The 67,176-nt window shown below is 38.9% G+C and overlaps 3 protein-coding genes across 3 annotated transcripts in view; all 3 read right to left on the minus strand.

Moving 5' to 3' along the window:
- Window positions 1-18,321: 18,321 nt before the first annotated feature.
- Window positions 18,322-39,273, minus strand: LOC135463056 (neuroendocrine convertase 2-like). The gene is made up of 12 exons (XM_064740378.1): window positions 38,962-39,273; window positions 33,895-34,056; window positions 33,027-33,128; window positions 31,389-31,613; window positions 30,002-30,148; window positions 29,569-29,645; window positions 26,264-26,352; window positions 25,323-25,495; window positions 24,747-24,989; window positions 24,135-24,235; window positions 23,320-23,530; window positions 18,322-21,710 (listed from the first exon to the last, which is right to left on the minus strand). The coding sequence occupies exons 2-12, from the start codon at window positions 34,051-34,053 to the stop codon at window positions 20,730-20,732; spliced, it is 2,508 nt and encodes an 835-aa protein (XP_064596448.1). The 5' UTR covers window positions 34,054-34,056; window positions 38,962-39,273; the 3' UTR covers window positions 18,322-20,729.
- Window positions 39,274-44,400: 5,127 nt separating this feature from the next.
- LOC135463067 (solute carrier family 22 member 15-like) lies at window positions 44,401-55,708 on the minus strand. The gene is made up of 10 exons (XM_064740390.1): window positions 55,591-55,708; window positions 53,677-53,858; window positions 52,358-52,588; window positions 51,648-51,847; window positions 50,678-51,094; window positions 49,450-49,584; window positions 48,784-48,869; window positions 47,713-47,830; window positions 46,981-47,053; window positions 44,401-44,595 (listed from the first exon to the last, which is right to left on the minus strand). The coding sequence occupies exons 1-10, from the start codon at window positions 55,706-55,708 to the stop codon at window positions 44,401-44,403; spliced, it is 1,755 nt and encodes a 584-aa protein (XP_064596460.1).
- Window positions 55,709-66,767: 11,059 nt separating this feature from the next.
- The window catches only part of LOC135463077 (solute carrier family 22 member 15-like), a 14,428-nt gene continuing 14,019 nt past the window's right edge, over window positions 66,768-67,176 (minus strand). Inside the window, exon 10 of the mRNA XM_064740399.1 lies at window positions 66,768-66,959. Coding sequence (XP_064596469.1) covers window positions 66,768-66,959 — 192 coding nt within the window. The remainder of the gene's footprint in view (window positions 66,960-67,176) is intronic.

A 67,176-nucleotide genomic window follows, 5' to 3' on the forward strand; every position in this document is an offset into this window, starting at 1 on the left:
ATGAACTATCATTATAACACAAAATGTCATTTCGTGAAAAAAAAATGAACAAACACATGTACGTCACCTCTCACTTGAACAACAGTTATTATATACATATATACAAATATACAAACTTCCAGATGTAGTATGTTTTATAGATAAAAATTTGAAAAATATTTCAAGGATGCCCTTCATTCAGGAAATCAGTGTTCACGGCTACTGTCACATAAAATTTGGGAATTTCATAAAATCCCCCTGTTTTTGCTTTTCCAACTTTGTCTTCTTTTTGTGTGACTTTGTAAAATAATTCATGCTTTATCGTTGTACTATCGCTGTTAGTTTATTTGATCATAACTAGTCATTTATCTACATCGTATTTATTATTTCATTCATGTTTACCACCACACTCAAGAGCCTTTTATGTTGGTTTATGGGTTGAGGAAACCAGTGCCTGGTGTATACCACTAGGCGTTTCAAAGCACCTGACAAACCCTTGAAAAACTGACAAAAAATATAGCAGAACTATAGCTAGAGCTGGATTCGAATCTGCGACTTCGCTGACGAGGCATACCGGATGAGGTGATGGGAATAATGGTTTAGATGAATGATTAGCCGCGACTTTCTATGCATCCGTACATGTCAGTGTGACAAGATGTAATTACGCCTCTTCTTGACTGATTCCGACTGAGTTGTTAATTGTGATGCTCATTAAAATTCTCAAGCATTCATACACACATGCAGAAACAGTCTACTGTGAATAGGAGTTAAAAGACACTGAATAGGATATTATTTTGACCCAGTGTATAATGCATAGGGGTAAACAACGAAGGGAATTATTTGCTAGTTGTCGAATTAATGAATTCATTAATTTATATGATTGTTGTTTTATGCCAAACTCATTAATTTTTCACATACAAGATGGTGGTCAGTTGAACCACAGACGTTTGGCAAGTTACTGACGAACTTTCCCACGTATATGTGACATGTAGAAATGCACACCATGTATTGTTGGAAGACAAGTGACCTTCAGGGTTACATTGCGTAGACGGACAGCTGAGCCTCATCGACCACTTACCGACAACACCAGTGAGAGCGAGGGAATGTACAAATCCCCTGTCAAACTCAGCTCTAGTCGACTTAGTCACTGGTTGACGGCTAACGTAAGAAACTGAAACTGCTGAATCTTCCAAGTCATACCGAACAGAGCATTACAAATCTGTGTGCTTATGATTACCATGTTTTGAAGATTTATTCCTTATTTATAGAACTTTGTGAGCTTATGAAGCCCTAGTTCTAGCATATGAACAGGTCCAGTGGACTTGTACTTCTTTACAAATGGATGGGTGAAAAACATGAGCTGTGATCAAAACACTTCCCTGACAATAAAGTGGATTTATACACATCAGCACTGCTACTGCTACACTGCTTACTCTATTAGTGGAAATAAAGCTATGAAATTGAATTTAAAATATATTTTTAAAGAAATTTTCTCTCTCTATTTGCTTAATTTGTTCATCATATAACATTATACTGAGATGTTATAGTACATGCATGATTAGTATGTCTAATCCTACATCCTCGCACAAAAGGGTGACCTTTGGACATGTACCAGTCGTACTGTAAAACAATGGATGCAACTTAAACTATATGTCTCAGTTATTGATTATTGATTTCAGGTCTAGCCAATATCACCTGCTAGTCGTTAAGGCATCAATCATGCTTATTTCGGTTGACCTTTAGTTTTGCGTGTGAATAATTAATTCCAGGTTATTAACAAAAACAACAAAACAAGAAAAAAGTGAGTAGTCGTTTTGCTTATGCTGAGACCTCGGTTCGGCCACTGCATATTGTGTGCACACAGACAAGGTACTAGTCTGTTTGATGTCTGTATTACGTTGATTCTGTGTGATAAGCACAGAATTACACTTCTTATATAAATTAAACAAAGTGACTATACCTCTGCAAGGATAGATTAGTGTGAAAACAACCGAAATAATATGCAACGCAGTGTTTAATTGTTATCACTGAAAACAGTTGATAATGTCTTCTCGTTTGCATGTTACCAGCATTATTTACCATAAATAAGCCATTTACTTGTTACATATTCATTTGAAAATTAATTTTATAACAGGCTTTATTTTAGAGATAGGCTTTGTTATTGTGCACTTGAAGTTCCTTGCTTATTGTTCACATGAGGCATATTATTGTCGATCCCGGTAAAGTTCCGAATGTTGAGATAAAAACTTTTTAGCATTTGACTTACCAGCATGCAGGATACGTTATCGAGACCAACGTCAGCAGAATCATTGGTATAAACTTACGCTTTAATTGTTCTCGAATTAGCTTTTTGCTGAATAAAAAAGTATGCCTACTCTATGGTTCAGTGTGTAATTATTAATCTGGGTTGTTTGACAACTGATACCTAATCTGCTTTTACTGGCTGGCATCACTTGATGGAAGTTCGAGATGTTATGATTTGTGTTTTGTAATGAAGTTCATCTGTGAAAGCAGTTTACCAGCAGCACAAACATACCAAGGGAGACAATTATGAAGTCGTATAAAATTACCTCCCCCTTCAAGTCAACTTTGCTGCTGAAATATTCTCAGATTTGCAAAAAAAAGAAAACACAGCTGACTGTAATCCAAATTACATTGGAAGGGCAAATTGTTTCTAGTCATCTAGAGAGTCTTGTGAGAAATTTCTCATACAATGAGAACAAAACACAAGATGATTTCAATCAAATCAAATCATGTAACAACTTAATTAATGACGTAAAAAATGACTTTCTTTCATCTGTCTGGTTTTTTCTTTGCATATGTCTTTTTTGTTTGGATTTAATTTTGTCCCACTTCTTATTCTTCTTTTCTCGGTCCTTGGATTTGCCAGAAGAGTCAGGGTCTAATCTTCGGTGCGTGACTTCATTCGCCTGGCCCTGCTCCCTGACGTTGTGATAGGCCTCGAAGCGATCTATGACCTCTGAACCTTACATACCTGTCCCGTCACCCACCCCTCTTCCCAGAAGTCTAAGGTAATGATCTGTGGATTTAACCAGTATCGCTGACGGGGACGTCTCCACAAACAGAACCGCTCTTCTCTTGTTTCCCTTGTCAGAGTACAGCCACTCTTCTGTCAACGCCCCGATCAGACGTTCTTCGCATGATTGAGCCCAGATAAAACCCCGTATAGTGTGTTTTATGAGCCCATAGAAGGTTTAGAGATGAAGCACTTGATACAATCAGTTAGAACCGCCCTGGACACTATACTTCTCCACCCTTCATCAAACTTTTGCCCGCCCAGTACTTAACAGTTCAAAATGAGTTTTTGATTCCTCCACCATGAACTGTCTCCACTGAGGCATCTCGCACCAAGCAAACCCGTAAGGCACCAATTTCGGCGCTGTCGTAAAAAATCGAAAGAAATATACCTTTTACGATCCCAAATCAACAGGAAACTATCTTTGACATATATATGATGATTGGAACAAACTATGTGCCGGTTGCGTTTCCTAGCAAATTCCCGACTTGTATTTTTTTAAGGTTGTTGCTGAAAAAAAAACACTCTTAAAAAATACTCTTAACGACTTTTTTTTTTCAACTTGAAATTTAGATCTTTCTAAAGAACGGGAATTTATGGCGTAATGCTACAAAGAGAGATCAAAGTTTATATAATCAAAGAGGAATAAATGTCGTTAGACTTTTTTCTCATTTTAATTAACAGAACATTTATTTATTAGGCTGAAAAACGTCTCAGTGAAATACATGTAATCATGTAACGTAATTAATTAAGTAGTCAACCAAACTAATACGTCTTGTTTGGCGATTTTAATGAGCATGTCCCCCCCTAGGATTTATACACCACCTTATACACCGAATTTATTTATTTATTTATGTTTATGTGATTTGTGTTTCACGTCGTGCTCAAGTACATTTTACTTTAACGATGGCGGCCAGCATTATGGTGGGAGGAGACCGGACAGAGCACGGGGAAACCCACGACCATCCGTCGACCTTCCCACGTAGGGCCGGAGAGGAAGCCAGCATAAACACCGAATTATTTCAATACAATGATCGGTTCTGAGGGAAAACAAGCACGATCGGTGCTGAGGGAATACATGCATGATCGGTGCTGAGGGAAAACAAGCATGATCGATACTGAGGGAAAACAAACATGATCGGTGCTGAGGGAAGACAAGCTTGATCGGTACACACATGCATGTTTCAGTTGTGCTTCGATTGTAACAGTTCATATACCCAACATGGTGATTATGTTCTGTGTAGGATGCGTATACTCAACATGGCGATTATATTCTGTGTAGGATGCGTATACTCAACATGGCGATTATATTCTGTGTACGATGCTTATACTCAACATGGTGATTATATTCTGTGTAGGATGCGTATACTCAACATGGCGATTATATTCTGTGTACGATGCGTATACTCAACATGGCGATTATATTCTGTGTACCATGCTTATACTCAACATGGTGATTATATTCTGTGTACGATGCTTATACTCAACATGGTGATTATATTCTGTGTACGATGCTTATACTCAACATGGCGATTATACTCTGTGTACGATGCTTATACTCAACATGGTGATTATATTCTGTGTACGATGCTTATACTCAACATGGTGATTATATTCTGTGCACGATGCTTATACTCAACATGGCGATTATACTCTGTGTACGATGCTTATACTCCTCCTTTCCCGGTATGAAGACAAATAATACACATTATGGAGCAGATCGCTAGAGATTCAAGACGTGCCATGTATCTTTACTTACGGAAGAATTATACTCATTGTGAAACTGAAGAATAATTTAGAAAAATTAGGAAATGTAAGTAATTGCCAATTCATTTATGAAGCAGATTCTACCATCGCTCAGTCAGTGGTATGATTTTTTTTTGTCTTGCACAGAATACCTTTCTAGACTGTGAAATGTTCATCTTTTTATCTATTTTATGCCTCCGTACTTATATATTTATTTGTTTGATTTCTGGTAAATGAAGTGCTCAAGATTTTTCATGACAAGAAGGCGAAGGAATCCCCGGAGTGGCCTTGTAGAGTAAACTAGTGCCCATCACCATACAGGTACCTGGCAAATCAGCGGGAATTGGAAATGAGATGTAGCACATGGTTTGCCCCTATGCATTAACATTAGGAGTACTGATTTGGCGCGAGAAACTTACAAATAATTATTTGATGATTGCGGGTTTGCGCCACATTGGGGGTATTTCAGCGAACGCTGTTGTGGAAATTGATCTTCATTATTTACCTGGATCTACCATTATGGATGCCGGTTGATATACGTGTGTCTGTTTTGAGGCCTGGATTGCGAATCATATCTGACGTACACATTTATAAGTTGCTCTAGCACATGTATTCTGATGTGAAGAGGTAAATAATCACTTATGATAAACCCTAACTGAGGTAAATATACAAGAGGTCAGATTTCAACGGTTACGTGTGGCCATTTGGCAACTATCACACTGCAATTGCTGCACTGTTTTCCAGACTGCAGTTTCGACCTTATGGTATTTCAAAGGAATGTGTGTCTATATATTCAAATGCGATGTGAAAACTTTGAACACTTAATAAATGTGGTTAAATGTTCTTCTTCTTATAAACTATAGAGAGATCTTCATCAAAACGTAAAAAAGAGGGACCATTCTCCACATTCGATGAAGCATGTAACGGCTGGCGCCTGTTTATGGACGGTGGGTCACAGGTCTGGGCAACTCTTCTGGGGGAGAGTTACTGTGTGGTTTACTGTAAATTACCCACTGCTCCATGCTCCAGCGGCTTCAGCGTATAGAAAGTTACAGCCCTTCTTATTTTGCTACCCTAATATCACAGCTTTCGTCTTGGAGATGTCGCAGAAAATTATAGGTAATGAAGCGTAACGTGCTTTATTGGAGTGAAAAAACGAAGGCACGGTGAGATAAATTTCTTAGTGGAGCATTCTCTCTGGTTTTTTGAGACAGTGGTGTCTGGATGTGAGATAGGATCGCTTTGAAAACATGATGTCAAAGATATCATCACCCATTTGTAAAGACCCGTTGTAAACTCGCAATGCAGGGTTATGTAATTATGTTGTGGAACTCCCATGCTGCATGCTATTGTTGAACAGCGCAAGTCCAGAGTGCATTGCTGCAAACATTGCGCGGTGTCTGAGACGTCACCAAGCATTTATAATCGTGTGAAATTCTTTAAAGATATCGCTGAAATCCATTGCTTTTTATGTATAGAGTGTTTGTATTTCACAAAAGAAATCGTCTCTTGTTCAATTTTTCATTAATTGTTTTTTCATTTATTGTTTTAATCCACAATACAATGCAACTATAAAAGTTCCTTTCATGTATTTCTTTCTAATTTTTTTTAAAAACATGCCATAATAGTCACATTTCCTCAGCTGCGGTGTAAATGGATGTAAAATGAATGCGAAAATGAAATGTGCAGAGTGCTGGCTTCTTCTCCTGTCCTACCTATCTGACAATAAGCTGGTGATGGCCGTGGGATTTTACCACCATGTTGTTGGCCGCCATTGGATAACTGAAATAGTCTTGAGTACGGCGTAAACAATAATGGAATAAATAGATAAATGTGTCGAGGGGATTTGAAATTGTGAACATGACATTCACAAAAATAATTTCATTGACAAAAGCTTCACAGGATTGCCTTATAAGTTTTCAAATTTGAAATGTTATACCTTCAATGTTATACCAATTTTTTCCTAACCGACACATATTGCGCTGCAAATGTTGGTGACAAAAATTAACATTTAATATTAAAGTACTGATATTTAGTTCCCATAAAGAATATAATCTACATGACATATATATATCGGCATTCATATATATACCATTTCAAATGTGACATCTCCAAGGAACCATTATATCATATATCAGCCTAAATAGGTTTTGTTGACACCAATTCATTGTATACTCTCACACTCCGTGTATCAATGAATGCTTAACACTTATTTCCTATTGATGTATCATTACATATTGATGTAAAAATGTCTGTTAAAGAATATAACCTGTACAGGCATACCCTGTGATAAATTATATGTATATTGGAGTATGAGAAAATTTACAAACGTCTCTTCTTATAAATTTATTTATTTGTGCGCCTACCACCAGGCATAGATGTCACATGATGTTATTTGGTAATTAGCTAAGCCTCATCTTTCCTTGATAGACAACAGTTAATTACCCCTCTACTCTCAGTATACATACCCTTACTGTGATATACCAGGTGTTTAATCATTTTATATTTCAAAAGGGATTTTTTTCCCCTCACATATACGACATGAAGCGGAAAATGACGTTCTATCAAGCAGTTGGTTTTTCAAACGGTTTAAAGGCAACTGCCACGTGGCACATATATACTTTGCTTTGATCCATTTTCCTCATGGTCAAATGGCTAAGTATTTTTGTCCATAACGCTCAATTAAGCCTTTAAGTCGATTTAGAGGAGTGAAAGTATATGTCCTCAAAATCTGACCCCTACAAAGCGGTGTATACTTTTACCGTTACTATAAGCGGGTCTCTCAATATTCAAACGTTCGCGTGCCGGGCTCGGTCAAGTAAAAGCATCATCATACTAAAGCATCGCCTAATTAATTCCGTGCACAGTCCTATATTATTGATAAAGCCAAGAAGAGATCTTGAAAACAGATTTTGAAATTTATGCAAATATTCGCTCGTCTTAGCACGTGCAGCGTACATGGCGACCCGGGCCTCTAAAGCTGCGCCTGAAGATAAAGAATATAGATGTCTTATAAACAAGCTGTAGGGTCGTCCTAGCATACTAATGAAGTACACTGTCACACAGGGAACCGTCCAGGTTTACCGGCAATCGGCATTTACCAAAGGAGATCCAGGCGTAGCAAAGCCCACGGGGAACGAAGATAACATATATATCATACATCTTTATACGTACGTCTTTATTAAATCTACATAGTAAATTAGAAAAGTTTTAGAAATTTCAAGACATCAGTTTATTTAACTTTTTATAGAGCCGATTGTTTCTTTTTTTTTCCTCCCTCAACATTGCTAAGTCGCATTTAACAAAAAATCTTCCAACCACCTTAGAGCTATTATAGCTTAAACTGATGTGTACTAAGGTTTATATATAAAATATAATGGTTAGCCAGATTATCTGAGCTCTTATAATCCACATGTAGCCTTTTATTCATCTAAAAATATCCTGCGGTTTTGTTTTCTTCCATTGCGTCAAGTAAACCCTTGTGCTCTTAATATTAAGCTAAACGATTGTGGTTTACGAAGGCCTGAAGCTTGTCCTTCTATAATTATACTTCATTAACTGACATGAAAGATACACCATTCATAAAAGTTAATTCTTCAACTTTAATTGCTTCTATAAAGAGAAAAAAATGCCTGTTTTCAGCGTACAGTTAAAAGCTATAATTTTACCATATGTATGAATATGTGGTCGAAATCATTTAAGTTCAATTTAAAACCCGATCAAATAACAAACGAAAGTTAAAGACGATTTTGTGAGTACACTCAAAAAATTAATCTGTTAATTTTAACAGAAGGTCTTCATGTTTAATTAATAGAATACATGCATTATATTTAACAGAATAATTTGTTGTAATAACAGAGTACATTATAGCATCACTCAGACAACAGACTTTCGTTAAAATTAACAGGTTGGTTTTTTTTAGTGTAAATTTGTGATGGATTGTCCACAGCTCTGTATGCTTTGTGTTATAGTCTACCATGCACATTTATTCTGAATGCTACAATTATCGTGTCTTTAATAACACATGTACCCATCGCATATATTAAAATCGACAAGTGTAAAAATAGAATAATTTTTGCATGTATTCATCCAATGCTTAATTTATTTATGCAATTCCAGTCGGATCGCGTCGCTCTACATTGCATGCCCCCGTTAGGTGATCGTTTAACCACAGAGCTGCTAATGTTTAAGCTGTACGTATAAACCAAGCACTGATAAAAACACCCATATAAGTTCAAATACCACCGTGAATCAGTATTCAAGCATTGTATTCGCATGTAAAGTATGATGATATTCAGCACAGGGTTTCCTCAAATGCCCCGCACGGTCCTCCACCTCTGTTGAACTGTCGCGTGTACATGTATGTCTGTTTCTACCTAGTCAATTTATAACGCAGATGTAAAATATCAATCAACGAAACGACTTCATATATTTCAGATCATGTTTAAGATATTTGGCGTCTTGGTCCAGGTAAATGTTGATCATTGGAGAAAGTGCGCATGTTTACACACAATTAATAGTTGACTGTAGTTTCACGACTTCGATCAAGTTACTGGATGGGTGAAACTAGAATACGATGTTATATTCACTATGAATATTTCACTTATTCCACGGGGGCCAGCATTATGGTGTGAGGCAACCGGACAGAGCCCGGGGGAAACCAACGAACATCCGCAGGTTGTTGCCAGACCTTCCCACGTACCACTGACTGTCAAAACCGACATTTACGGTCAAAAGTGTCAATAAGACACTTCTGCAAACTTCAAACAAATTGCAAGGCTCTCGATGGAACGACCCCAAGAATTTTCTTAAAGATGGAAAAATACGAAGTTAGTGCACGACAGAATTGATTACCCTGAACCTCAAAGATGTTAATTTCCCGGCGCAACGCACCAGTCGGATAGAAATATAAATAGACAATAGCTAAGCCGTCTCATCATGAAAATGAATATAGAGGTAGGTCTAGAAAAAAATGGGTTTCAACATTTGTACTTTACAGTAAAATTCATGTAGCCTTTGGGAACAGATCTAGTCGATTTTTTTAATTACTGCATCGTATCACAATATCATGTTTAACTTCTCCTTAAATTACACAGAATTACACGACCATATATATTAATATACACACCATTTTTACATTTACAACATAAATTTCGACCATGACTAAGTTGCTGATTTTGCCAGACTCGGGAAGTTTTAATGATTTTAGAAAGGTGTTTTGAGAGGTGTTTGGAAGGTAGGGTGATACCTTACTGTGAAAATGTAAATTTTAGCATATAAAACGCAGACAACTTACTTTATCAGTTTCCGCTGTTTGCACAATCACTGCATGGCCCTCTTAGACGTTCTCATCTAGATAAGCTACCTTTTTACTTTTTAATTGGACTGCACTCACATGCACACCTGATCTCTGGATACTTTTCATGCAAAGAGCATCAACAACTTTTGTTTATTTTCATTTGGACGATAGTTTTGAACAGGTTTGCATTTGTTTCTTATTCTAAGCTTAAATGTTTGATTGATACCACTTGAGCTGGGTGTTTAATCTTACTAATGACCCCTGCAGGTAATCTTAAAAGCGTTCTCTATCAATCTGGGCAGTGTTTGGCATTGTGTTCTGGAATTAGTTCTCATCTCCACACGAACACCTCCACAAAACCTTGACAATGTATTTCCCTTTGATGTTCGCTTGTTACGTGACTCTAACAGAAGCACTCTCTAATGATTTACAGTTAACAGGTTTGTGGAACAAGAGTCGAGGGTGGGTTCCCATGATGGTCAAGCGTCTAAGCCCGGGGGTGGTCAAGGCAAAGCGGGACACACCCCGCTGATCATAACGGTAGCCGAACAGACTGTTCGTCCCAAAAGAGAGCCACTTAAGCTGCCCGCCACCTGAGGCTATGGTAAGCTTTGTCAGCTGGGGGGCAAGTTGTCTGAAGACGTCCAGAGATGTAGCGATATAAATGAAGAAGAAAACAAGTGTTACGAGTGTTTTGGGAGATACTGGGATTTGTACGAACAATCGGTGCCGGGGATTTCTCTTTGATACCCTGCTATTCTATTCCGGATCGGTCACTCGGTCGAATAAGGAACACACGTGCAGGAAACTCCAAAGAGATTCTCCACACGAATCCGTCCAAGCTGTTTTTGTTGTTAGAAAATGGAATTATGCAGATTTCTTTGTTGGCAAATGCATACATATGTATACGTTGACTTTTAAGTCTTCCAGTTATTGTTTTTTTCGGCGTGAAGAAGGACCGGACAATATAAACTGAAAATAAATTTGTTTCTATGTTTTTTTTTTAAGGAAAATAATTACCGGAAAAAGAAAATAAAGTTGTGTGTTATATCTTAATAAACGGTATGGAAGTGGAGTTGTGAAACCTATAATTAAGTTTTTTTAAACGTAATTATGTATATAAACAGGTTCATGTTTTTAATTACTTAATTACGTTTATAAACATGTTATATTGACATGGAAGGAAGGCCTTGAAGTTTGCTTTCGTGTTGAATATAAATATTGATTTCTCTACAACGAAATATGCACCACCAGTTTTTTTTATCACCTAAAACATCTGAGTAACACAGAGTGATTTAATTAGGATTTACCAAATTGGTTAGGGATAACCAAAAGAAATAAAAAAAGAAAAAAAAGAAAATAGCTATAAGAATATTGCTAATAAGCTGTTTTTTACAGGTAAATACAGCTAATTATGTATCCGTGTCTGTGCATTATACTGTTTTAAATATACGCCGTAATTAATTAAGATTTTCAAAATAATTTATTATTTTATTTATTATTATTTATTATTATTATTTTAAGGTAACACTCAGTAATTTACACTAATGCCAAGGCGGTCGTATTTAATGCTGAAGGCAACTGGTAATAAACCACCGACCTTTGACTAGAAAGTTTATGTGAAATCACCAAATGGGGCTCCCTTAACCAATGTTTGAAACCATGCAAGGCCCGTGAACAATGGAAGCATGCAAGGCCCGTGATCATTGCAAGGCCCGTGAACAATTTCTTGACTGGGAATGGGATTGATCCCATGTCTTTAGATAATCCGTATATCCGCTTTCGCAATTAAACTGAAATAAAGTTTAATTGTATAATACACAGATTACGGCCCGATTTTCAGCACCCTTGAATTAGGAGTAAAACACTCATTAAATAAATAACTATTGATATTACATCACAAACACGTAAAAACAAGTGTATTGCATATGGCGATAACAACTTGTGCGCAGTTATACGCTAATAACAAGACTGTCTGCTGTGTATATGCGCGTGTATGTCTAAAATACTTCGAGTATAGTGCAAGCGTTTAACTGAGCTAGGGGAGTAGGCAGAACATCTTGTTCTGTTCTGGCAGCATGCACAGTTTATAAGAGGTGAGATGTGTTTTTACTGTCACTAAATTTTATAGAAATACATAATACTCAATCATCTTGAACTTTCGTCGTGACACTCGCTGGCTTATTAGACAAAAGGGTTATACTTTCGCAGCAGCAGATTGGTCCCTGACAATGCCATAAAACTGGTTCGATTGTGACTTTATGTCAGGAGATTTGTCACGTACCTGGAGGAGGGTGGTTGTTTGCCCAGGGCACCCAGCTAAATTCTACGCTCGTAAAACTGGGTGTCGTCGTTTATAGTTGAAACGTAAAAAGCAATCAAATTTTGGGTGTAACAATACCCTTAGTGGTCGAAATACGACACATTTCCCTTTTGTATAACGGTTTGTAGAAGTATATAAAAAAATTGTTGTTAATCTACAATGTACATAAGACCCATGCCTTATCCATCAGGCTAGGTCAGTCAAAGTGACCAGCTTATATGAGGAAAGGAGCATGGAACAAGATGACAGTATTTTTACTTCAGGGATGCCAGATAGGACCTTTTAAATATTAACGCATGCGTGTATTTATACGCTTATAGTAGTTACATAATAAAATGTTTAAAGATTTATCGCAGTCTATTTTAAACAGGTGCAGAAAATGGAAAATGCTCAGAGAAAGAACCACGTGTTTGAGTATATAAATACACATAATACTTATATTAGTAAAAAAATAGAATGAGCGCATGAAAAATAAACTGCGCGCACAGTAAACTTTTCTTTGAAACGCGGAGACAACACGTGTTCCCCATTTACTATAATGGTTTTAAAAACACTATATTGCAAAATAGGGTTTACACATAAATGCACTAAATACACGTTTGTATACGATTACATGTATGACCAACGTCACTATACCGAATATAGGGTCGGTTCTAGGCGATGTGCAACGTACAGGAAAAAATATATGACGATATAAAATGTCATGCATTTGAACAGATTGATTACAGTTTTATTTTTATTGCATATATCTTTTTTCATATCACAACACAATTGATAAATTCGAAGATGAAAAAGGAGCAAACAGTGTATAAGTTAGGGGAATGGTACAAAAATAACGCCTAATCCATCAAACCATCCAATAGCCATTAGTGATCGGGGACAAATTAAACACCTATCAATCAATCACACACAGACAACTGTTAGCTAGTAAAAAAGAACATCTGCATGGATTCGTGGAAGTATATAGGGTTGACTTCCACCCTATATAAATCTATTTATTAGACTGTGTGTTCATCTCGCTGATTTCTTTTCTCATCAGCTGTAAGATAATAGGGAAGGGGCACTGAAGGCGCCACAAACGGTCGCACCCAGTAGGCTGCCTATACCCGATGCATTTCTCATGCATATATACTCAGAGCTGTAAGTGAACCAGACGTACTGTTAATGTAGTCGCTTAGAAACAATGGTAAACACTGTTAACATCATTCACAATATCCGTAATGTTTTCATATTTGCGTTATACGAGTTGTTACATTCAACTATTTTCGGTCATGCTCTTCGGATATGCTGAAGAAAAGTTATAACTGAATTGACAAAAGTTCGGATATGTATACTTTTGGGTGTTTCAACTACACACACAATCTTAAATAGATCGCACATATTTACTATATATACAAAAATATTAATTGCACTCAAAGAAGAAAAACAAGTAATCCCTTGGTTGTCCGTGTTTATGACAACACACACATGCATGTACGTGCAAGGGTGTAAAAAACACATAATTATAACGATGAAGAAAGTAACGTTTATTTGTTTAATTTGATTTATCTAGTTTTAGATGACAATATTTTTTACAGCCATAAATTAAGATTTATGTCTGGATATCCGTGGAATTGGCAGAGCGGAGTTCTAACGCGTATTTCTCATAGTTCCGACATCACTGATGGACAATTTGTGAAAATTCTTCCTCTAAAGATTTAATTAAGTTTTATCATAAATCGCGATCTTTCATTTGACCACTGACCAGCTATTGTTTGGGGCGAATTTCGTACTTTTCTCCGGATTGTCTGGGAAAATTGTTTTATAATTTATTCCAGAACGGAACAGAGGAATAATTTACAGAGGAGACGTTTTCAATAGGTTGTCTTGTTAAGGATTCTTTCACCGGCTTCGATCAAGGAGCGATGGCCCGTGACAAGACTGTCTGCCCGGCAGATCGCATCGCTCGCTCGGATACATGGACAGTTAGGCATAACGATCCTATATAGGTACACTTTACATCTGACCACCGAACATCTATGTACAACTGCGTGTGATGGACGGGCGATATTGGACTGACTTTTACTTGTTAATGAAAACACTCTCTATGGTCTTATCTCCCACTTGGTCAGCTATTTTCTTTAATTATGGCCCCAAGTGAAAAGATTAAATAAATAAAAAAGAGTCATCCCTTTTTAAGCAAGCCACATAAGTTTGTTTCCGTTATAGATCGTAGACAAGTTTTACACATCGGTGACCATCGGTCACTCGGCGTACGTCAATTATAAACCATTTAGTTATCATATATGAAAGTTTGGATATGTGATAAATGTCAAAACACTTACTAGCCTATTGGATGACGAGACAATTAACTCCCTGTCAAATCGCACAAAAACGTCTGTGCGTCTATGACCCTAGAACCTATATCAATTAATGACTCTTATAAAATGGGTAAAGGAGAAGCTTCCCCTTTTTAATGGTTAGAGGCGATCATTATACTAGACAAAGTGTTGAGATGAATTTGACTGATTGTCGCTTGGTTTACAACTAGTACAGAGATCTAAATTAGAATTACCATTTATCTGTTGATACAATTCCATTTTGTAGGGCCTATCAATTTAGCTTTATCACAGGCAATGTATTAGTTCAGTATTAAGTATCAAAGTTAAAATATTATGAAAATAGTTTACCCACAGACGTACATAAATGCAAGTCATTTTGTTTCTGCTTAATTCCTTTTTATGAATCTGTATACCGTTTTCATTTTTGACAAATATTTGAAAAATAGCTTTGTGATTTACGCAAGTATACATACATACACACACCTGTTCAGCATAAACGTATCTTTTATCGATACACATACAAACTATTCGTTTAATTGAAATTGCCCTGAAATGCCAATATTAATTGGTACAGAAACTATATCGCTGTCCACTTCGTTATTTCGTATTGCTTCCTCATTCTTAAAGTTGTCCAGAATCAAACTATACAAACATGCTATAAAATTTCGGGGAAATTCTCGTAAAGCTTTTGCACACAACATACGAAAAGGTGTATTCCCACAATTTGTCAGAGTACGCCTTGTATAGGTTATACGTGTATATGTCCAGTGCATACATGCAGGCTTGACAAAAGCCTCAAGGATTGTTTTTAGTGTTCTTAATTTGCTACAATGATACTGCTTTAAAAAGACGATTCGGTCATATTTAGTGGTACGCATGTCAACGATATCAGCAGGTATGGTACAAAGACCCTTTCATCGGACTTCCGCCCAGTTTAGTAGTTCGCATGCAGTTTCATGTGTTAAACTTTCCCATTTCAATGTCTGCCGTATAAATAAAACCCAGTATCTTTCGCTTTTACATAATAGAACTATACATAGGAGTGCTTCCACATCAGCAGTGTTTTAATCATTACATTGCCAAGTATGCATGCGTGCACCGCATTACTTAACCTCATCTGACACGAAACCTGTCATCTTCAGGCAAATATATTGTTTTACTTGAATAATTTATATTTACAACATGAATGGCTATACTGTGACGACGAAAGTACATGTACTTTTACTCACTTGAAAATGATTTATGTGCCTGGCCATTATATCTCATATGGCATACTGAGCAAGATAACAAACTAAGCGTCAGCTGACAAAGGTAACACACTGAGCGTCAGTTGACCAAGGTAACACTGAGCGTTCACTGAAAGAGATGACACATAGCGTCAGCTGACCAAAATGTCACATAACGTCAAATGACCAAGATAACACACTGAACGTCAGTTGATCAAGATAACACACTGAGCGTCAGTTGACCAACGTAAAACACTGAGCATCAACCGAACAAGATGCCACATAACGTCAACTGATCAAGGTAACACACTGAGCGTCAACAGACCAAGATAAAATACTGAGCGTCAACAGACCAAGATAAAACAGAGCGTCAGTCAGCCAAGTTAACACATTGAGCGTCAACTGACCAAGGTAACACAACGAGAGTCAACTGACCGAGTTAAAACACTGAGCGTCAGTTGATGAAGGTAACACATTTGGCGTCAACTGACGAAGATAAAACACTGAGCGTTAACTGAGCAAGTGACACACTGAGCGTCAGTCAACTAAGTTTACACACTTAGGGTCAACTGACCAGGGTAACACACTGAGTGTCGGTTAAACCACATAACCCACTGAACGTCAAGAGACCACAGTAAAACACTGAGCTTCAAATGACCAAGGTAACACACTGGATGTCAACTGACCAAAGTAAAAGAAAGAGCGTCAACTGATCAAGATAGCACACTGAGCGTCAGTTAACCCAGGTAACACGATGAGCTCAACTTGACAAGATATCGCACTGACTGTCAGTTGACCAAGGTATCGCGTTGAGCGTCAACTGGACAAAATAACACATTGAACGTCAGCAGACGAAAGTAACACACTGACAGTTAAATGACCAAGATAACACACTGAGCATCAACTGACCAGGATTACGCACTGAGCGCTAATTGTTACCCTGTAACACTTGTTCCTGCGATGTTTTTTTCTCGAATAGCAGGACGAAATATTACCCAACACACAACCGGAAGTTTGCTAACATTGAAATAGGAAATAAATGTATCTGCATCCAGTGGTGTAAGATATATTTATATCTCGAATCTTCTGACTTATACGAATGGGGTAAACAGGAATACTCCGTGTACATTTGCCAAGTTACTGACAAACTTTCACACTTATGACAAATATAGGCCGGCACGTGTTACTGGTACATGTACAAGGGAGCTGGTCTGTAAAAAAAATGAAGCCTTCAGAAACGGCACCCTTTGTCGTCACCAGGCCCAACGAACAATGACAGCAAGTCCAAGACATCCAGTTGAGTCCTGCTAATATTGAACTTCATCTGGTTGTTTTTGAATACGGCATCAGCTTTTTCGTATACAGTTTGTATCAAGCGGAGCCATATATTATAGAGTGTCGAGGTTTGGTGTCGAGGTTTCTTCTACCCATGAATTTGATGGCCGAACTCAAGAATTTTTCACTGACAGGAGTGAAAATGAGGTTTGGCGAAATCACGCTCTGGACAGAGTTTTGGAGGTAAGGGGACTGTATCCACGTGTTAGTCACATTATTCTGAAGAAAAGGCGCTTCCAGACACGGGATTTCGCATTTCAATGAAATATATCACGTACAGTGTATGGCTATTCAGATATGTTTCGCGAAGGCTATTCAGCGTGAAGTGCCTCTAATATCTCTACCGGACTACCCAGAACAAACTTTATCTTTGCCACCTATCTAATAAATCTACGGACTTAAATTTTTTGGAGCCAGAAAAAAAAAAAGAAGAAAACAAGTCAATACATTTTTGTCTGAAAAAACAAAAACAAATAAAGTGCCTTTGTAAGAATTTTCCCCGTATGAAGCTGTCTAGCCGCAGCTGCTTCGGTCCCAGATGATTGACACTGGCTCGATTTCAACTCTTGCCGATTTCGTAATTTGGCAATAAGCGAGTAGATTTGTCAAGTAACTGGAAAAAGGAGGTAGTTTACTCCGATTTCCTCCACAAATAAACCTAATCGCCTACACACAAAGTGAATTATTCTTGAGTGCGACATTAAACGATTATCAAATAAATCACAAGCCTATACCTGTACTAACCGAGAATTCCCCATCACTAGACGCTGACTACAAAGACAAAAGATGCTTTGTACACAAGAAACAATTCACAACACATGCGGAAAACTGTTTTGCGGCGGTTTGAAGTTACGACATTCGGTGTAATCGCCACTGTTCTAGCATATCCAATACCCAACTGCTGTGTTTTATGCGAGGCATGAAAGCACGCCAAAACACTGACAAGTTTGTCTAACGCAACATGCATCAACAACAACAACAAAAAAACCCATAAAAAAGACAGCCCAATTAATCAACAGATGACATTATAAAAAAAAAAAAAACTTCCAAAAAAACAAAAACAACAACTTACACTCAATTTTCAAAGCTTCAATTAGCAATGATTTCAATCTTTCCCGTCACGCGCATGTTTGTCTACATTGGTTAGAAGTAAGTTATATAATAAACCTCTAGCCTGAAGATAAAGAGATAGTCCTACATGTAAGTCAGCATGAAGTTGGTATGACGAGAGCTAAAGTGAAAACTGCATTACACAACATATACAGTAGCTTCGTTAAAACAACAGTACTGGACCAAATACAGGCTCTAATTTATTACACATATTTTCATGAAAGGAAAGCCCCGCAAAAAAACTTGCTTACTTGATTTTGATTACATACCCTCATATCCTATACGAGGGCAGTGGCATTTACTGATATGGGAAACCTGAGAGTCAGAAACTGGACAAACCTCAGGATACACAGAGCTACATAGAGCTGCAGGGAGACCAGTGAGAGTTCCATTCACAGTCATAAATACCTGCTGACACCAGCTAAAACAGTAAAGGTGTGTATATAATTGAATATAGTTGTCAGGTCTGCATTTAAACTATTGAATATATTTGTCATTTTATACACTGTAATTGTCTCAGTACAAAAGTACTTACAGAAAACTTACATTTATTTTCACTATAATACAAAAATAAATGACTTCAAACTCAAAAACAAAATACCCATGAAGAAATTATATAGTATATATAAGTAAATAAACACTCTATCCAGTTTTCAAATATACTTGAAAGATAATCCACTAATATGTGTACACATCACTAAGCATGGAAGAAAATTTCATAAAAGGAACACAAATCTTGGTGGAAAAGTGTGGAAATATAAATGCTGTACATCCCTGAAAAATAGTATTAAAGCTCTTAAAGGATGATAACAAAAATATATATGGGACAATTCAATTCTTAGGATATTTACAAACAGCTGTAAAACATAGGTCATGGACAAAAAAGCATGCATGGCTCAAGGCAATCACTAACAAGCCGTATCACAATTTCATTAACGACATTATCGGATGACTTTGTATACCTTAGGACATCTGGTAGTCTCAGTAATTAAGCATACAAGAGTATTAAGGGTGGGGAGGGGACATAACAGGCCGGTTAACACAGGTCAAATCAAAGCCAACCCAACTATAGTTCTGTTGTGACAAATTATTCATATTAGTCTTTTGCAATTGGGATCAAATTAATTATTGTAAATTTTTTGTTTTTATACATCTGACTATATTTATAAGGTATTGGTCAATGACAGGAGCTATTCATGTGGCACAGTCTTAACTGGTCGGTAATTAACAAGTTGTTGTTTTGAAAATATCTAACTGACATATTTTGCAACACTAAGCTAAATAAGATCAGCAAAAGATCTCACTAAATCAAGTATTGTTGGCTAATATTGTTAGTGCGCAAATGCTGAACTATGAGACAGTCTTCCACATAAAAATGTACTGATGAAAAATACAGCATCCCAAGGGTGGGGTTGAGGGGAGGGGGAGATGATAGCAAATGAACTTAAACAAGGCTTGTGAGAATCTCAATTACAATAACATTGAACATTAAGATTAATTCAACACATGCCTGCTACCTTACAAATTACTCTCCTTCAGTGTGTTAACTAAATAAACCTTGTTCGGTGAACTTTATCAAATCCCTGAAATTTCATTTCCTCAGCAAAAGTCCTCTAGTGTTCTGATTATCAGATTTAAATCAAACTTTAGGTGAACTACACAAAACTAAAGACCGCACCCCTCACCCCCCACCCCCACACAACCTAACCATTTTGTCTTACTTCATAATGGTCAGTTAAAAATATAAACACAAGGTTCCATATATGTTAATTATGTGAAGTTTTCAGGTGAAACTCTACAACAAAACAGTACACACCATTCCATCCCAGCCATTTGCTTTATAACATACTGTTACCTCTGTTTAAGATTTCTACATTTAACTTCTCAAGTCAAAATAATCAAACCACCATTCCTATAAGTTGAGATATATTAGATACTTCAATTTCCTGACAAAAGATTTATGACACTATGGTGCGTAGTTTTAACGCCATCTTGAATTTTCTTCCATGGTTACTTTAAATGCATCGTAAACGCTCACTTTTGTGCAACAGTCCAAGGTGTACTTTCACAAGAATTAAAATTTAATTACGTTTTTGGACCGATTCAACACTCTGCACTAGTATCGGAAAAATTATAACAAATGTGAACGCTGAAAGTCAACGGTACATGTGAACCGACCAATCAGTGATCTGAATGGCATCAGTGCTTTACACTGCTAGTACAAGTAAGCTACATAACAAAAAAAAGAAATTTCTCCCCTTTTTAACAGTAAGCTTCAGCTGCCTCAAGAACCAGGATACCGTCAACCGTCTGTATGATTGGCCCCAACTGCATATCCCAATCATTACACCCATTATTCCCAGTCTTTTATTAGCTGTTGTATCCTGTCCATTGCTTCCCGGAGACTATCTTTATGTTCCACAGGTTGACTTTTCTTGCGCACTTTCATTGGGAGAACAAGTCTTTTCAAATCGGACTCCTCAGTATTATCAGATTTTTTCTTTAGTTTCAAATTTGTTCCCTTAGAGTTAAATGAATCTCTGATGTTCTGTAACAGTGAGTCAATTCTTTTGCTGATGTCAGCGAGCAGATTTGGGTACTCCTTCGAAATGCATTCCAGAGGAGACTTCTTTCGGTCTTCTTTCTCCTCTACAGCCTTCTTGTTCAGGACGGACTCTAGCATCCGCTTCAGATGATTCTTTGTTGTCTTCCCCTTCTTCTTCTGAAAAGCGTCCAGCAAATCTGACAGTGTTTTTATTTCCTCTGGACTGAGGCTCACATCGGTGTCTAGCTTGGTGTCTGGTTTGGTGTCCATATGGAGAGCGCCGTGTTTCTCCACTGTACCATCATCAAACTGTCTTACGCTGACCGTCAACGACTGCTCCCTTTCCCTAGACATAATAAGATCTACCTCTGTCTTGTCGGGAATGTAAGACTTTTTCTGAACTCTCCTACGCTGGGAGTAATTCTGGTCATCATGACCATGTAATATGAGGCCCCAGTGTTCCATCAGACCTTCATTCACTCTCCCACTGTTCCCGCCACGATCCCGTACCATCAAGGTCCATGTACCCCTGGGGTCCTCCCCCCACATCTGGACTGTGGTGAAAATGAATTCTATACCCTCTGTGCTGTTGTCTGCGGGTCTCGGGGACAGCATCTCTGATCTCGTCCCCTGGGGAGACTGCAGGAATATCTGACAGTCCCCGCGATAGGTCAGATTCAGTTTGACAGTAACCTGTACATGTTCCAGGGAATTAACATACTGATCATCTTCTCCAGTGCAGGCATCTGTCTCAAGGGTCAAAGTCAAGTTACCCCACTCTCTATTATTCTGAAAACAAAAAGACCTACCATCACACTAAATCTGTGGATATGTATGAATGCAGTATTTATTGTCAGAATAAAGATTATATCAAGTTTTTGGAAACTTATGAAATACATTGATATATGCACACTTCTGCAAAGCCTTCAAGCAGGCTCAGAGATTCATGGTATGTCAAAATTTGCCACCTACACTCTAGGTGCATAAAACAGAAGTGTTTCATATTGCATAAGCCTAAGAATTTTTTTGATGCAGCACATTAACAACAACTCCTTGTATATTTGAAAGTAAAATGGCATACACTTGATAGGAGACTATTAAATATATGTAACAACTGCAAAAAGGTAGTTCTCCAAAATGATGATGTATTAAGTGAATTTGACAGCTTCTTGTTATCCTCATGTGAGGTTGTTTACACTGTAAATCAGGAGGATGTCTGACTGCCACATAAAAGCACATTTGCTCAGTGGACTACTGCTATGCTCAACAAGTTTTCACAGCGACAAGTATGGTGGTTGGAAGTTTTCATAAGAGTCAACAAAATGGGGTGACAAGGCTAAACCACAGACCTTTGGAAAGTTGCAGACAAACTTTTTCCCAAGAGTGACATACATGTATATACAAGTACACCACACTGGTGGAAGTCGAGTGGCCTACAACAAATGTCACACTGCACAAATGGCCAAGGGGTTGACAACGACCACTTACAGGCACCAAGTATCCCATGAATAGTGAGTGCTGGGGTAGTCAACAAATTCTCTGTTAAAAGCCACGACTGTACACGCTACACACTGTGTGCCGTAGGTTAATTGGTTGTAAGCCAATCACAGCTCTCCCCACAGCATCGTAAGTAAACACATAACAGCAAACAGTCCAGAGTTTGGTGAGACTTAAACCTGGAGAGATTGCTGAGGTCACTTACTTATGTGTTCTCATTAAAATCTTCACCCACTGGTGAATGAAAAGGTGAACTAATGTGAACTTCTTCAGTGCCTATCCCTGGTGGAATGCGGGTTCCATAAAACCTTATGTGTACTTACTGGTTTATGCTTTGTACAGATGTCTTTAATACATGTACAAATATGTCTGGCAGGGACATTGGCACAACTCTGGGCCAGCATCACCATTTGGCTACAGTCTGTAAGACTAAATGTGTACTTCCTGGTTTGCGTTTTGTAGAGGGCTCTCACAGATATGTCTGTGAGGGACATTGGTCCAAGTCTGGGCCAGCATCACCATTTGGTTACAGTCTGTAAGACTGAATGTGTACTTTCTGGTTTACGTTTTGTAGAGGGGTCTTACAGATATGTCTGTGAGGGACACTGGTCCAACCCTGGGCCAGCATCACCATTTGGCTACAGTTTGTAAAACTAAATGTGTACTTTCTGGTTTACGTTTTGTAGAGGGGTCTTACAAATATGTCTGTGAGGGACAATGGTCCAACTCTGGGCCAGCATCACCATTTGGCTACAGTCTGTAAGACTAAATGTGTACTTCCTGGTTTACGTTTTGTAGAGGGCTCTCACAGATATGTCTTTGAGGGACACTGGTCCAAGTCTGGGCCAGCATCACCATTTGGCTACAGTCTGTAAGACTAAATGTGTACTTACTGGTTTACGTTTTGTAGAGGGCTCTTACAGATATGTCTGTGAGGGACACTGGTCCAATTCTGGGCCAGCATCACCATTCGGCTACAGTCCAGGACCCCGAAGCCAAAGTTAGGGCTGACATGGAAACCTGCCCCATTCTGAATCCAGCTACCATCGTTGATAGTGATGCGGGCAGAGTTGACAACAATGTGCTGCACATCACGCCATGTCAGATGGGGGCTGGAATTTGAAAGTGACAAACATAAAACACAACATAGCAAACCCTTCTGGCCATACCTTACATATAACAGCAAAACTTGTGCTTACCAACTAGAGGTTGTTCTGAGGATTTAGTTATTTACCTAAAACTTAGATGTATGCAAGACTGCTTCACATAGTGTAACAGAGGTGTTGCACACAAAACAAATCTGTGGATAAACAAATGTTTTGAGATCATCTAGTGAACAAAACCTTGCACTAAAAAGTAAACAAAAGAAATAGGCTCCAATAGATAGGTGCCTCGCCAACTGTGACAGGGAAAGGCAGACGAGGGGGAACAACTCTGTCTGTCACACCTGTAATTCTGTAAAAGGCACTGTAGTACAAAACATGCCACGCACATCTCACAAAGAAGAATCATTTGCTGATGTGCTGACTTCACTCCTAGTGTGTCAGTAATAAACTAAGTAAACAAGCACACTAATAATGTGTTTCAACACACAAATATGATACCGGTTAGGATAAAATCAGTTTTCCAGTACATCCCAATCAACACAGGTTGTACAGAAGAGAACAACTGCGCTATTCTTCAACCTTATACAAGTATATGTATGGAAGATCTTACTTTGCCTGTAGAGCTAGCGCTATGCATCCAGCAGCCATAGGAGCAGCGCTGGATGTGCCCTGAAATCCCAGGGTACACTCCTTGTGCAGGTCTGTGGTTACCTGGAAACAGACACAGGGAAAGCACATGAAATATGTATGTTCGTTGATGAACAGAAAAGACAATGGGATGACACAATGTGTTTCTGCAAACATCTATACAATCCCTAGGTTTGTTGACAAACAGAGCAATTAAATTTATCAAAAATAATAATGGCCACTATGTGTAAAAAATACAAAAAAAGGAAAAAATACATATATATTTCAAGCATGTTGAAACATAGTCTGACTGCACACAGAGCTTGTTCACAAGATGATGTGCACTAGTGTTCATAAGGCAGTAATCCATTAAGTATCAGCTTGAGAAATTCTGTAAATTTCTCGTCGAATATCAAAATCTGAATTTAATATCCTATATAATAAATCTCTCAATATGTGAATACTGGTTAACATTCACATTACACATAGGGGATATGCAGAAGCTAACAATAAAGGGAAGATTTACTTAATTATTTATCTGATTGGTATTATATGCGGCCAACATTATTGTGGCAGAAATTTAATTGGATCTTACCACTTTGATCTTTGGTTGATGCTGCATGTTCATCTCGCTGGGTGTCTCGTATCCACCTGTGGGGACTACAGCCAGCGTGGAGGGGCAGACTTCCATAAAGTATGGGCGGGCACCCCGATCATTCACTGAGCCGATGGACACAGTTTCTGGTCTGGACACATAACCATCAGCGTTGCAGTCATCATTGGTCAGTCCTCCATTACCTGTAGCCCACACATATATACTGCCCAGTCCGTTCCTGCCCTATAAAGGGAAATACGATTGATTCTATATTTATCTATTTGACTGCTTCCATAACACCATATCCCCTCTCTGCTTCCCGAATGCGATCAGTTTTATGGATTGACAAAACAAGAGCGCATGGGGTAAACCACAGATTTATGATGACTGTCTAATAAACTTTCCCGTGTACATATCTGTTAAACATCACCTATCACTCTCAATGCACCTTAACTGCAACTTCAAAATGAATTCTTATAGTTCAGAGGTTAGGGCTACAATCTGTATGTAACAATATGTATTATAATCATCCAATACTAACCCTGATGTCATCACTAATATCAACAAAGCCAGTACCTTGAGAACCCCATTCTCAAAAGCCTTGACAGCCAGTGGGTATGGTCCCTCCAGAGTTTTCCCATCATCCCGTGGTCCCCAGGAGGCGCTGAACACATGCACGTAGTTCTGTTTGAACGACAGAGCACTGGCCTCTAGGAAGTCTGTCACTCCACCATCTAACATCCTTACACCTTTAATATACAGGGAGAAATCTGTCACAGGCATGCCTGACTCAACAGTACAGAGTTAATATTTAATTCTGTAGCCATTTCACATCATGCTTAGTTTGACATACAAGAGACTTTTTGTCTACATTAAAAAAATATTGTTAATTGTTGAATGAGAGTGTCAATTTACACCCAAATCTGGCCTTGCACATGTGCATTCAGGAAAGAATGAATAAACTACATATCAAACTTACACCTGGTTTCACGGACTTAATTTACAAATATTGAAAATATTAAAAAATATTATTTAGAAGGTTTAAAGCTAAATAATGTTGTTACTTCTACACTGACATTCAGTAGTCCATGGGAGATAACTTTGGGAAATTTAACATCACTAAGGGAGACAACTTTGGGCATACAACTTCATACGTAATTTTTATTATCACACATTTATGTGCCAAAAAAAAAAAATAACCATTAATACACAAACACAAAAGTGTGCTTGATGACAATGATCAACTTTATACATGTACACGTTTTTATTTTCAGTCTGTAATATTTACAAGCATGGATATTTACTCTCCGTCTGTAATACTTTATACGTACAATAGCAAACAATCATCCCCTTTACCACTTCATAATTAATTTGTACGTTAGGGTGGTATCCTGTTGTATAAAACGAACTTTTAATAGTACATAAAAGTAACATGTTTAATATGTTACATTCTTGATTTTCTTGTAAGTAGGTCAAGTATTGGGTTGAAATAAAAATGAAACCCAAACAGAAGTTACCTCCAATTCTTGCATCATAAGCCACACCCACTCCACAGTTGTCATTGTTAGCCTTGGCAGCAATCTCACCAGCACAGCGGGTTCCATGGCTGGCAACACAAAAACACAGCATTTCTGAAAGGCTAATAAGCAAATTTATTTTCTAACAGTTGTTAATTCTCTGGTTATGTATGTACAGTACAGTCATATAATCCTGCATTCATAGAATATCAACAGACACAGTATTTAACAAAACTTCAGGAATTGTTTCTCTCAAACCACTGTCTGGAAAATGCTTAACAAATACTTTAAAAGTAATTGATTGATTTATTTAATTTGTGTTACCATGCTCATGATTTATTCACACATAAAAGATGCCAAGTTTATTATTAGAGGAACCAGCACTTTCAACACTAATTCATCTCATTTTAACTACTTCTTTAACTGCTGTTAGTCAATTTTTTGAGGTGAGATTTATTTTATTTCATTTATTTTTCAACACCGTACTCAAGAATTTATAACTTATATAATGGCCCCATGGATATTGAAAACTGGAGAATCCACAAAAGCTGGATTTGAACCTGTACTACACAACATATTAGTTACTTATACATATATCTAGTGGAATGATCAAATTGCACAACTGCACAAAACATACAAATATGTTTATCACAACCACATCTCCCACTACCTCATACATGTTTAGTTATCAATCATCATCCATGTATACCCATCACCTTATACGTGTACTCATCACCATACATGTATATTCATCATCATCATCCATGTATACCCATTATCATCCATCTTTATTCAGCAGCATCCATCTTTACTTAGCAGCATCCATCTATACTCATCATCATACATATATACTCATCATCATCATGTATACCCATACCCTTATATGTATACTCATCATCATCCATGTATACTGATCATCATCCATGTATACTCATCATCATCATCCATGTATACTCATCATCATCCATGTATACTCATCATCATCATCCATGTATACCCATCATCATCCATGTATACTCATCATCATCCATGTATACCCATCATCATCCATGTATACTCATCATCATCATCCATGTATACTCATCATCATCCATGTATACCCAGCAGACGTGTAAACACTGTTTTATAAAAATGGTTTAGTGCCTACTTTTTCCATCTTAATTAGGAAAAACAAGCATTCAAACTGGTACCTAAACAATCCACTTAAAATAAAACAGAATGAGTCAGGAAGACTCAGCACTGTTGTCATGCACCATCCAATGGCAGATATCTCTAGTTCACTTTAATATACAGTATCTCATTTACTTGATTGTTGTTTAATGCCATACTGAAGAATTTTTCCCTTACATCATCAGCATAAATGATAAATGCTTTGGCAAGTCACTGACAAAGTCTGGCATAGAGAAATTCACACCATATTGGTAGAAGACATGTGTGATGAACTGGTTATTGTCACCTCGGACCCAACCAAACAATGACAGCGGGTTAATTCCCTCACAAATGCCACATTACAACCCATACCTTTTGTGTTCTTAAGCTAATGATCCTCAAGGAGTTACAATAAAAACGTACATACCAAACATGTGTACCAATCAGAGGAAATAGCCTACTGTTCCTGTAATGTCTGATGCTACATAAAATTAATGACACTTAATCCCAATTACCAGTTACACGGATAGGCCATGGGTGACATACTTGTAAAACAGGTTACAGTTGCGTGGCTTGTTGTAGTACATAAATTTAAAGCATGCATCAATCAAGTGAGTAGATGAATAATTATATCTGGGAAAATGGGGAAAAATATTTCTACGCACATGCCCCTGCATTATGCCATAATGTCTTCCATATCATGACAGCGATTTTAGCACCCCATTCATTGACCACCCTTGTCAGCCGATTTGGGTAATTGCTAAGCCTACTTTTAAACAGCATGGTGTTTTAATATTCATTTATGAGGACAGGTTTCTTTTTACTGGTTAAATCATAAATTCATACAGGCAGTAGTAATAAGGTCTTGGTCATACGTATTCAATAGGATTTACATATTTAGCATTTGGTGTACTTTCTAAGTGTAAATTATGAAACACTGTATCCATGGTTTGGTAAGACAGTGTGCTGTGGCGTCCACAGACAAATAGTTACAAATCAAACAGACACAAATATAATAAAATACTTCATCAAACAAGAACATGTTTGTTTTGATTGCCCAGTAGACGTTCAGTACACAAAGTTTTACATGCAACGCGAGTACAGCAGCTCCATTTCAACAATTTACAAACAAATGCTCACATGGAAAGCTTAACTGTTCACACATTCCACCACACCTGCAAGGCTAACCATGCAATAAATATACATCAATTACCTCTATATCCTTCTGAGGAAAGCAGCAGTAAAAAAACAATGTGAAATTAACATTTAAAAACAGCAATTTTTTTCTGTATTCATACATATTACTACATGTATATAGAAGTTTTTGCTTTATAATAATTTTTGGCGTTTTTTTATGATCTACTATAGACTATTTTGATTGTTGGTGTACATGGTGTTTGTCTTGTTTACATGTGAAGGAAACCGAAAAAGAGCTCAGAAAAAAACATAACACCTCACCAGATAGGCACGGCATGCGAGGCACACTTAAAACTGGAAACAACCAGAAAGATTTACTCACTACACAAATGTATTAAGACGACAAATTCTCTCAGGGCTCTGCCCGGATTCCACCCACCATAATGCTGGCTGCCGTCGTATAAGCGAAATATTCTTGAGTATGGTGTAAAACATCAATCGAATAGATATATAAATAAATTCTCTCAGTCTCTCAAAAGTAAAGATGTCTACACTTAATTAGGATTACCCTGGATACAAACTGATAGCCACAATATGCAGGTTTTAAGACACAGCTTTACAACAATAGAATGGAGTCCTTTTGTGACAGGACGATGTAGGGACAGTCTGCCAATTTTAACATGGGGTGATATACAGCATGTAGGAAGCCAATCAAAAAGGACTGGACTGATCTTCTGAATTATGTACTTGAGTGAGTCCCGGTTCCCAATATTGCAAAAGAAAATGATGTTCTGTCAGTACTTTAATCTAAACATTATCACTGCCCTGTTAAAAGACGCGCAACTTATCTTAGTATATGTATGCCGCAATGAGGCGGCATCATTTTGTACAGGGACGTCAGTGTTGTCGTAATGGGGCAACTCGAAAACTGCACACTATATATCTATACATGATAATGTGCTTACAGTGAATCAAACACTTGCAATCAGAGTGCGACTTAGTTCGTGTGACAGTGTTACCTGTTGTACGGATCGTCATCTCTAGGCATGGGATCATTGTCGTTGTTGTCATTAAAGTCAGCGCTGGCTTCAGGATCCTAAAACATAGACACAACAAAACACCCTCCATTAGTTTTCATCTGAAAGGTGCTTTCTTGATCTCAAAAATTTTTTTAACTTAAAAAAAGGCAGTCTCTGGAGGAAATCTCGGTGAAGGGCAGGGGGAAAGTAGGGGTGGGGTCTGTCTTTTGGTGGACTTAATGTAAACCACCAACCTTTAGCAAGTTACTGAGAAAAGGGTCAAGTAAACTGGAGCACTAGCAACAATATCTTATTGCTCTATGACAATATCAGTTATTCATTACTGTCTGGGAGGAGAAATGAAAACTGAAAATATTTCCAAGTTTATATTACAAGGTTGTTATACTTCATTGTTAATAGATGATTCACTCACATAGTTGTCAATCAAATCTGGGTGGGTGTGGTCTATACCATCGTCAAGGATACATGTGACCACCCCTTTGCCCGTAAATCCCATCTTCCAAGCCACTTGTACATTGAGGTCCATTCCTGGTAGACCGCCTGATTGACCTTTGTTAATCTGATCACAAAAAAATGCAGATAAATACACTCACAAATGAATCCAGGGCCTGGTTGTTCAAAACTGTTTGAAGACTTAATACCAGATTTAACTTTAAACCAAGTCCTCAATTTTGTACTTTATCCAGAAATAATTGCATTATAGTATATTAAATATGAACTAGGCCTGCTCCTGTTATACGTTAGACTTTGGTCAGCTGTATTGGGTGCTGAATTTGTCTAAAAATCTTAATTATAAAACTGACTAAATACCAGTTTTATCTAAAACACTTTCCAACAACTGGGCCCTGGAGATCGATAATTAAGTGCAAATTACAGCATTCCGCTTTTCTAGGGCTGAGGCCTTCTGTAACACTATGTTCATATAAATGGAAGGCTGGTCTATAAAAGAAGAAACATATGACTGAAATTTAATGACAAATGAAAAGAACTGGGTCCCTGACTAATAAAACTGAGGCAAATTCACTGCTTATATATGATAAACTGGCAGTGTCTGTACACACAGTTCACATGTATATATATATATACCACGTTATATATTACATGTACTATATAAGACATTTACATACATATTTCCGCTGAAATTTATCCAAGAAAAGCAAGACACATGAGACAAAGTGAAAACATACATGTAAGCACAGCGAACTGCTGACTAGTAGCTTTCTGCAATATAACCCTGTGCACGAAACTTGTTGACAAACCTCATCCATAAAAAGCAAATTGTTGAACTTATATAAAACACTTTTTTCAAAGGCTCTTAATTACTTCCCACACTGTTTCAGATTACTATCATCATGCCAAATCATTTTAACATATTAAGGTGCCATGTAATATAGTCTGTATAGCCTCCAAGACATTTTTTTACTTTTAATACATATCCATGGTTAGGCTTATTGGTGAATGCCAACGCTTTAACCACCTGAGCCAGAACGGTGCCCCAATATAAAACATACAGCCTGTATCTGACACCAGACAAAACTCACCAGATACCACTCATCCGGGTAGTAAGGGCAGAGCGGTGCCCCAATATAAAATGTACAGCCTGTATATGACACCAGACAAAACTCACCAGATACCACTCATCCGGGTAGGAAGGGCAGAGTGGTGCCACAATATAAAATATACAGCCTGTATCTGACACCAGACAAAACTCACCAGATACCACTCATCCTGGGAGGAAGGGCAGAGCGGTGCCCCAATATAAAATGTACAGCCTGTATATGACACCAGACAAAACTCACCAGATACCACTCATCCGGGTAGTAAGGGTCAGAAAACTTCATCTCCATGCGTACCACGCCCAGGTTATCCTTAGTGTTCAGTCGGCTGTCCTCATCAGGCAGGTATCTCTGGTATATGGACTTATTCGCCACTTCTTTGTAATCAAAATCCCGCTGTTTGTCGTAGATGATGTTACGACGACGCTTCTCTCTCACCAGATGTCTCTGCTGAGCTGCATACGTCACCTAGGGGCAGATTCAAACTGTTCTACAAGAAGCTGGACATATTTAAAGCATAGGGATGACCAAGTGTTAATTCATTTAATTATTTAATTTGTGTTTTATGCTGCACTCAAGAATATTCTACTTAGACAACCAGCATTATGGTGGGAAACCCACAACCCTCAGGTTATTGGCAGAGGAAGTGAGGTGATCTAAGGTTCTCGGAAACGACACTGATGAGAGTTTCCTGGGTCACTGTCACCAGGTGTTAAGGTACATAGCTTGCATCCATCTTGAGTGGAATACTACTGGACTTGTTCTGTGTCAACATGCTGCCACTGAAGAATAAAGGTAACACTACCAGCAAGATGATCTCAATTCAATTTCACTGTATGCCAAGGACATTTAATTGTAAATATCTAGATTTTTCAACTTCTACCAAACTTCATTTGCAATGCTCTCGATGGCTAAACTGACAATAATAAAATAAAGACACTGACAATCCTAATTACATGAGCTTCTCCTGCAAGAAATAGTTTTACCATTTTCAATTTTGAATGAGTATCTAATTCGCATACCTGCTTCTTTCAAACATTAAGTGTTTTCCTTGAGTTCATACATTATTTGCACAATCAATATTTTACACCATTCTGAAAGACTATCTCACTTACCAGCTTACATGAGAGTGATCAGGTTTGTGGGGGAACCACTGCACCATGTACTTAAATCTGACAAACCTTCTCACCAAGGGTTTTCATTTAGAATTGAAGAAGGAACTGAGAGTTCAAAGGTAGATGGTTGAATTGAAAGTAATTATGTCACAATTACTAATGATTTAAATTGTAAGAATATTCAAAGTAGACGGGTACGGGGATGGTAGCAGACAGCGGTCTGCAGACTGTTACTTGCCCTTTTTTAACACTCTGCTCACCTACATGTAAGCTGAGCATGCACAAGATCTTAAGACACAACTCAACGGGTCACAGTAAACCATGATCATACATGTAAGACTTTGTATTGAATGGCATACAGGTAACAACAGACTGGTGTACAAGTCCAGCTGATCTCTGTTGTTACAGAACATATGCGAATAAAGTCAGATTGAGCTGACTTGGGCCTCTAGCTCCCCTGTATGCTGATCTTAACATGTATTTTATTTATTTGACTGGTGTTTTAGGTTGTACTCAAGAATATTTGACTTATACGACGAAGGGCAGCACTATGAGGGAGGAAACCAGGCAGAGCAACGATCATCCACAGGTTACTGGCAGACCTTCCCACGAAAGCCTGGAGACGAAGCTAGCATGGGCTGGACTCACAGCAACTGCGTTTCGTAAAAGGCTCCTGGGTCACTGTTCCACATTGGTGTGCTTGCCATGGAGGTCCCCTCGAGCTTAACATGTACAGCTGCGACCAAACTAGCCTCAATCAACTTACCCTAGGGTCATTATGAAGTTTACCCAGATGGTGATCAGCACTTCTCTTGGACCTGTGTTCCACTTCTGGGTGTATTAGATGATACAAATCCAGGTCTGGGATCTGCACATATGTATACATGTAAAATTACACCAGGTCTATTCACAGGTGAATGAGGATAAATGACAATGACAGGTATATTTCAGGTTGCCAATGGACAACCAGCTGAAAACAGTTACTTCAAATGGGCTAAAGACAAGATAAAGCTAACACTGGTTGTTGATAGCTGTCGACTGTTGGAACAAGGGGCCAAAAGAAACAAACAAATCCATAACCAAGTATTATATTTATTTCTATACGACAGAACACCAAACTCAACAATTTTTTCACTGAAATACACAATGATGATCTGTTTTATGGGTGGAAGAAACACCAACCTTTGGCAATTTATGGCAGTAGATGTACTTTCTAAAAAACACACAGGTATGTGGAAGACATGTGGTCTTCACAATCAAATGGTCTTCACAATCATATGGTCTTCACACAACACTTATTGACATCAAGACCACACCATCATTGAAAGAGAATTCCAACTCCAAGGTCAATTGCATGTATTATACAAGTGCATTATACATGTAAATGCTCACTCAAATGGTCATGTGTGGGATATGTATATTCCCATATCCTGCTGCCAATGCCATGTTGACTAGGTTAACTCCCTTTGTTTGGTAACATAAACAAGGACATTGCTGCAGTGATTTGCCAGTGCATCAACCTTCAACACTGAACTGATGGGTCTCTTGCAGGATATATTTGTTCCACTATTACTCAGTGATAGGATACAGAAATATATGGTATCAGTAACCCTCATAACCCACATTAATCTTACCACGTCATCAATGTAGAATCCATGCTCTTCAGCCAAAGACCTCACACTATCAATTCCAGTCTTCACCTCCACCACAAAGCCATTAGTAAAATCCGTCACATCCCCAGTGCAAAGTCCTACCAGGCAGACACAGACTGTAGACAACAATGGCCAGTCCATTTTCTGTGAACAGAGACAAGCACAATGTACCTGTTTGTATGTGGGACTCACAGCCAGAATAAACAATCATTACTTGAAACTTATACATATTTATTTATTACGGCGTTTTACACCGAACTCAAGAATATTTCACTTATGCGACGGTGACCAGCTTTATGGTGAGAGGAAACCGAGCAGAGCCCCGGGGAAACCCACAACTATTCATAACCAAAAGAAACTTTTATATACATGTACATAATACCTGAAATTCTCACAAATATCCATACAGAAAGAGAAACAAGTGTAAAATCCTGATTCATATATTGCCCCAGGATTAACATTCCCTGTTTTGCAATATGCTGGTGGTATTTCAACAATACCCGTTCAACAATACCCAACCACCAATTATATTAAGATCAAAATAAAGTAACGGGTGCATACATGTATATGGAGATACGCATGGTATTTTTTTTTTGCTTTAGATGTAGCAAATATACAATCACTGCATATAAAACAAACAGTTAGCATTATGACAATGTTAATGTACTCAATTTTTCACCATACTATAGTTTTTCTTGAACCTGAACCTTATATCTAGTGATTATACCATTCCAATACTGTGATATGACACAATTAATGTTGTAACCGATGCAATGATGTGACACAAGTTCACAATATGACACAATAGTTTGACACTTGGGACAATACTGGGACACATGCTAAGTGACACAAATAATGCTGTGATCAGCACGTATACATGCCACCTCCCTGATGAATCATGATTATTTTTTTTTTTTTTGATTGGTGTTTTACGCCGTATTCAAGAATATTTCACTTATACGACGGCAGCCAGCATTATGGTGGGTGGAAACCGAGCAGAACCCGGGGGAAACCCACGACCATCCACAGGTAGCTGGCAGACCTTCCCACATACCGCCAGAGAGAAAGCCAGCATGAGCTGGACTTGAACTCACAGCGACCGCATTGGTGAGAGACTCCTGGGTCATTACGCTGCGCTAGCGCGCTAACCAACTGAGCCACAGAGGCCCCGATGAATCATGACAAATATAACAAACATAGTACACATCTCTCTCATTACAACACTGTTTACCACAACACGCAATTCAGAACAACAGAGACAAAACATGTTCCCAATTTTTTTACACACCCTTTCAAAAGTTTCAGTGAAGAAAACTTTTAGATTATGTAAATTCTTTGCACTAAGAAGCTTGGTTTTGTGCTGATTTGCTTTACAAGTAACATCCAGCTTCACACTATGTTTGTTCCTATATTATATACGTCACAGGCTATCATTAGCTAACAAACAATGTACAACAGCCTTAACTTGTGACGCAGTAGGCGGATTTGTCCCCCAACAACTGCACTGTAATGACAGTATAAAAGGTGTAAACACACACCACCCTATCACACACAATATAGGAAGAGTGAGGCAATCAGCTACTCAGCTTTGTCACATAGTACTCAGCACTCCATTCAAAACAGTCATATAACAGTACTGTAGATGTGTCACAGCATTAAGACGACACCAAGTCTGTAGAGTAACACACCCTCTACATGTAGCTTAGGAATTATGAGTCTTGTCTAGGGTTGCATATTGTACAGCCTTATAGCTGGTCTGAACAACTAACACAACATCTTCAAGCATCACTAAATTCTGTCAGTTAAATCGTAGGCTTTCTATCCCCTTAAGTGTGGTTTATTTGGGCCAAGAGGATATACACCTTGTTGATCAGTCATAAATTACAGGAGCTTAATAGGTAATACAGAGACAACTTCATTAAAGAGATTAAATTACCAGTACAATTACATGCATGGATAAACTGTCACTCGATCAGACTTGAAGGAATTTCTGAAAGGACAGATGAAATACTTTTGTAAAATGTCATTTGTCATTTAATTCTTCTCGCAAATGTACATGTAGATATTTTATTGCACCCTAGAAAATTTATATTCCAAATGTACGCGTAACAGGATACAAGCCGTACATAATTCCTCATGTCTTCTGAACACTGCACATATCACATTTAATTAAGCATACAACCCTATAATGTAAGGCTAGTAGCTTAGTGAACTATATAAACACTGATGCAGGGGGCCAAATAACTGGGCTCTGGTCATAAATGAAGTCAGCATTCATCTAATAATACCAAACAACATACTATCACGTACATGCATTTCTGTGTCTCAGTGTGTATCCCAACCAAGTCATTAAACCTCTATGGTGATCCAGACAGTGAATTACAAAGAATTCGTGAATTATAAAAACCCCATGTATACATTATATTTCCAAGCCATAATATTTTATATATTTATTTGAATGGTGTTTTAGGACAATATTTTACAGCAGCCATATATGACAGTGTACAAACAAAGATCTCCAGGTTTTAGATATACCATGTACACTTCAGAGGTACTTCAGAGGTACAAAATCATGCTGATCTGGCCTACATCAAATACACACAGAAGCTGTACCAGAATTGTATCATGACATTCATGCATATAGCCATGTTGCTGTTTTTTGTTTTAATTTCCTTCATGTCTGTAGAATCAGAGCAAAAACAATTTGTTTGTTTCCATTATTGTACAATGTACATGTATGGTTGATCACTAAACCACAAAGTCTATAGGTAATTCCCCACATCTAACAAGCGCCTATTGCCACAAAAAATTACCCCCCATCTGTCTGTCTGGAATTTAATGCTATACTCCACATCATTTCACTCATACATGTCATATGACAACAGTCTGCTATGTCAGGGAAGGGGGTGTGGGGAAGTCAGGTAGATGTATGTAACTTGGCTTTGGATTACAGCCAAAGTAAATAAATTTCAATGGGACTTGATTCCATTAATGGAATCAAGTGAGTTAACTGTGCATTTTCTTGATACCAACAATGATTTCACCAGCTTTCTGGTGCCCTATCTATTAAAATAAACCACATTAAAGTTTTAGGCTGTACACTTGAGGAGGGATAATTGAGGAGGGCCTGGAAAGAGAAAATAAGATATCGAAAATCACAAGTATATATATATATATATATATATATATATATATATTTATTTATTTATTTATTAAATCGGTGCTTTACATACTCAAGAATTTTATACTAAACTGTATACCTGAGGCAAGCATTATAGGAGAGAAAAATGGGCAGGGGTCAAGGATAACTCTTAACCGTCTGCAAGCTGCTTGCAGACATTTCCATGACTGATCTGAGAGGTCCTGAACTGATTTTTTTGATTGGTGTTTTACTCAAGAATAACCGTACTCAAGAATATTTCACTTATACGACGACGGCCAGCATTATGGTGGGTGGAAACCGGGCACAGCCCAGGGGAAACCCACGACCATCCGCAGGTTGCTGGCAGACCTTCCCACATACGGCCGGAGAGGGAGGCAGCATAAGCTGGACTTGAACTCACAGCGACCGCATTGGTGAGAGGCTCCTGGGTCATTACGCTGCGCTAGCGCGTGGTCCTGAACTGGAACTCACTGCAAATGCATTGATGAGAGGTTCCTAAGTTAAGCTCTAGCAAGCTAAGCACTATAAAGCCACGGAAGCCTCTAAACCCAGTATGAACCCAGGAATCACATACATTTGCCACATGTACAATGTACTGCTCCTCTGGTTACTGAAGTGCCTTTAATAAAGGAATAGTGTTCAGATTTATGATTTATTTATTTACTGTTAAATTGACTTTTAAAAACATTAAAAGGGTACATAAATCTGAGTAATAAGCCACTTAAAATCACAAGAGAAAAAACATGATTTTATATATTTTTTTTCACCAACACTTGGTAGTCTTCACTGAATGACATCATATGTGTGTTTTACTACAATGCCCAGACCAGGCCTCAGACCGGCAGACTGGCACTCAGACCGGCTTTTAGGCCGACCCTCATGAATCATCCACTAGGATTTTAAATTAACATGGTGGTATCTTTGCATTTACAAAATGACATTTTAACATGAATTCCCACGTTATACAGCCCAGACAGCCTGGGGCTAGCCATCTATGATGTCATCCCCTGAGCCGTACCAGGCAGCCGGCTTGAAATCGGCCAGGGCTGTCAAAGCAATCTGTTGTTTTTTGTTATGTATGTATGTATGCATGCTTTAATATAATACTTAACAATTTTTCAGTGAAATGACGATGAGGATTCATTAGGTGTGTGTACATATGTTGTGTCTTCTTGTGGACATGTCGCCATAGTGCTGCCATCACCGACTATCATACCAAAGACACCAGACATGGCAACCCACCCAGTCCCAGCATACTGACACTGGGCTAACCAGTCATGTTTCTTCACTTTAACCTCTGAGTGTTAAGTGCCTAGGGAGGCAGCAGCTAGTACCATTTTTGAAGTCTTTGGTATGACTCAACCTGGGTTTGATTTCGGGGTTGTTTTAGGTGGATTTATAATCAACATTACGTTTCTCAAAAGCCATTCCTGTAATACACAGTTTAACTGGACACTAATCAATTAAGTTATGTAGGTCTATCATGTAGCTTACTTCTAAGGTTTACCATGAGATCAGTTGAAGCTACACATATATGAGCATGTAGGCCTCCGTAAGTCTTTTACATCAGATTTTGGGGTCTCTCAACACTGGGAATTCAAGAAAACTGATTTTGTTGCACAATAAAAAAAAATCATGCTGCTCACTTAAAGAGGTAGGGAAATATAGAACAACTGATACGGGATAGAAGCTCTTACCTAGCTAGTACATGTATGCCTATATATTTCGGAATTTACAACTCGAAGTGAACAGAACAATATCAGAGCTACATGTATGCCTACAAAGTACCATTGAGTGTGATACTATAAAAACTGTAACAGCACGGTAGTTAGGCCCTAGCTAACACTTGTATCAGTCTATGTACGCTTAATTTAAACTATTTTTACCTGATGGCTTGCCTCGCGTGCAGATCGCTGTCCACACCTTTGTGCTTTGCTCTATATCATGGTCAAGTCTAATCTCGAACAAACACAGGCGCAGTGACGTCAGGGTGCATTTCTCTACTCTTCACTACTTCAGACTGGCGCGTGGGTGAGGTTGTCAGGTTAAGCTAATTCTTACGATACCAAAAAAGACGAACCAGGGCGGAAAACCTGACAAAAAAAGGCAAAACGCTCAGGATGAATCACTTTTAAACAAAAACATACAGTTACTGGTACAACTCCAGGCACATGGCAAACACTTCTCTATCTAAATGTGTCGAGTATTCTATCATATCAAATAGATAAGTAAACAAACCAGTCGAATGTCGCAACAACTTGTCCGATTTGGTCGGTTTCCGCTGTACATCTGGTCACATGACCGCCCTTTGGCCCCCTGGTGACTGAAAGAGCAGTCAAGGCCAAACTTCTCACAGTGACGACTACCTGTTGCCCTTCTCTATCTCGCAGGCTTTCGTATTCCGTCGGCGTTTAGTGTGTTGCCAGTTAACACTTGGTTGTTTGCGATTCATTTGAAGACAGTGGTATTGTTTAAGCACAAAAGGATGGCGAATACTGTCAACGGCCTGTTAATAGGCCTATCTGGGATGGGGTGGGGTAGGGATACGTAGGCCTATTAGGGGCTTATGATTCAAATGTGTAATTTTCAATGAAGGCAAACAAAATTCTAAATACCAGTACCTAATAATTGATAAACATAACGGAAAATCTTCCGCAGTTTGAAATTTTGAAATCAAGAGCTCAGTGGGCGTTCTAAATTTTGTCTTAAGTCATAGAATACTTAGGCTAATCGATTCTAGCAACGGTCTATGAGCTGTCTGAAGCGCATCGCTGTCTTTGTGGTTCTCTTGTTAGGCTATGTGCTCAGTGTTACCGTACTAAAAATACACGTGACAGGATAATTTTTACCCAGCCGTTAGGCCTGAATGGAATGTTTGATTCAAATCTTTTTGAAATATAACCGTAGTTTGAAATGCTATATACATGCAGACAGCGGAAAAGCCTCAAGCGTTGTAGTATCTATCATAAATCAGCGCGTAATACACGTACATGTTGGCCTGTATTCAAAAACAACCTAGTTTCTGGGTGCAGTGTACATGTACACAGCTAAGCCCACATCCCTTATTTTGACTGCATGTCTGTTATGTGATACAAAGCGAGTAAATAAGGGTTGCTGATTTATAGGCCTATGTATTGAACTTATGTTCATGAGAGTTTTACATTTTTACACCCCATAAACAAACTGGTAACTTAAACTTTGTGAAAGATGAACAAACTGGTAACTTAAACTTTGTGAAAGATGAACAAACTGGCAACTTAAACTTTGTGAAAGATGAATAAACTGGCAACTTAAACTTTGTGAAAGATGAACAAACTGGTAACTTAAACTTTGTGAAAGATGAACAAACTGGTAATTTAAACTTTGTGAAAGATGAACAAACTGGTAACAAACAGGAGAAACGATGATGGCAAAATGAAGTGCCGAAATATTGAGTCAAAGTGAGTTTTTCGTTTTTCGGAGTTACACCACTCGTGTTTACGTTAAACTGATCAGTGGAACACTAGGTTTCTGATAACTTAGCCTTTACGAAAGACGAAGGAATTCGTTCATCAAACAAACTGGCCAGAGGTGGCCACCCTGTAATGTACAAAACGTCTGTGCAGGCGAAACATGCGCCGTCCTTTATGTGTTTGTATAACTGAACTGTGTATAGATACCAGCTACTTGTGTGGCGTTTTACGTATCAGGAGGATGATATGTAAGAGTTAACAGTTAATTATTTCAGTTCAGTGGTATCCTGCGGATTTTGTGTTATTCCTCCACCCCCTCAGTAACACGATCACCGAGATGGAAATGGGGAAATTAAAGGGGAAATTTACAACACGCAAATGTGGTTCAGTTGCTTAGCGCGCTTGCGCAGCGTAATGATCCAGGAGCCTGCGGTCGCTGTGAGTTCAAGACCAGCTCATGCTGGCTTCCTCTCCGGCCGTACGTGGGAAGGTCTGTCAGCAACCTGCGGATGGCCGTGGGCTCTGCCCGGTTTCTTCCCACCATAATGCTGGCCGCCGTCGTATACGTGAAATATTCTTGATTACGGCGTAAAACACCAATGAAATAAATAAATAAATAAATAAATAAATACAAGACTTATATCATATTTTAATTTTAAATGTCAGGTTTAATAAAAATTGCAGCGTGTGTAAATTTTAGTAAATTCGATTTTTCATGCAGTGTAACTCGCGCGTTTGGTTGAAACATGTTTTCAATTGTTTGAATGAGTGCTTGGGGTTTAAAGGAGAAGAAAATGTAAATATCAATCAAATGCCACTGAAAAGAGCATGCATTTCCTCGCAGGTGCATGCCATAAAAACATTCTAATATGTACCTGAAGTTGATAAATTATAAATAAAGTCAGCGCCAACATCCGCTGTGGGCGACTCCATTTTGCCTAAGAAGGAGTGTTAGAAGGAGAATTGCCGTCGGAAACCGCTGAAGTGCAGTTTGTACATTTCCGGTAGAACTGTTCATCTCAGAAAGTAGCCAACAATACACTTCGTTTTCCGCTTGACGATCGGGAAACCGGAATGTTGGACATAGGTTTCGAGTTTACACGAACAAGCCGGCAGTTTTAACTACTCTCATTGGTTGAGAGGCAACACACCCCCAGCATAAATTACAGGGTGTTAAATATGGAGGATGCGATGGACAGCGATTTCTGCCAGCTTTGCCCTTTTCAGGCTTTACGTGTATTGCGAGGAAAAATCGCAAAATTATGCAGCAGGCACCAAGAGATAGGAAAAAAATGTGCTCTTTTCAGCCTATAGTGTCATGTTTATAAGTTTTCTTCTCCTTTAACGTCATACTTAACAATTTTTCTGTCATATGACGATGTTTGAATTGTTTGATGTGACATTAATCAAGTGGAGCATTGCGGGTGGTCTAATGCCATGCACTCCCGAGCTGGCAAACCGGTGGAATGCTGTAGAGAACACCTGCCAGGAGGAAATGTGGAGGATGGAAGGACAAGCGATGGAAATTTCCAGTACGTATTTTTGACATATATCAGGATACTTTTGGTTTCTTACATTTTCATTTGAATATCTCACTTGAAATTAAGTAAATAATATAGCAGATTGTAAAGTCGTTAATCTGTAGCTGACATGTTTATTTCCCTTTTGAACCGATTATCATATCAGTATATTGCTCGCTACGTATAAGAACTGAAGTCTAAAACACCGAGGAACATAGAATGAGTTGAAACGTGTTATGCCGGCTCATTTGTAACAGCCCATACACAGCTGTCAATGACATCAGCCCGAGCGTGCGTATGGTTGAAGTGTGGGCCTATTGCTTCCTATTAATGTGTATATACATGTAACTCTCCCGTAAACATATAGATAAAAAAAAAAAAAAAACCAAGAGAAATGCGTAATTTGTATCATATTTTATTCATCGCAGTGACCATATGATAATGATACATAATGATACATTATATACGCATATTATAACATATTATAATTTGGCCGTTCTCCATATGCCAAGACAATAGACTAAAAAATAACCATCGCCACCTCATTGGTCAACAAAGGAGATTTATCGGACTGTTTTACATCGTGCTCAAAGATATCTCACTTACATGACGAAGGCCAGCATTATGGTGGGAGGAAACCGGGTAGAACTCGGGGGGTGGGGGGTGGGGGTACTCACGACTCGCTGGTAGATCTTCCCACGTAAACCTGAACTCACAGTGACCGCAGTGGTAAGAAGTTATTGGGTCATCTGCAGGTTGCTTGCCGACCTTTCCATGTACATTAAACCCTTTCGCCAATGTGGATCCTATAACCATTTGTGTCACGATGCTTTCCAAAGTGTTTATTTATTTATTTATTTGATTGGTGTTTTACGCCGTACTCAAGAATATTTCACTTATACGACGGCGGCCAGCATTATGGTGGGTGGAAACCGGGCACAGCCCGGGAGAAACCCACGACCATCCGCAGGTTGCTGTCAGACCTTTCCACATACGGCCGGAGAGGAGGCCAGCATGAGCTGGACTTGAACTCACAGCGACCCCATTGGTGAGAGGCTCCTGGGTCATTACGCTGCGCTAGCGCGCTAACCGACTGAGCCACGGAGGCCCTCTTTCCAAAATGTGTCTGAAAGTGCATCTATGGCCGAGTTCGTTGTTTAATACTTTCGAAGTATATTTATTTATTTAATTATTTCACTGTTAGTTCAATGCCATTCTCAAAAAGTTTTCACTCATACGATGCATGGATGATGGAGTCCGGAGTGCCCAGGATAAACGCCAACCTTGTTTTCAATAGGTTACTAAAAACGTTTCCTCTTGTTTATTGGTTAATATGATTGGTGCGTTACGCCGTACTCAAGAATATCTCTCTTACCCGACGGCGGCCAGCATTATGGTGGGAGGAAAGCGAACAGAGCCCGGGGATATCCACGAGTCGCTGAGAGACCTTTTCTTGTATGACAGGAATTCAGCATGAACTGGACTTGAACTCATAGCGATCTTATTGGTTAGAGGCCCCTGGGCTCGGTTTCACGAAACTTCCAGTAAATTGCTTAAGTCGGAGTTTTTTGCCTAAGTCGTGGATGGAGTGTTTCAAGACAAAACTTAAGTCAAACGATTCCTAAGTATAGTATTATGTTACTTAAGCAAAACACTTTTGGGGGCCTCCGTGGCTCAGTCGGTTAGCGCGCTAGCGCAGCGTAGTGACCCAGGGGCCTCTCACCAATGCGGTCGCTGTGAGTTCAAGACCAGCTCATGCTGGCTTCCTCTCCGGCCGTACGTGGGAAGGTTTTCAGCAACCTGCGGATGGTCGTGGGTTTCCCCCGGGCTGTGCCCGATTTCCACCCACCATAATGCTGGCCGCCGTCGTATAAGTGAAATATTCTTGAGTACGGCATAAAACACCAATCAAATAAAAAAATCAATCAAAACACTTTTGCTTAAGCAAAACAACTTACGACGTTTTGAGAAACCGGAGCCAGAGTCATTGCATGTTCTGCGCGAGCACGCTAGCCACCAGACCACGGCCTGGCGTTCTACATGCAGCTAGAGAAATCCTTTTGTCAGTGTTGATCCTAAATGTTGATTTGTGGTAAAACACTTTCCAAGTTGTTTCTGAAAATGCTGTTATTTCTCGAAATTTCTCGAAAATTTTTCACTCATGCAATGCATGGCGATCAGTTTTAAGGGTGGAGGAATCCAGTGTGAGACTTAATCACAAATGTGAACTGATACGTCGGCTTACGTGTTAAAAACTTAATACGTAAATACGTCAAATTTTTTTATCAATAGTTCTGAAATCCGCAGGAGTTTATGAAAACATATCAACATCTGATTATATATGGCTATTCCTTCAAGCAGTTGTTGAGGCATTCCCCTCTTCTCTAACAGAAGATGCCCGCTTCTCGTCGCTCTCCCAGGCTTCGATATCTTCCAGGAAATGTGGGAGAGCACGATTGCGTGTTTCCGGTGCAAACAATAAAATGAAAGTCAGCACCAGACAAAGACCTCCGAATATAATCCCTGGACCCCAAGGTAATTTTCGTACCTGAAAGATAACAATAGCTTGTAAACAACATGTATTTACTATAAAAAAGCACAGAGGACAAACCTTTGAGTCAAATATAACCAAGTGGCATAATGACACTACTACATAATTCACCACTGTGTTCTTGGATGTCAAGTAGGGTAAATCCTGAACACATACATGGCATGACCACTAATACATGGCATGACCACTAACCAAACCCTTGGTTACACGAAAGCCAGTGGCATTTCTTGTATTATCTACAGCAAACGGTCCAAGACAGACAGTTTCAGTGAAACAGAACAGAGAATATGTGGATAAATATTAGTAAAGAGAATTTAATTGAATTAAGAACATGGCATTGATTCAGAATGTCCGAGCTTGGAGAAAACAATACTATATGTATATGGCCCAAACCCGACATCTTTTTCTGAATTGACAAATGTTGCTCAGATATTTACGAGCGTAATTCTGAGATAGAAAGGTGGACAGGTGGACTGGGACATTACAGAAATTCGCTGTGTACAACTAGTTCAAAGTAAAACGGAGTTGATGCATCACAAATTCTTTATTAATACATGTATATGTACTATGGCGTAATGACCCAGAAGCCTCTCAACAACGCGATCGCTGTGAGTTCAAATCCAGCTCATGCTGGCTTCCTCTCCGGCTGTACGTGGGAAGGTCTGCCAGTAACCTGCGGATGGTCGTGGGTTTCTCCGGGGCTCTGCCCAGTTTCCTCCCACCATAATGCTGGCCGCCGTCATTTATTCGACGTGAAAAGTGAAATATTCTTGAATATGGCGTAAAATACCAATCAAATAAATAAATAAATATATACTATGGGGTTTTCATGTAATAATACATTGTATGTTTATAGTCGTACATTTCCTAGCGCGGCTTAGTCACGTGACGTGTACATTTCAGTCGTGTAAATACAGAACATCTTGTAAATTTTTAGTCAATCAATTTCGATTGACCGATGCTTCTGGAAAATGACTTTGTTTATGTTTTTTCTTTGTTCTTTCTCGAAGCTTCGATGACAACATATAAGGCGGCAGATTTGTAGGCTTAGAGAGAGTCAGTGATAGTTATGAACAGTGATAGTCAGTGGCAAGATAGTAATACGACAGTGATATTTGCACAGCTATAAGGCGCTGTTGACGGAATGCTGGTTTATTTGAGTTATGGACGATACATCACAGCAATAGTTAGTATCGTTGGTGTGGAAAAGCAGGAGTAATTTGCATCAGCAAGACCAAAACTAACGGGTGATTGTTGGAGGACATTCTGCTGTTTGTGAACTGTGATTATTGTGTATATGTTAACTGCTTGCTGGAGGACTTGTGGTCTGGAAACAAGAAGAGTATCAACCTCCCTTTGTATGTCGCGTTGTAGGATTCAACCGTGTTAACGTTGGAGGGAGATCAACAAACTGCGCCAGTAAAGAGGAAACGGACGCCCAGAAACAGGACTGGAATATTCCAGGGCTGATTGGACAACGACGGAAAGTCAAGTTAAGGACTGTAACGTAACTCAGGTCTGAAGTATTTGTACACACGAGTAAGCTGCCGCCATTTATTGTAACATTTATTACACACACACACACACACACACATACATAGATATATATATATATATATATATATATATATATATATATATATATATATATATATATATATATATATATATATATTAAGGTCTGCCAGCAACCTGCGGATGGTCGTGGGCTTCCCCGGGCTCTGCCCGGTTTCCACCCACCATAATGCTGGCCGCCGTCGTATAAGTGAAATATTCTTGAGTACGGCGTAAAACACCAATCAAATCCAATCTTTTTTGATTTATTAAATTGTTAAACCAACCATTTGATGTATTTATTTATTTATATGATTGGTGTTTTACGCTGTCCAACTATTTGAATGTTGGAGAGTGTTACTCTGTTTGGCCCAGGTTAGGCTCGTTATCGGGAATTGATTTTGGCTTATTATACCGATACCCTAACAGGGAGTATAAACGAGTTCACAATTTCACTAAACCTCTTACCGACAAGAATATTCTACTTATATGTATTAATAGTTATATTCACTTTTCCAGTTGCATGAATGATCATTCCTAATTTCAAACGTTTTAAAACTTTATTGTTTCCACCCTGACATTTCACCCTCCATTGTTCCCAAAACTGAGTGCATATGCATAAACGTTGCGTTTACATGATGCGATTTGTCGTATCGATTCGTCGAATTCAACACTTGGAATGAAAATAAAAGAAGTCTGTTTCACATTTCGTGATCAGACGTTACGATTTCTCGAATGGTACAATCGCATGAAATGGTGCATGTCCGGTTTTCTTTCGACGGATCGACCCGAAAATGTAAATGCGGCTTAACGCAAATCATTACTTACTAACACGCTGGAGAATGGCGATAAGAAGGAACCAAGTCTCGCTGATATTGACCCAATTCCCAATCCAGACGTCCTTGAAAGACAGAAAAACAATAATATCGAGTTATCACGTGTAAAAAAAACCCATAAAATTGTGTGCCAAAATAAATTAGATAAATTGATCATATTATAAAATATGGGGATCAATTTAACATTGGTATTGGTCTAAACTTATCCTTGCATAGACACATGCAACATATAGGGCCTACCACATCAGCGTATTCTATGCAGAATTACTCATCCGCAAGATGTTTACGCCAGGCATTCAAGAATATGCATGTAAAAAAAAATGTAGATCTGTCGAAGGGGTAACTAAAACCAAGTCACCTTGAACCGAACACCTAGTTTTCTGACTTTTAAACAGGGGTGTTTATGGGCATGAATTGGAGTTAGCTCCCTTCCTTGGTATGTAATTTAGGTAAATGTAAGTTAAGTCCGTTAATCGGACCTCTGTTTTTGCCAGGTTGATCCGGGTCCATTAATCGGACCTCTGTTTTTGCCAGGTTGATCCGGGTCCATTAATCGGACCTCTGTTTTTGCCAGGTTGATCCGGGTCCATTAATCGGACCTCTGTTTTTGCCAGGTTGATCCGGGTCCTTTCCATGCCAGGGGCTGATGCATTAACAGCTAGCTAGTAATTACGGGCAGCAAACTCATGGAATACTAAGACGAGAGCAGTATTTGAAGCCTTACCGGAAGTTAGTAGGGAATACTTCTGTCGTATAGACATATATCAGGGTAAATGTGGCCGAGATTCCAAATTTACCGACGAATGTTACCACTTGCATGACGATAACTTTGGTCACTCCAGCTGAGGACAAATTGAAAACAACAGATTAATAAAATTTATATCAAACAGCGAACCAATAACGGACTGATCATATGTTTTAGTATTAGAACATCGAGTGGTCAGCGTTTTGTAAAGATGTCTTCAATCTTTAGTATGTCTTGCCATTGTGTTGTCAAGTTACACCTTGCATAAAAATCGGTTATTGGTTATTGGAGAAGCCAACAACGAAAAGTATAGCTGCACCAAATATTCGAGTATCCTTATATATGAGAGGATATATGCCTACATGTGCGTTACTGAAGAGCCGAATAATGCCCTAACACCGTTATGGGACAGAATGAAACAGGTACGTTACTGAAGGGTCGAATATTGCGCTAGTACCATTATGAGATAGAATGAACAAGTACGCTAATGAAGGGCCGAATAACGCCGCAGCACCATTATGACACAGAATGTACACGTTCGTTACTGAAAGCCCGAACAACGCGCTAGGAACATTACGAGACAGGATAGACACGTATACGTTCCTGAATAACCGAATAACGACAAACATGTACGCAACATATTTTAGTAAACATTTCATTTGACATGCAAATATAACGAACAAGGTATGCTGGCGTCATATTCGAACGATTACATTATTATAGAGGCACGACTTAAAAAACCAAACCCTGTGTTAAATTCTCTTACGTTATTTGATATCTAAATATCGAATTTGGTACTGGCACATTGCTTATCTTTAGTCGTTGCTTGCATTATGAGACAAAATGTGGTTGCAATGTCACACCACAGCGTCGATTAGCATAGCGTTCTTTCTGAAGATAGTACTTATCTGGACGTGTCTGTGAGAAATTGGACACGGAACAATAAAGATTATTTCCATGTGATCCCGAGGTCTCCCGACTTTGAGGCGGACGCTCTAATCATTAAGCCACCTTATCTTGTAGAGATAGGTATGTGGCCTGTATACTCACTGAGAGTGAAGTTGAAGACGCCGGCTAACAACAGAGACACTGCACACAAACCGTGTAACCACACCAGTAACTTTTTCCGATCTAACCTGATGTGATGCAGAAGAAAATGGGAGATATTCACTAAAAGTGCATGAACGTATTAAGCGGTACAAGATTTTAATCAGTACACTGCCCTACTGCGTCTTTGTTCTTGCACAGTTGAGAGGCTATAATGTCATTCACAATGAGTTAAAGACGAACAATGTTCGCCTATAAATTATTTATTTATTTATCCATTTGATTGGAGTTTAATGCTGTATACTCAAGAATGTTTCACTTATACGACAGCGGCCAGAATTATGGTACTAGGGAAACCCACGACCATCCGCAGGTCGCTAACATGTTAACCACTAGGCCACGGACCCTCCCCCCCCATAACCCCACCCTCTTAATCACCTGATTTGATGAAGAGTTGACCGAACCTTCTGTGTAGACGAGTTAACAAAGCGAAGAGGGCATTCACACGCACTAGCAGGCGTAGCAGGAGGATTGTGCGTTTAAATACACACTTTGGAATCGGTTTGTGGGAAATATTGAGTAAATACGCCCAGGGAGTGTAATTCTGTCATCAGCACCTCGACCCACGTGTATACAAAGATACAACACATCTAATATATTCGTACCTACCATCTTAGACCCACGTACAGAGCCAGGTATGACGGAATTTCCACCAAGGAACCAAGGAAAAAGTTCAAAATTCTGTCTCCAGCCATGGCGTAGGACATAAGAAAGATCCCGTAATACACTAGACTGTTGACAAACCTGAAATACATAAAAGTTTAGGGAGCAAAAGTATGGCAAGATTCAAATGTCAGAATCAAAACAAAATCTAATATGCCTATTAATGTTTTTAAGCAATGGGATTTCTAACGAATCAACTAATATACTTTTACGTGAATTATAACAAGCATATGACGTTTAATGTCATGGGACTTCCATGGTATTTAAATGGAAAGAAAACACAAACCTGAAGTAAGTAACATGCAGTGGAAAGACCATTACAAGCTGTACACGATGTCAAAATGGCCTTATTTTTCTTTTGGATTTTTTTTAGTGAATTTCATTGAATGCATTCAAATGTGGATAATAAGGCGAGCTTGACGGGGCATATTTTAATGAGAATGCTCATGTACGTCGTTAATGACATAACTTTTTCAATACATCTGTGTTTTTTTCTGTACATCAGTTGTAAATAAGCTTGTATTGTGTGAGGCAGCACGAACAATCGAGACTGATGTTAAATACCTGTTTTAGGGCCATCGAAACCTGGGTGACATAATTGGGGATATACATAAACAATATAGCTTATATACAACACCTTACAGTCCAAATTAACTGAGAGAAAAACACATAAAAAAATAAATGAAGGTATTTTCAGAAACAGTTTTTCACTAGTCTTTTTACTGATGTTCCCTTCCAGCAGTTTGATGTTTTCCTCCGGCTGTTTTTTAACCATAACAGCATGCATCTATGCTGGTTGTTGTTTTCCAACAAAAACGACTAATGCGAGTTTAATAATTTATGCGGATAAAACTGTTTCCAACAAAAAAGACTAATGCGAGTTTAATAATTTATGCGGATAAAACTGTATATCAGTGCTTGCTGAACACACAATCCTGCTGGCCAATGAGAATGGAATGCCAATGTTCTCTATGTTCTTTATAGCTGCCATTCATAGCCTATTCCAGCTAGAAGATTTTCAGTATGCAATTTAAAACGTGATCCGGGCTTTAGGCTTCATTAAACGTAACTAACGGTAGGTATCCGGAACGCTGAATAAATATTTCAGCTCTTTTTATTATTCACGAAATGTGCTAACTGGTATTTGAAAAACAAATACTGAAAGTCATCTCACCAGGTAAAACAAATGATAAACACGATCTTCCGCGTTGACCTGTTTTTCAGCAAATGTATTATGCTCAGCCTTTTCGTCCCAGTTTTTGCCACCAAAGCTGGGCTATCTTTTGAATTGGCGTTGTTTGCCAGTGGAACCATGCGGTTACCACCTGCGTCACATCCTCTGCTTTCAGACGGGCTGTTGATGTTGACATATTGGTTGTCTTTAGCTTCAGCAGGGGGCGTGTCTGCACTTGGAACCATCCGATAACCACGTGCCTGATCTCCGGTGCTTTCGGACGAGTCCCTACCATCATCTGTAGCCGTCATTTCCTGTTCCATGATACCATTTGTCGCCATGGCTTTTTTCAAAAGCTTCGAAGCTTCCTTTAGCTTGTCGTTCGCGTAAAGCCAGAGAAGAGATTCCTTTATGAATCTATGGAATAACAAGCAGCCAAAACCTTCAAAACATGACTCAACATTTGTGAGTTTCCAGTGTATAGCTGGAAAACGTGTCCTGATATGGGGCTACATATACTTTTTTAGAACGTAAATTCAAAATTGAGAGGAACAGTTTGATTGGAAATATTCAAAGTTTCCCACATCTTACGAAAGACAATAAGAATACTAAATGACATTATCTGGAGAGAAAAAATGCACATATCTATTTGGTCACTCTGTACTGACAATATATCTTCAATACTTTTGTTCTTTGCATGGTGCTTTATTTTGAACGTTATTTTAAAATTCATCATGCGATTCTTGACCTTGACCTTGAATTTGTTATGTATGGCAGCCGACGATTGCTCTAAAAATGTGTGCTAGGACGCATAGATCAAGAATATTTCGTGTTTCCGGTTTCACAAGGAAAGGGAAACCAGGCGGAACCCAAACGAAACTATCGTTTCCCACTCCTATTTCACATCCATTTACACCTCCTTTGGGTACTTTCGTAAGCTATATGCATCTTAGCAGTGTTAGAAACTTACATGACGTCCAGAATAACAGAAAGTGAAGTTATAGATATGACAGCCTGGAAGTATCTCCAATTCATGCCCCTCATTAGCTGTGCTATGCCGGACTCTAGACAGAGAATCACTGCCCACAGTATCCCAGTCATTGTGGTTAAGAATGGCCTATGGTGGATTGGGCTTAGCTCCATTAGATACACGAATCGTACCAAGGGACACTGCCTGTCACAAATGAAACAAGAAATCCTCTGGTAACCCATTTTCACCCCCATTTGCCCCGTTTGCCAGAGCAAATTATACGGCAGGCATTGGAAGGCTAAACGTAGTAAAAGTTTCTGCCTTAAAGTGACCAGCTATTGGTCAGCCAGATCGAAGGTTCGAATCCACCACCCACGGATTTGAATCAGGAGGTTTTTATACATGTCCCTATACCTGGTGAGACAACGCCATCCCTTAAGACGACCCGATATTACTTACAAGTGTGTAACAAATGAGTAATGAAAACTCAACAGTAAACCTATACAGACGTATAACAAGAACTTGTATATACATGTACGTTCAACAAAATATCAGACCGTGTGTATTCATTATACATGCAGTAATGATTTTCATTACATTTAATTTACATCTGTCATCAGCTTGTCAATCATTTTAAACACTAGAACACGTCATGAGACAAATAATCTTTACGTAGGATATTAAAAGATAAAATTTAGGACCAATCTCACCGTGCCCATGGCCCCTGTCAGAAAACGAAGAGCCATGAAGACATAAACGTTTGGTGAGAGAGCCAGACCAACAGTGCAGAAGACGTAGAGAAAACGCAAGCCCAGGTAAGATTTCTTCCTTCCAAGGCGGTCCGATATTGGGGAAACAAAAAGCGAGCCGATGGCCATTCCAACTGTATACAGAACTTGCGATACTTCCGAGAGATAAGCCTTCTCACAGACCAAATCCCACTGGAAATTAAAGTCAAAGCAAACAAAACTGATTTAATCTTTGGCATGATTGTGGTTTAGTATTACAGGTCAAGTAACTAAGCTATTTTCATGTATTAAAATTATGCTTTCATGCAGCTTGACAATCCCAAGACAATGTAGTACACTCAAAAATTAATCTGTTGATTTCAAGAGAAAGTTTGTTGCCTGAGTGAGGCTAGAATGTATTTTGCTATTAAATATAACACATATATTCTATTAATTCAACATATGTTTTCCATTAAACTAACAGAATTTTATGTTGAATATAACACAGATAAGAGAATACATTCTAGCATCACTCAAACAACACATTTTCTATTAAAATTAACAAATTAAGTTCTTGAATGTAAAAAATGAACATCGTTGTCTAAAGCATGTGCAAGGTGGTAAACAATTCTGCATGTGTAATAACTGGTTAGTGTGTGAATGCATGTGCATGTATAAGTTAGATTCAGAATTAGGAAGGGACTCTAGCTTGTTCCAATGGTAAAAGCACCATCTGACTGCGACCAATGAGGCGAACTACTCGAATTCAGCTGTCGTTTCATCGACTTGCAGCCTTGCCAGATATCTGGCGAAGGGCGTTGGTTCCCTCAGGCTTTTCCCGTTTCCTTCATCCATAAAACTAATCACAGTCATGTAACTAAGAATTTCTTCAGTACAGTGTCAGATAAATAAATTGATGATTGTAGGACGTAATGGTATCATCTCGAACTATCTAACGAAATTCAAGGCGTCATAAATTATACGCATGCGCGTAAGAATCATAGGTATTAAAATACTGCTTACAGCGCATGCGACTATAGCTATAGTTGCGTATGGCGTTCTTACCTAGCCACAAAATATACATACAATATGTTAAAGAAATAATAAAACGTATCCGAGATATATGTGAGGAATTTTCGCTCCCAGGACAATCTTTCTATTTATGTTAAATATTCCAAATGTAGTCTAACTTCTGTGAGCACATGCAACAGTTTGCGCAGATAAATCCCTATCAAACTGTACGCTTTTCAAGTGAATGTATCAATTTTTTCTCATGCCGAAATGGTTTCTGTGTCACTTACTTCTGCAACAATAGTCTCCAATTTGTAGGCCTGATAACGAAATCCACCTCCACAAGCAGAAGAGGTGTTCGATGTGGCGTTCAGCACAGTGCAATGGTCATTGAATTCAGTTGTTGCGTTTCTGCCTCCCGTATAATTGTAATCATTTTCTCCGTCCGTGCAAGCGAATTTCGGTTGAAAGCCTGTGATCAAATATTGATTGATAATATTGTAGAAATGAAAGTCATTGGTTAGCTCTAGACCTATGCGTTCTTTTTATCATATATCATTCACCTTTAAAAACAAATTATTGGTGTAACTATATTTAAACAGGGGCCTCCGAGACCCGGGAGTCTCTCACCAATGTGGTCGCTGTGAGTTCAAGTCCAGCTCATGCTGGCTTCCTCTCCGGCTGTACGTGGGAAGGTCTTCCAGTAACCTGCGGATGGTCGTGGGTTTCCCTCGGGCTCTCCCCGGTTTCCACCCACCATAATGCTGCCCGCCATCGTATAAGTGAAATATTCTTGAGTAGGGCGTAAAACACCAATGAAATAAATAAATAAATAAATATATTTTAGCTTAATTGTAGACCTAATGTTTGTACGCTTGTTTAATGGGTAGCACTTCTGAATGAGAGCGCCTGTATCATTCTAAAATGGAAATGTACCTACTGCCTCCGTTGAGACCAGACAATACACACACACACACACACACACACACACACACACACATATATATATATATATATATATATATTGATTAGCTATCACGTGAGTAAATTTTGGATGTTTTGATTAATTCCAGGTGCAGTGTTTAATTTTTACACCATTGGTAGAGATTTAATCTGAAAACACTTTTTAAATATCTGACACTTTTCTATCAACAATTATCCCAAATTTAGGGGGGGGGGGCACTACGCTGATAGCGCCCATCTATACACGAGCGTTGTCTCGGTAGCGTAGGATTCACGTAGAATGGCGAACGATCTCGAATGCGTCTGTATATCTGGTTGACATAAGCCCGTTTGTCTTCAAAACTGTGGCTGAATTTTCAATGTTCTCCCTTGCCCAAAACAAATGTGAGGTCAGAATACCGTGTCACTGGCAGTGTGGTCTATAAAGTTCGCCAGCTTTAAAAACAATTCGAACATTTGACTAATACAGGCGAAATTCAAACTAAAGGAGGAAGGCTTGTACACACTCTTCATTAAAAGCCACTGTTTCAGTGGATGCAGTCAACATGTGATCGTGATGGTGACAATGATCGTGGCTATAGCAACGATAGTAGTAGTGGTGATGGTGGTGGTTCAAGCTGTGAAACAGACGTATAAATACGTTACTGCTAAAATATAATCGCATGTTTAGGAAATTTACGGTACTTGAAAATCCACATCGACTAGATTAAACAGGGAAACATACACGTATTTTACAGTCAATAACTAAACCATGCATACAGTACTAAAGGACTTGCAGACGATTCACAACCAGAACTTCTAAGATTCGTTATACAAAACGAGGACGAATATCGTGTTTAGTAATTTTAACGTTGTGTTGTTGTATCTTATTACTGTACTTAAAACTTCTTGGCCGTATCATTCGCCTACATTAATCACCGGAACCGCTTTTACGCTTCAAAATTACTGCCCTTAAAAGCTTAACAATTAACACTTTCCGTGGTCTGGCGCAGCTCTGTACGCCGCGATGCTGCTTTGATCTCCGCACCCCACCTCCACGGCGACAACCGTCCACCGCTAGGTCCGACGGTAGCATCTTAATTCTGAACTCAAATTAAATGACGGACAAACTGTCCCCTATAACTCATGAAATTAAAAATTAAAACAAAAACTCAACCCAAAAAATCGCACGTATTCGTGCTCGTTTTTCGGTTATCAATGACAATTTAAAGCAATAGAATTTAAGAATAGAAATTGCATACCTATGAAGGCGATCGCCAGAGTGTTTACAGCCGTGGAAAATATTCCTAGCAGAATAACAGCAATCTGTTTAGTCTGCCATTTGCCGGGCTGTTCCAGTAGACAGGCTATCTGATCCATGTTCTCGTTTTGATTCCTGTCCTACGTAGCGAAATTTTATGTCAACTTTTTTTTTGTTCCAAGTAACGTTTTACCCTGAAAAGATGCTAATGAATTGCTCGTGAAAGTCAACCTGTGGTAAAATTATTTTCTTTTTCGTGCTCTCGTAGTTACGGTAGTCCTCTTGGCCGTCTTCACTGCCATTCTCTATGAAAGGCCAATCCCCCTCACTCCCAACATATGCATTACTCAGTTCATCAGGTTCGGTCCAGTGGCCAGGAGAGCTATTTTATGTGTGGTGGGTTTCAGGCGTGAATTATCTCCCGGCCCTTTAATAGATAGAGCGAGACAGACAACTATCAACAATAACCTTGACCTCATTCTAAACATGACATTATACAATTACATACAAATAAATAGAATAACATAAAATAAACAACTGCTTGAATAACTGCTTGAGGCGTACACATGTACATACAAAGCTGTCAAATGTATTAATTAATACACTCGATTATGGCACAATGGATATAAAATAGTTTTTTTTCTATCTGTGTTTCAAATCTTTTATGATGAGTTTTACCTAAGCAGCATACTTCTCCATAAAGCACCTGTGATCTCGTATTAACTTTTTGTAACGTATACCCTCACATACATTTGTTATCATATCCCGACGCATCTTACCCTTATAAGAGGTCTCCGTGGCTCACTTGGTTAGCGCGCTAGCGCAGCTTAATGACCCACAAGCCTCTCACCAATGCGGCCGCTGTGAAGTCTAGCTCATGCTGGTTTCCACTCCTGCCATACATGGGAACACTGTACAGCGTACTTGTTTTGGATTCTGTTGTTCCGGGATGCAAATGTTTTTGTCTCTTGTTACGGTATTGAAAACAGCAACAGAAAACAGACTCAGTGACTCAATATTACAATGTAAACAATGCTTTATATATAAAATGAGACGTACAGTTTTACAGACAGTTCAACAACAACATACACATCAGTATTACCGGTCTTTACAAGTTTCCAGTTCACCTTTGCATCCCAAGGAATGTATTCCAGGAAATCCAACGTAAAGACCATGGGATAAACACACAATTCACAAATTGTCCTAGACAGGTACTTCGCCAGGTTAGCGAACACAGTACACAGGTTACACAGAACTGGAACAGTCAAGCCTTTGAATGACGTCACACCCGCAGAGCACAACACAGGGTAAATACAGGCATGGATTGAAAACAGCAACAGAAAACAGACTCAGTGACTCAATATTACAATGTAAACAATGCTTTATATATAAAATGAGACGTACAGTTTTACAGACAGTTCAACAACAACAACAACATACACATCAGTATTACCGGTCTTTACAAGTTTCCAGTTCACCTTTGCATCCCAAGGAATGTATTCCAGGAAATCCAACGTAAAGACCATGGGATAAACACACAATTCACAAATTGTCATAGACAGGTACTTCGCCAGGTTAGCGAACACAGTACACAGGTTACACAGAACTGGAACAGTCAAGCCTTTGAATGACGTCACACCCGCAGAGCACAACACAGGGTAAATACAGGCATGGAGGTATAATCCACTTCAGATCAGTCACAGCTCCCGCAGAAGCTCACAAACGAGCCGTTCAGAGACGTAGAGTAATGTCACCTTGTGGCAGAACGAACGTCCTTTGCCAAAACCATGAAAATAATAGATGAAATTACAACATTGTTATTGTTATTTCCCTGCTTCTGACCCACCTGCTTTGCTTTCTTCCCTTCCTGGGAGCTTCTATCGGTTGAAAAATCGCGCGTTCGTTTTGTAGTGGATCGCGTTTCCACGACTTCCATGTCGTCTCCTTCTGCGTCATCCATGGCTGTAACTAATGACTATAGTGGTGTATGCACAGGGGAGTTATTACAAGACGACAGTTAAAAATAGCAGAAGTTGCTCGGGAGCTGCTCCGAGCCAGGGAGAAAAGACGAAAGGCGCTCTGTTAGGTGTGGAAGAGACAGTGTAAGTACAGGATTTCCTATCCCACAATTGTACACTATACCTAAAGTATAGTAACTTATAGCCCTATGCTACTATATAATACTAACGATATTACTATTATACACTATATATTACTATATACACTATATATTACTATATATACAATCAATTATAGAACTTTTTTTCTATGGATTAACTATATTTCTAATATCAGATGTGACTGCTTATCAGCCAAAAAAAAAAAAAAAAAAAAAAAAAAAAAAAAAAAAAAAAAACAAATTGTTGTCAAAAAGCCCAATACTAAGCAACAAACGTGTGTAATTAATTTAGAATTTACAAGACCGAAAGCTATCACAAATAAATCCAAAAAATATCAAATATACAACACTATGAAAACCACTCTCAATGAACGCCTGTACAAGAAAGGGGGTTAAGTTGACCTTTGCCTCCTTTACCGCGTCCAGACATATCTACACCTTCTATCGAGCTGAGCAAGTAGAAATATGTTATAAGCATAACAGGCCCTGTTATATAGGTACAGCGCGGACCTGGCCGAAAGCACCTTGTTCAATGCTCTGTTTATTTAACTGGCTGTTCATTGGCTGTTAATTCTGTGTCTAAGAATAGTTGAATCCACCTGGACCGTATATAAGCCGTGTTTGCTGTGCAGGGAGGAGGTATTTTTGCTGCATCCACTGGGAGCCAGGAGAGTGTGCGACGCTCTCGTATAGAGTCCATTATGTTTATATGAGCTGGTGATGCCAGTTTCATTAGGGAGGACAGATTTTTATGCCGGCACCGTTTGTGTACCACAGCAGTACTGATGTCTGGTTTATGTGAATTTCTGCGGAAGTCACGTTTATTGGTGTTCGGGTCTTTATTATGATTATACAGTGTGGACTGTGTAATTTGTTTAACACGCTGACCTCACCTGACCAACAAGGTCGTCAAGGACTCTAAACTGAAGTTTTCAGTTTTGGCAAAGGACGTTCGTTCTGCCACAAGGTGACATTACTCTACGTCTCTGAACGGCTCGTTTGTGAGCTTCTGCGGGAGCTGTGACTGATCTGAAGTGGATTATACCTCCATGCCTGTATTTACCCTGTGTTGTGCTCTGCGGGTGTGACGTCATTCAAAGGCTTGACTGTTCCAGTTCTGTGTAACCATATTTCAGGGGAATGTAGGGGGCGCCAGCGATGCCCAAGATGTGGCGGCCCCCATACATTTGATGAATGCCACAACCTGGATCGCCCCAAATGTGTCAACTGCGGGTCCCTGAGCCATAGCTCGGCGTATATGGGTTGCCCATATAGAAAGCAGGTATGTAAAGCGCAGTTCATAAAGGTTACCAAGAAAATTTCTTTTGCTGATGCTTTAAAATCAGTACGTGAAGAAGATAACCCCCATAGAATTTACCCAGAGGGGTCAAATGAGCGAGCTCTAACAGAAGGGCCGGTAGTAGATACCCCCCCCTGAACAGCCCCATTCTATTACGATTACACCCGTCAAGCCAATCCTTAGGTCCATAGCTACTCAAACCCCACGTGGTGAACCCACTCAGACAGACGATATGTCCTTCACAATGGCCACAAGGCTTATCGCCATCTTTTCGGAAATACTAATAAAAGTCTTCGAAATCGAAGACTCTAAGAGTTTGGTACAAGTAGTGTTTAGCATCGCTCAGAGTCGTCTTGGCTCTGAGGCTGTTGATTTTAAAAGACTGAACAATATTCTATTTACTGTGTCCTCGGATGATGAACATTCATAATGTATCCTTTATATAATATAAATATATATTCCTATCTTGTTTTACCTCTATTATCAATGACTTTTAACATGTTACATCAAAATATTTGCGGTCTTGGCGCTCATGGAGAGGAATTCAAGTGTTATATTCAAAATCTTAAGCCCGCTCCTCATGTTATATGTCTCCAAGAAACTTTTTTAAAGCCACATATGGATTTTACTTACCCTGGGTATTTTATAGGTAGAATGGATAGGAATACAGACGGGAGAGGGGGCCTGGCCATGCTTCTAAAAGACGGCCTATCCTTTTCAGAACTAAAGTTACCTCCCTTTAACAGTATTGAGGCACAATGTTTTAATATTGCTACGAGGTCTGGTGCACCCACAAGTGTTGTTAATATATACAATCCTTCTAGTCGTATTGATAGAAAAGATTTTGATACTCTTATGTCTTATATTAATAGCACTTATATATTGTGTGGGGATTTTAACGCTTACGGACCCTTATGGGGTAGCATTACAACGAATTTCAATGGAAGGGTAATGACTGCTCTAGTTAATGATTATGAAATGTGTGTTTTAAATGATGGGACGGGCACTCGTGTAGATCCTCATTCTGGTAATCTGTCTCACTTAGACCTTACTCTTTGCTCAGCAGATATAGGTCTGTCTTTTAATTGGTTCGTTGATACCATAAGCCCTTGTCCTAGCGACCACTTACCAGTTCTAGTCACCTGTAATATAGACCACCATGTGAATCCTGTAGGCTAGCCTCCCAGATGATGTGTGAAAAGGGCAAACTGGGATGTATACAAAGAAGAATGTTTGAGGTCTTTTTCTCAGGATGTGTATAATAATGATGTTGATATTTTTGCAGATAATGTACTTAATGCCATTGATGTGGCTGCACAAAAATGCATTCCAAAATCCTCAGGTAAGGTGTCTAGTAAAATACCTGTTCCTTGGTGGAACGACGATTGTTCTAATGCTATAAAAAATCGGAAACGTTTAAAAAATCGTGCAAAACGCACTCGCCTATACCAAGACATTGTTTTATTTAAACGAGCTAAAGCTGTAGCACAGCGGGTGATTAAAACAACTCAGAGAGATCACTGGCGACAATACTGTTCGAATTTATCTGAAAATACAAATACCAAAGAAGTCTGGAATAAAATAAACTCGATTAAAGGTAAAAGAAAATCAAATAACACCCCAACTATTGTTCATAATAATAGTAATTATGTTACTAATATTGACAAAGCCAATATTTTGGCAGACAGTTTCTCTTTCGTTTCCAGTTCAAACAATTATTCTCCTGAGTTTATATCCCATAAGGAAAATATTGAAGAAATGCATCCTTTTAATAATATTCTTTTTGATGACATGCCAATTAACAATGATTTTTCTTTACTAGAATTAAAGCAGGCCTTATCCTCATGTTCGGATTCGTCACCGGGTGAGGATACTATTACGTACTCCATGTTGTACAATTTGCCATATCACTGTATGACTATATTACTATTGCTGTACAATGCCGTTTGGTCTAGTATGAAACTCCCTGCTAAATGGAAAACGGCAATTGTTGTGCCCGTTGCTAAACCAGGTAAGGATCCCTCGTTCACATCTTCGTACAGGCCTATAGCCCTCACGTCCTGTCTCTGCAAGGTCATGGAGCGTATGATAAATTCTCGATTGATGTGGTTTTTGGAGAAACACAATATACTTAGTCCAGTACAGAGCGGTTTTAGAAACAAACGTTGTACTACTGACCATGTGGTTAATTTAGAAACCTCCATCAGACACTCTTTTAAATATAAAGATTATTTACTTGCCGTGTTTCTCGATATAGAAAAAGCGTACGATATGGTTTGGAGGACTGGGGTGTTAATTAAGCTGCGTAATATTGGCATTGGTGGGAAAATGTTGGGTTTTTTAAAAGATTTCCTGTCCGGACGTTTTATTAAAGTTCGAGTGGGACAGAGTTATTCTCGCATGGTTCCGGTGGAGAATGGGGTTCCCCAGGGAAGTGTCTTATCTCCCACTTTATTTAATGTAACCATAAATGACTTACCCAATGCCATATCCCCTAAATTAAATTGCACGCTTTTCGCTGATGATAAATGCATGTGGTTTTGCTCTAGGTCCCTTGCCTCTTGTGTCAAGCATATTCAGCAAGGTCTAGATGATATAATGAAATGGAGCCGGGACTGGGGGTTTAAGTTTTCTTCTGTTAAAACAGAAGCTGTTGTGTTTACACGGCGCCATACTGGTAATGTTTGTCTAACCCTTAATAACTCGACGATCAAAATCTCCTCTTCTTTTAAGTATCTCGGGGTTATATTCGATAATAGGCTTACTTGGGGTAGACATATTGACTATTTGATAGCAAGATGTGATAAAGTTCTAAATTTAATGAGGTGTGTATCGGGAAAATGTTGGGGGGCTGAGAAAAAATCATTACTACTGCTATATCGCTCTCTCATCCGTACCAAACTTGATTATTGTTGTGAAGCCTATGATTCTGCTTGCATTACGCTTAAAGAAAAATTAGATTCTGTCCAGTGCGCAGCGCTGCGGATATGTACAGGAGGTATGCGCACCACACCACTTAACGTTCTACAGGTATTCTGTAACGAGTGGCCATTGTCTATCCGTCGGCGCCTGCGCACCCTCAAGTTCTTTTTCAGGCTCAAATGTTCGGTTAATAATGCTTCGTCTCGTTTGCTCGAACCTTCCTTTTATGACAACTTGCATGACTTAAATAGTTATGCTGGGTTACCATTTAGTTTGAGATCAAAAAACATATCTTCGTCTTTAGATTGTGATAATGTTGCTTTGCAGTCCTCCCGTGTTCCTGATTTCCCCACATGGAATCTAGAACCTCCCTACATTTCGACTACTCTGAACGATGATAGAAAAAAATCTGATAATCCGAATGTTTCCTTACTATGTGCTACGGAATATATACATACAAGCCTATCCCAGTACTTGCAGGTATACACTGATGCCTCCAAGTGTCCAGACAGCAACAGAGTTGGTGCAGCTTTTTGTGTCCCAGAGTTAAAATATTCCAAATCCTTTAGATTATCCAATTTTATCTCAGTATTTACAGCAGAACTTACAGCTATCATCTGTGCTCTTCAGTTTCTCCTCGACCTAAAACCTTCTAGGGCTGTTATACTTACCGATTCTTTATCTTCCTTGCAGGCCATGTCAAATTATGTCTGGTATAATTCTTCATCACTTGTGTTTGAAATACTACATTTATGCACCGCTCTTCGTTACCAGGGCGTCTCTGTGAGTTTTGACTGGGTACCAGCTCATGTCGGTATTGTGGGAAACGAAATGGCAGACTCCCTGGCGAAGAGAGCTTCATCCTTTTTAGATATATCCATACACGTGCCCTTAAACATTAATGAAATCATGAGTCATGTCGCACCTAAGTTTGTGGATATTTGGCAGCGGCAGTGGGATGAAGCTAATAAGGGGAGGTTTTTTCACCAGTATAATCGTTCTGTCTTGTTAAATTCGCCAATATCATTACGTTCCCGACGAGATGAAACGCTAGTTTTCCGCCTTATTTCTGGACATGTACCTACAAATACCTATTTATTCAGAATGAATCTGCACCCATCTGGGTTATGTGACGTATGCCTAATTAACGATGATATCGCTCATCTCTTATTTACGTGTACCCGGCACTCTAACGCTCGCCGTGTTCTTTACCGGGACTTACGCTCCATTGGCCTTCGGCATTTTACGTTAGCATCTGTTTTAAATCCTAAAGCGAACCGAAGTAAGACTTTCCAGGCCCTGGCGAATTTTCTTAGCAGATGTCGTCGTTTTTAATAATGTTTTTTTTTGTTAACATGGTTGGATCAGCCTATTTGTTGCTTTTAAAGTGGTTGTTGTCGTTTTTTTTTTTTTTACCCGAACAGAACTGATGTGAGCTGACGCTTCTACTGTTTTTTTTGTCCAGGTGTTGTGTATGTATACTGTTCAGCTCCTCCTGTACTACACTCTGTGTTCCATATATGTTATAACATCGTGAGTGTTCTAACGCCCACCTTTCCCAAAATCTCTCTTTTAACCCATGTACCTGCCCATCTTGTACTGTAAATATGGATTATACACTAAGAAACGGTCATCATAGTGAATAATGACCCTCTGCAAACACTTTTGTTTTTTTTTCTTTTAGTCATGAAGCCCAAAATTCGTCGGCTATAATGCTACAATGTCCATAGCACTAGTACTGAAACTTCTTCTTCTTGTCCGAAATAATATACTCTTCCTTTATATACTATCCAGCTAAAAAGCATTTTCAATGACGCCAAGTTTTGGCGCGCATCGGCCCTTTCGGCCGGAAAAGCGCCAGTGCAAATCAACCCCCCCCCCCCCCTCTATAACATATAACACAAAGGTCCGCAGACTAACAGTACATGAAAACGTTAAATAGTCATACATAACACTCTTAACAGAGTTTTGAAATATTTGACCCAACAACACATCTGGGCGACATCTGTCAAACAATTCACCTAAGCGTTGTGGTGTGGGGAGTATTATTTTTTGTCCTGTATATTTTTAGTTCAGGCATCAGATATGAACCCTATTTAATGGTCTCTGATGCCATTTAACTGCAAATTTATTTTCGACTATATCTCCGTTCATATTTCTAATAGCACAAGAAGTGAAAGGCTCAAAATAATTCTTAACAACATTTATACGGTTATGTATAATTCATTAAGACTGATCGGATTATGTGATGAGTAAAATGTGCACATATCTTTCAATTTGCCATGTACATGTGTAAATTAACATTTACAATAAACGTCGTTTGTCATCTAGGGCACTCCATGTATTGAAAATATCATCATTTCTACCACTGGATGGCTAATCACAAGTAACTGACACAATAAACTTTAAATGACTGATTTAACACTACCGTTGTTAGGAATTCCCAAAAATGTGAGCTTAGAGATATAGAAAAGGCTTGTTTTGTGACAAAGTTTGGATGGTTGAAAGGAAAATTTGAGGTCCAGCGTATTCTAGTCCTTGTCATTGTCTTACGAGGTAAGGAGACAGAATTTGAAAGCACTTCAGTAGCGCATATTCTTGATATATTCTGTGTAGCTTATGTATTTTGAGGATTATTGTGGTGGGATGGTGATTCAGTAGTATAAAATAAGATTAGAGATAGATCTATAGATCTGCACATTTTCTAACATGTGTCACATATGCAAACCCTCAAGTCAAGTGGAGTTATGAAATATTCTTGCGCTGTGAGTTTTAATCCACCTCCTGCTATCTTCCTCACCAGCCGTACGTAGGTCTACCAGCAACCTGCAGATGGTTTTGAGTTTCTCGCGGGCTCTGCCTGGTTTCCTCCCACCATATTGCTGGCCGCCGTCGTATGAGTGAAGTATTATTAAGTACGGCGTAAAATACCACCCCAAAAAATAAATAAATCAAACAAATTAAGTGAAGTTATATATACTGAATGCCCTCTTCACAGAATACAAGGAGAGGCGTGGTATTTATTCAGTTTCAGCCTGGGATGACAGTATACTCATGATCCGCAACCCTTCGTGTTATGTAAATCCTATAGGTGTGAGAGTAAGCGATCAACAGAGGACCTATATTTATGATAGTTGAGGTGGTCTTGCATGAAGTTTCTGTGTTCACTTTCTTCTAGTAATGTGTCAACCTCTGAACGCCACATGTAACAGAGTTTGTCAATAATTTTGCCAATGGTCAGTGGACCCTCTTGGACCTTCCAGTTTGTTTTACTCCTAAAACTGACCACCGATATGGAAGTGAAATATTCTTTTGTACGACGTTTAACTCCAGTATAATCAAATTAAATTTTAAGAGATATACAGAATTAAACAACATCAGACAGTTTACATGTATTTATTTTTTTATTAGATTGGTGTTTTATGCAGTATGTATTTCGTTTATATGACGGCGGCCAGCAATATGATGGGAGGAAACCGTGCCAGAATACATGCATGTATGATAACAAAATCAAAATGATTTTAATTCCTCAGGAGTTAATAAACCATGTACCATTTGTACCATTTTTATGACGAACTTTCTCACAATTTCTTACCAATTCGTCACATGAAAATGAAACGTCACTATAGGTGAGCACATTTATTGTATTTTCTTGTGGCAGCGCAAGTCCATGACGCCAAAATGCTGCCGCCATGGAAATATCACACTGAAGTCACCAGACATGACTCCCCATCCAGCAACAGGTAATATTTTGAAAGTCTTTGGCATGACCCAATTTGGGGTTGATTGCGTATCCCCAGACACCGACCATTAGGCCACAGAAGCGGCCTTCCCACATGTGACGTACAGATTTGCACAATCATCTTACAGGTGGCACACATGCAAGTGGTCTTCAACAAACGATGGACGGTGCAAACGCTCGCAACGAGAGTCACTGAGTCTAACCCCACAAACAGTGATGGCGTTATACACGAGTAGGCCTACCACGATCGTTTATCACGCATATCTCATGCAGACTGATGAAGTAACCATCTGCATGGCAGGCGCGATTATGTCTAATGTTAATTCGAGGGCATTTCAAGTTGTGGGCTGCTTGTTTGTTGGTGAGCGGGATTCGAACACATATACACTAAAAGTATTTCACAAATCAGAATAATTCGTCTAAAGTGTACTCGCTCGTTGGGAAAGCCTGCGGATGGTCGTGGATTTCCCCTGGGCTCTGCCCGTTTTGTTCCCACAATTATACTGATCGATGTCGTAAAAGTGAAATAGTCTTGAGTACGGCGTAAAAACACCAATCAAATAAATATTTGTTCGTTGCTTACAACACCATGCAGTCCTAAATCTGTGAGGTCGAGAGTTCGAATCGACTTCAGGCAGAAAGTTTTCCAGGTTTGACGGGATTTTATTTGTTTCCTAGATGCTTCCCACATATGACGTGGTCATATATCGATGATGTCTGGTTGTAGCGCAATGGTCCAAACAAAACACTGACTTATCTGTAGTGTTGTAGTTTAATTGAAAGACGATATCTAAGACACTATGCAAGAATCTGTAATAATCACATGATAAATCGGGTAACAAAATACTCCACCTACCTACATATATAATACGGAACCAAAATCAAATTTTAATCACAAGTTTAAACCATTACAATATTATATTTTTTACATGCGTAGGGACACCGTTTTTTATCCTTTTATTAACTCACGTTTCGCTCTTGTAGCAATGATGATACATAAAGGCAACGTGTTAGTTTAAATATGATTGTTTTTGATCTCCCGCTAACAAGTCGATGCAGGAAGATACCAACTTTCATACACGGGTCAATTCTCCTTTAAATAGGTTTTGAGGCATTTTCCTCTTCTCTAACAGATCCCTGCTTCTTGTCACTCTCCCAGGCTTCGATATCTTCCAGGCATTGTGGGAGAGTACGACCGCGTGTTTCCGGTGCAAAGAATAAAATGAAAGTCAGCACCAGGCAAAGTCCTCCAAATATTACACCTGGGCCCCAAGGTAATTTTCTTACCTGAAAGATAACAAGAGGTTTCACAACTGTAAGGAGATAAGACTAGTATTGAAATCAACTTTCCGTACACCTCTGGGCAACTTGCTCTGTAAAATATTAATCGGTTAAATTTAACATAATATTATGTTTCTTGAATAGTGCCTAAATAAATTATATCACTCTAACATAATATTATGCTCTAGATCTCAAAATAGCTCGTAACATCAACGAAGGTATT

Source organism: Liolophura sinensis, chromosome 1, assembly GCF_032854445.1.
Source record: "Liolophura sinensis isolate JHLJ2023 chromosome 1, CUHK_Ljap_v2, whole genome shotgun sequence".
NCBI classification, from domain to species: domain Eukaryota; kingdom Metazoa; phylum Mollusca; class Polyplacophora; order Chitonida; family Chitonidae; genus Liolophura; species Liolophura sinensis.

Coding starts and splice junctions, on each gene's coding strand:
- LOC135463056 (XM_064740378.1), bottom strand. CDS start 34,053: ATGGACTGGCCATTGTTGTCTACAGTCTGTGTCTGCCTGGTAGGACTT. Junction 26,353..29,568: donor GATGACGATCCGTACAACAG/GTAACACTGTCA, acceptor TTGTGTTGCCAG/CCATGGAACCCGCTGTGCTG. Junction 21,711..23,319: donor GTAAGAGCCCTCTACAAAAC/GTAAACCAGTAA, acceptor TTTTGTTTTCAG/AATAATAGAGAGTGGGGTAA.
- LOC135463067 (XM_064740390.1), bottom strand. CDS start 55,708: ATGGATCAGATAGCCTGTCTACTGGAACAGCCCGGCAAATGGCAGACT. Junction 51,848..52,357: donor TGACAGGGGCCATGGGCACG/GTGAGATTGGTC, acceptor TGTGACAGGCAG/TGTCCCTTGGTACGATTCGT. Junction 49,585..50,677: donor TTTATCATTTGTTTTACCTG/GTGAGATGACTT, acceptor TATGTATTTCAG/GTTTGTCAACAGTCTAGTGT.